Raw genomic sequence first — 72,089 nt, forward strand, 5'->3', positions numbered from 1 at the left:
CATTTAAGTCCATGAGAGTTGCTTGTGTATGGACTTACCTTTGTTTTGTGTTTCTGAGCAGATACATAAAGCAATGTACTGGTATATGTGTATATCTTTCTATCTAGATTTTTATACTGTACTACATGGGATTTTAGGGTTTGGTTCTACAATTGTTTATTGTTTTATTTAGCTCCTCTGCAGTCAATGGGACTAAATATAGGGGTCAGAATACATGCAGGAGTAAGGGTATGCAGGGTTAGGACCTTCAGTGGTTGTCAGGTATGCCAGTTTGTGAAACTTCTCGATATGAACTAACATATACTCGTTGACAGATTTACAAGAACTGCTGAGAAGTTCAGCATGGAAAAAAGAGGTTTCCCATAGAAAAGCTAGTTAAAAATGAGTTGTATTGATGCTAGGAAAAAACAGAGCACTAAAGTGGAACTAAGAGCCTTTTTGTAATTCAACCAGAATTCAAAGAAAATAAAATTAGTTTAAAACACATCTTATATGTATATTCTATAGATATATATTCAAAATATGCCCAAAATGGTTATTTTTTTAAAAAAATTAGCTATAAATGATTATAACAGCACAAGCAAAGGGCAACTTTCCAGATTCCTGGTTGAGCAATGATTAGCCCCATGCACTTTTTCTAACGAGTTCATTACTCACTCAACACTGGAATAATACTAAAACTGTGGAGCTTTGGCTTATAATGCTCAGGACACACACAAAACTAAAAGGTAATTTTTAATAATGAGAATCCTTTTTTCATGTTCTTCACTAGGGACGATAGATGTTTATGAACTCAGCCAAGAATCAGGCTCCTGGTTAATGTTAGCTCTTGAAATTTGGTAAGAAAATGAAAAATTATTATATTGTATCTATTGCTTCCAGTTTCTGACAGTTGTGTGCATTATTTGCATACATGACAGCATGATAGTTTTGATGTATGTGAAAGAACATGTATTAGAATAGATAGCCTAGTTGCAATCGTTTTAGAATTGGGTAATATAGCGCTTGTCTACACTGGCAAGTTTTGTCACCAAAAACTGCCTTTTGGTGACTGTCAAGGCTGCTTCCCCACTCTGAACTTTAGGGTACAAATGTGGGGGCCTGCATGAAAACTTCTAAGCTTAACTACCAGCTTAGATCTGGTCCGCTGCCACCATTCCCAAAGCTAATTCCCTTCCCTGGGAAGCCTTGAGAAACTTTTCACCAATTCCCTGGTGAATACAGATCCAAACCCCTTGGATCTTAAAACAAGGAGAAATTAACCATCCCCCCTCCTTCCTCCCACCAACTCCTGGTGAATACAGATCCAACCCCCTTGGATCTAAAAACAAGGAAAAATCAATCAGGTTCTTAAAAAGAAGGCTTTTAATTAAAGAAAAAGGTAAAAATCATCTCTGTAAAATCAGGATGGAAAATAACTTTACAGGGTAATCAAACTTAGGCTAGGTCTACACTGCAGCGGGGGTCCGACCTAAGATACGCAACTTCAGCTACGTGAATACCGTAGCTGAAGTTGCGTATTTTAGGTCGGCTTACCTAGCGGTGAGGACGCGGGAAAGTCGACCGCTGCCGCGCTGCCGCCGACTCCGCTGCCGCCTCCTGCCGAGGTGGATTTCCGGAGTCGATGGCAGAGCGATCAGGGATCGATTTTACCGCGTCTTCACTAGACGCGGTAAGTCGATCCCTGAAAAAACGATTGCTACCCGCCGGATCGGCGGGTAGTGAAGACAAAGCCTCAAAGAGCTCAGAGGACCCCCCTCTAGCCTTAGGTTCAAAGTACAGCAAACAGAGATAAACACTCTAGTAAAAGGTACATTTACAAGTTGAGAAAACAAAGATAAACTAACACGCCTTGCCTGGCTGTTTACTTACAAGTTTGAAATATGAGAGACTTGTTCAGAAAGATTTGGAGAACCTGGATTGATGTCTGGTCCCTCTCAGTCCCAAGAGCGAACAACCCCCAAAACAAAGAGCACAAACAAAAGCCTTCCCCCCCCCCAAGATTTGAAAGTATCTTGTCCCCTTATTGGTCCTTTGGGTCAGGTGTCAGCCAGGTTACCTGATCTTCTTAACCCTTTACAGGTAAAAAGATGTGGAGTCTCTGGCCAGGAGGGATTTTATAGTACTGTACACAGGAGAGCTGTTACCCTTCCCTTTATAGTTATGACAGTGACAAAACAGCAATAGCGTACACACTGCAAGGTGACTTTTTTCAAAAAACATGCCTAGTTTTGGCGACAAAAAACTTCCACCCCTGCGAGAGACTTTTGTCTTTTCCCCTCCCTTTATTGTCAACAAACAGCCAGTGTAGAAACCACAGCTTTTTTTTCAATTTTATTGGCCTCCAGAAAGCGTCCCACAATTCCCATGCTGCCGCTCCGGTTAGCGGTTTGAACTCCGCTGCTCTGCAGCCAACCCGCCCCTCCCCCTTGCAAGCCACGGGAATTTTAAATCTCATTTCCTGCTTGCTGGCTTCCCAGAGAAGCTTCCCAGGTCAGCATGGCTGGCTATCGCACCAAACGCAGTCCCGCTTGGACCTCCGCTGAGTTGTTGGATCTGATCAGTATATGGGGAGAGGAGTCTGTTCAGTCGCAGCTGCGAGTGACCCGTAGGAATCGGAACACATATGGGCAAATTTCTCGAGGCTTGTGCGAAAAGGGCTATGATCAGGACATGCAGCAGTGCAGAGTGAAGATAAAGGGGCTGAGGCAGGCGTACCATAAGGTTCAGGAGGCGAACCATTGCTCCGGTGGTGCACCTAAGACCTGCCGCTTCTATAAAGAGCTGAATGCTATCCTCGGTGGTGACCCCACCTCCATTGCCGATAGCCCCGTGGATACTTCGCAGGTAGCAGAAAGAGGGAGTAACCCAGAGGCTGAAATTCTGGATGAAGAAGTCGAGCTAGAAGAGGATGTGGTGCTCCCAGTGGGGTCGCCCGGTGGGGCAGGCAGCCAGGAACTTTTCTCCACTACAGAAGTGCTCAATGGGGAGCAGGAAGCAGATGAGATGTCAGGTAAGTTGCTGTGGCTTATGTAGGGAATTGAAAAGTGGGAGGCAGGTAGTGTTTTCTGTGAGCTGGACATTGCCCTGTGTAGCTAATCTGCATGGCCAAGCAGGGTGTCGATGGACATTGAGACCTGCAGGGAATCCTCCAGAGAGAGGCTCTGGAAAGTTTCAAAGAGGTACTTGTTAATTCTCTGCCACAGATTCCAAGGGATTGCAGTCTTTTTAGTTCCCCCATTGTAGGAAACTGTCCCATGCCATTTAGCAATCACTGGAGCTGGGACCAAAGCGGCACATAGCTGAGCTGCATATAGACCGGGGTGAAAGCCGCAAGCATTCAGCAGTTGGGCCCTGGTTTCCCTGGTAACCCGCAGCAGCGAGATGTCAGCCAGCAGATTGACTGCCTGTGAAAAAGGGTGTGATAATTTTAGAATGAGTTCCCTGCAAAGCTGCCCTGCAAGCCGTCACTGTTTTGTCTGTATGCTCAACCACCTTCCCCCCACTCTTGACACTCACCAGGATTGGGGTGCTCGCGGAGCTGTGTGCCTGCCTAGAGTTCAGAGAGAAAGTGATTTCTACTAGCAAAAGGCCCTTGTTACTAAAACGTTTCAATCATTTGCTGGAATGTAACAATTCCTCTTCTGTTCAGCACAGACCTTGAGGAACACACCACGCACCCTCGTGGACCGGCTTTCGCAGATAAGGAGGAACCCTAGGCGCAGCAAAGAAGACATGTTCTGGGAGGTGCTGCAGCGTGATGAGAGACAGACCAGGGAACGCAAAGAGTGCTGGGAAGCCGAAAGGCAGGACAGAAAAGAGAATGCTGCATTTGCTAGGCAAGCAACAGAGCAGATGATAAAAGTTATGGAGGATCAGACAGAGAAGCTCAAGTCTTTGATACAGCTGCAGACTGAGCAGATCCATGGTCGACCTCCACGGCAGCACATGCAGATGCACAATTCTTTGCCAACCCCACCCCCCTCTATGCCCACACATTCCTTTTCACTTCACAGCACTCTTGAGTTTCCCCATCACTCCACCCCCTCTCACAGCTTGCACAATGATAGCTGGAGCTACACACAGCGGTGAGGTTTTACCCTTTTTAACAAGAAATAAATGCTAAGGTATTTAATGGTACAGCATTTTTATTCTGTGTTCTACAAAAGCGTATAGCAATCAATTCACTCTCGGGAACAGGCTTCTAAGTCATTTTGTTACATGGATCTTGGGGCCCAAAATTGTACATGGATGCACCAGGGAAGCAACTCCAAAGCAGATGTGTTACTGCCCCTCATTGTTCCTCAAAGCCTCTCTGATGTTAATAGCAGCCCTTTGGGCTCCTTCGACAGCCCTAGCATCTGGCTGTTCAAACTGTGCAGCCAAGCGCTCTGCCTCAGTGCTCCACACCTGAGCAAACATTTCACAGATTCACACAGATTATGCAAAGTGCAGCATGCAGCTATGACCATGGGAATATTATCCTTGGTAAGGTTTAGCCTGCCATTGAGACACCTCCAGTGAGCTTTCAAACGGCCAAAGGCACATTTTACTACCATGCAGCACCTGCTCAGCCTGTTGTTAAAACGCTCCTTGCTGCTGTCCAGGTGCCCTGTGTAAGGTTTCATAAGCCAGTGCTGTAAGGGGTAAGCCGGGTCTCCCAGGATTACTGTGGACATTTCCACATCCCTCACTGTGATCTTGTGGTCTGGAAAGAAAGTCCCCGCCTACAGCTTTCTGTACAGGCCACTGTTCCTGAAGATGCGTGCGTCATGCACCTTTTCAGACCAGCCTGCATTGATGTCCATGAAACACCCCCGGTGATCCACAAGCGCCTGCAACACGATGGAGAAGTATCCCTTCCTATTGATGTATTCAGAGACAAGGTCATCTGGCGTTAAAATTGGAATGTGTGTGCCATCAATCGCCCCACCACAGTTAGGGAAACCCATCTCTACAAAGCCATCCACTATTTTATGCACATTTCCCAGAGGCACAGTCCTCCGCAGCAGGATGCGATTTATTGCCCTGCACACTTGGCGTAATACAGCCCCAACAGTGGACTTACATACTCCAAATTGATTTGCAACTAACCGGTAAAGTCTAGATTCGCCAGCTTCCACACAGCGATTGCAACACGCTTCTCTACCAAAAGGGCAGCTCTCAATCTGGTGTCCTTGCACCACAGGTCGGGGGACAGCTTAGCACATAGCTCCATGAAGGTTGCTTTACTCATCCTAAAGTTCTGTACCCACTTGTCATCATCCCACACCTGCATGATAATGCAATCCCACCAATCAGTGCTTGTTTCCCTAGCCCAAAAGCGACGATCTACCGTATGTAGTTGCTCTGTGAATGCACAAAGCACTGATAAGTTGCTGCTGTCCATATCACACTTGGGTGCCTGTGATTCATCCTCTGTTAACTTTGCAAGTAACTCTGTGAGTAACTGTGCTGCCATGTGCGATGTCCTCACGACTGCTAATAGAGCATAGAAGACACGTGTGGGATCCATCCTCTCTCACTGCAGATGCTGGAGCACACTACAAAAAAATGACAGTTGGAAAAACGGCACGAAAGGAAGCCAGAAACCATTGGAGGGGTGGGACACAAAGCGGTGCATGACGGTACATTTTGCACATCCCAGGATGCGCCGCGATCCGTTTCTGCATTCCTACAATACCTAGCGATGGATGGTATCGCCAGGCACTGTGGGATACATACCCACAGTCCATTGCTCTCGCTGTTGACAAAGGTGCCCCAAATGTGGACACGATCTGTTGACAGAGGGAGCAAATGTAGACACGCTTTGGCAACTTTGCTTTTGTCAATTTTTCCTTGTCGACATTAGTTTCATCGACAAAACTTGCCAGCATAGACAAGCCCATAGAAAACAGGATTGTTTTGAGGATCCATTTCCCACTCACTCTGGGGATCCATTGTGTTCTTAGACAGTGTCTTCTGCTGTCTACAGGTCTGCTAACTGGAATACTGTAATCGAAAAGGCTTTTTAAGTCACCATTCACACCTACTTAAATGAAAAATGGGTTTACCTTGCAGCCATGCTTATTTCCGTCTTTGTATCCTGCTATGCTACATTTTAAAGATAAGTTTGTACTGCAGTGTAGTTATTAGTGACATTACAGTAGACAAAACATTGCTGTATGTATGTGCTAACTACTTATGCTAAACGATTTGTTCCACCTTGTATTTAGCTGTGATACTTTCCCAGACTTGAAGAGCTCTGTGTGGCTCAAAAGCTTGTCTCTGTCACCAGACGTTGGTCCAATAAAGGATATTACTTCACCCACCTTAGACTCATAGACTCATAGACTGTAAGGTCAGAAGGGACCAATATGGTCATCTAGTCTGACCTCCCGCATGATGCAGGCCACAAAAGCTGACCCACCTACAACAGAATCTTCCAGTCTGCGACCCCTGCCCTATGCTGCGGAGGAAGGCGAAAAACCTCCAGGGCCTCTGCCAATCTACCCTGGAGGAAAATTCCTTCCCGACCCCAAATATGGCGATCAGCAGAACCCCGAGCATACAGGCAAGATTCTACAGCCGGACCCTCATTTTACCCGCGATGGCACGTTAATGCCTAATTGACTAAAATCACATTATCCCTTCTCTCTCTAGTACACAAAACAGGCATAATAAATTGTGGGTTTCTTTAGAAATCCATAACTCAACCCAGATTCACTGATTGGACTGGGAACCACTCAAGTAAACTTTAAATGAGTGTCAGGTGAAGCTTCTTCCTCATGGGTGCCAGGGAACAAGGTTTTGGATAGAAAAAAGGCAAAGCTCATTCATTTTCACTGAATTATATATCAACCTAGCACTTTCCTTTCAGATGTGTCCCTCACAGGGTCAGGTAGGACAGGCAGTCACTTAAGGCACTAACATGAGAGGCAACAAAACAGCAACTGTTTGTGTGTCTTACATTCTAAGAGCAGTGAATATTTTCCTTTTGGCACAGGGCATCAGAACTCCTAGAATCAGCCCTGAGACCTAACTGCAGTTATACTACACAAGCCTTTGTCTCCTGGACTCGATTGCTACAATGCACGTTTGAATCACACTCGGAAACACCTGCCACACTTACAAAGCAGTGATTCTCACACACAGTACATTATACCGATGCTCCCTACATTGCACTGGCATCTGCTTGCAATTCAAGGAGTTGAGTGTGAGCCATAAAGCATTATATGGTTTGAGTCCTGGCTACCTCTGTCCCCAAGAAATTGAGATGAACTGGAATGTTCTTGCCAAAAGTCCCCAGAGACTGTACTGGGAATTTTTGGTGAAGGAAGGCCTCAGCTCTCGAGCTCCCCTCTTCCACTGGTCCAATGAAGCCCAGATCTGTTGACCTTCATGTTACATAGCAATGCTTATTTATTGACTCAGATCTTTTCCTGAGAGCTGATTTGGTGGGGCTGAGTTTCTTGTTGTGACAAGGGCTTTGCTTTGCTTGGAATTATGTTTGGAGAGTTTTTGGGGGATTTGTTTTTTGGCAGTTTAGCTATGTTGTAATTTATATACTATTAGCTGATGTACCTGGGCCTTTGGGTGTGCATATTTGATAAATTAAAAGGTAAACAAATAGAAGAACTGAGAGAGGTCATTAAGAAGCAGCCACACGAGGGAATGTGAAACGTGGCCTTTTGAGTTTGCAGTACTGTGATACCCACAGCAAAGATAAGTGATTATAGCATAATAAGCTTATTTGCACAAGGCATGTGACAGCAAAGGTTGTAGCAGTTGAGGTGCTAAATGAGCAAAACACGAGAAAGTTATAAAACTGCAAAATTCTTCAGCGCACAATTCACAGAGCAATCCTCGGGCTCATTGCTCAAATAATAAGCAATGTCCTATAGAGTATTTAATTTCTCTGAAAAAAACCTTGAATTTTAAGACTGATTCAGCAAAACTGGGATGCACAAATGGGGTGCGTATTAGATTGCATAGGCCAAGATTTTCAAATTTGCCTATGGTATTTGAATGCCCAAGTCCCATTAATATTAATGTGAATTGCCCATCCGCTACGTGGATCTAAAAATCTCAGCTGTGCTGGTTGCAATACAAGAGCACAGCTTTAGGAACAAACATGGACATTTGGGTCCTGTTGCAAAGCTCACTGAAGTCAATGGGAATCAATGGAAAGACTCTCATTGACTTCAATGAGTTTTAGATCCAGCTGTTGCTAGGTAACATGCCATTTACTTTGAACAGCTAAACATGTTTACATAGACATATGATAATTGGGCAATCTCTGTAAAGTGCTTTAAATATAAAAACCTGTTATATTAAAGATAAGGGAGGAAGGGAAGGGAACAGAGGAGAGAGAGAGAACAGGGATTATAGCCACCTATCATAATTCAGTGCATCACAGAGAAAATGTATTCCTTTTTATCCGGTTAAAATGGAAATTGATACCAAGGCTGCAATTTTTCTGATTTCAGAGACGCTGTACACACAATAATTCTGGGAAGTTAAGCTGATGCATCACAAAGTTTGTTTAGACCATATCAAATAGTATTTAAATTGCACAGGTGTGGTCTGAGAGTAATAATTGTTCCAAGCATGATCCAGCATAGGGAATCTATCTATGTGTTGTACTCTTGTGTGATGGCTTCTCAGGACACTCAAAACTGTAGGTCACCATGCAACCCTTTGCCTGAGAGAGAGAGAGAGAGAGAGAGAGAGATTTGCTGATGCTAAACTGGATAACAGGTCCCTGCCACCCCAGTCTGTCAGCTACTTCAGACAAACTTCTCAGGATTCTGTCGGTCTTACTTTGCCTTGCAGTTAATACTGGGTTCCTGAGCCCCTAGGGCAGTGTTTCTCAAATGCAGCCACCGTGGCCGCATGCGGCTACCAGCGGCTTTTCGTGCGGCCACGACAGCCTCCTGGACGGTGATGGGGGGGCGGGAAAGCATCAGCCCCTCCCCTTACCTCCTTGTTGCCCCTAGATGCGCCGCCCTGCACTGCCTCTGGAGAGAGGTGGGACACAACACTGCAGGAGCAAAGTGAGTTCTTGACCCACATTGGGAGGAGGGGGTTTGGGCAGCAGGCTCCAGTGGCAGGACTTCAGGAACCTGGCCGTGCGGCCCCAGGCTCCAACCGTGGGGCAGCGGGTACTGACCCCCAGGCTCTGGCTGCATGGCAGCAGGTGCTGGCTCCTGGCTCCAGTCCAGAGCTTCGGCCACACAGTGGCAGGCACTGGCCACAGGCACCAACTCCCAGCCCCAGCCACATGGCAGCGGGCTCCAACTGCGGGGCTCTGGGTGCCAATCCCTGGCTCTGGCCGCAGGGTAGCAGGTGCCGACCCCCGGCCCTGGCTGCGCAGCAGCGAGCGCTGACTCCAGCCACGCAGTGGCGGATGCTGACTCCTGACTCCAGCCACACACTCCTGGGCTCCAGCGCCCAGCTCCGGGCTCTAGCTGTGCAGCGGCAGGCTCCGATCCCTGGCTCCAGCCACGCAGTTTCTGTCCCCAGCTCCGGGTTCTGGCCGCACTGAGCCCCAGCCCTGGCCGCATGGCAGCAGACACCAGGCCCTGGCTCTGGCCACGCAACAGTGGGGCTCATCACCACTCCCATCGCCCTTCGTCCACACTGCCTCCCATGGCCATGTATCCATCCCCCCCAGGACCCTGCTGCCTCCCCCGGTCCCACATCCATCCCCCCATCGCCTCTGGCCCCTGCTGCCTCCTCCTTCAGCTCCCCTCCCCCCCTCCCCCACCCATCCAGGGCTTAATGGATCCTGGGGCTCACTGAGAAAAGTGATATTAACAAACATGCAAGTACTGTATCACTTTTCACAGCAGACTTACTAGCTATCTGAAAAGTGATACTTTTATGTTTGATAATATCACTTATCACTTTTCATAGCTTCCCAGGTAGCTTCTCAGTGTGCTGTGATACAGACGCTCCCCGACTTACGCAAGCGCTCCATTCCAGAACGCCTTGCATAACTCGAATTTTGCGTAAGTTAGAAACGTATCTCCGACCATTACGGGGGGGGGGGGGGGGGGACCCTCCTATTTCTAGCTTACGGAACTTTTCCCGTAAGCTCAGATTTGCGTATGTTGGGTTTACATAACTCGGGGAGCGTCTGTATAAACAAATATACAAATATCGCTTTTCACAGTAAGTCCCAGGACCCATTAAGCCCTGGATTGTGGGGGAGGGACCGAAGAGGGAGGCAGCATTATTTTTTTTATTGAATCTGCCAAAAACCCCACCAATATACATTACAATGATTTGGATGTGAATCAGTGCATATTTAATTGTTTTTCCTAAAGTTAATTAAGTATTTTAGGAAAAAAGTATCAGTGCGGCCACCAGGGAGAGTTAGTAGCTGCACTCTGAGGCCACCAAAAATTTTGTTGTGAGAACCCCTGCCCTAGAGAGCCTTCTCCCTGGAGTGTCTACCTCCTGTCACTGGACACTCACAGAAATTACCCAGTTTATTATCTCCAAAGAAACTGTGTGCACACCAGCACCGAGACGAATTTATAATATAATAAAACAAGAGTAAGCTTTTTTAACAAAGAAAAAAGATTTAAGGGAAACTGAGCAAGGATCATGGAAACAAAATTGATTACACATAAAACAAAATTATAGCATGCTTGTAAAAAACTAAACATAACTTCAGCAGGCTACAATCCTCGTCTAAAGAAAAAATCTCACCTAAAGCAACTTCTCAGCATCATTAGCCCTCCCCTCCCCCCTCCTCAAGCCAGGATCCAACTTTCATGGATGCAAAGAAGTGCCATCCTTTTTGGTTCCTTGGTGGTGGACAATAAAATGGCTTTTCTCCCTGCTTCTTATAGTCCAGTAAACCTTTGAAATGTATTCTTGCTGTTTGTTCTCCGGAGTGCTGGTGCCATGCTGCTCTCTTATCCTCCTGTTAACTTGCCCATCCTGTCTATCTCAGATGCAAATGTAGTCTCCATTGTATTTGGCCTACCCTGCTTACTTTACATTGGTGGTCAAGGCAGACAGGTAAATCAACAATCCTTTGCCTGGGAAAAATTTGTTTATCAACGCTGCCTGGTTACCTAGTTTAAATATATTTTTAATAGACACATACAACTTTTTGCATAACACCTGTACATACACAATGCTTATGATAACCAATATGATATAAGCTTTTATTTGATTCCTTACACAACATTCTTTATAGACAAATACTATGACATCAACATGTTAGGTGTACTGAGTTGGTCAGGCCTAATAGGGCTCATAGGGCCACACTTGTATATCCATTATTTTATACATGATGAATTGAGGATGTGATTGGCCAAATATTCCTCAATTAATACAAGCATGTTCAACCACCACAGCTATATTTAAGAAATGGCTGTTCCCAGCTTTCACCAGGTCTGAAAGACTAATGTTACAAGTGATGGACAAAATCAATCTTCGGTCCTCAAGACTGGTGCTTGGATCTGTAGCGATTATCTCAAATAACAGCAATTTCTAGAGTAAAGAAGGACTAAATCTGTAATCAAGTAAGGATTGTAGAATTGGGCCCAAAATATAAGGACTAGTGATATAAAGTATGAATCCCTGTCCCAATATGAAAACCCTGAAAACCCAGGATTTGTTTCCATTGTTAAAAGAGGGACAAAATTTTACAAAACTAGATTTGTTGCAGGTTTACCAGTCATTGGAGTTCAAGCAAGAGTACCCCCTGATACTTGATAATACATGATCATTAATATGCATAAAGGATTCTTCTGATATAATATGCTTGCATAGAACATGACTAGAATTCTGGTTACAGCTCAACTTAAAATTAACAAACATTACTGGATTTGAGTGGAGTGATATTTTTATCCGGGTGCAAATGCAAAAGCTCATTTGAGAAGACTGGAATCTGGGCTAAAGTGGTTTAAATGATTTCTAAAAGGTAAGAAAAAAGGACAAATGTACCTTTTTCCATTCACCTAGGCCATCTGAGTGATGTGGAAGGCTTAACACCTCTCACAGGGAAATGTAATGTTGTGTCAAAAGTCTCTGTGCCTAAGAATGCCACAGATCCTCTCTAGAACTGGCTAATTATCATGGAAAGTCTACAGAGCTACATACAATTTGTCTAAATTAAAAAAAAATCTAACAACACAGTTCTTAGTAACTGGCAGTGGACTAAAAACTGTAACAAGCTATTTGATCACATCAAAAAGTTACAGACACCTGCAAGGGATTTAAAAGAAAGTATGGCCCCAAGTTAGAACAACAGCTAGCATGTGATGCTTCAGCTGTAGGTATAGATGAAAACTTATCACCTAAAATAATATATGGGATCAAAAGACTAATTGCTTCAAATTCCAGGACCTTTGCTCAAGCATATGAAAACAAGACTCTCCCGCTGACTATTATATTTTGGAATCAGGAAATTCCAAGTTTCTCTATTGGAAGAAGTTACTTTGATTGCAGACCAGAAGCCTATTGTTAGAATTCTTGGACCAGAAATTGATAACCTGGCTGATACATTATAGAAACGGACACTGAAGCTAACCTGTTCTCACTACAATATCATGTCTAAATTATCTGAAAACCAAAGAAAGCTGCATTATCCTGTTGTCCATTTGAGATGAAAAGTTCAAAGCAGCCCTTTTTCACAATCTCTTTTTTTGGAACTATTACCAAGTACCCTGGAATCAGTGGCAGCAGAGATGAAAGAAGGCTATTGGCTTGATTTTCTGTTGCCCTGCAGCTTATGCTGGCTTTTTAAAATCTGGGCAAAGTGGGTATGCAATGCTACCATCCTGTACTGGAAGTGTCTTAACTGCACTTTGCACTGGTGTGCAAGGCACAAAGGTTCAGGGCAATGCAAAGTCAGGCCCCTCCCATTCAAAAAGATGCAAGCCTGTATGTATACATTGGTTGAGTCCTCCTGCTCTGCAGCAGCCACAGAATGGATGCTGCAGGAGCTAATGCTGCAGCACGTGACTTTAACTCCCTTCCAGATATGTGTGTTAAAAATGTGGGAGCTGAGCAGGGGACAGAGACATGGATACCATCCGGTCCTTGGTTTGCTTCCCATAACACCTGCCTCTGTACCCACTCTGTAAAACCCAAATAAAAGGGCATCTGTATGGTTACGGTTAATGGAGGTTAGTGCTGTAGATATAACAAACCCTTTCTTCCACGCAGTGAGAGGTGTAATTACATCTCAGTGTTTCAGAGTGGTAGCCGTGTTAATCTGTATCAGCAAAAAGAACGAGGAGTACTTATGCATCTGATGAAGTGGGTTTTAGCCCATGAAAGCTTATGCCCAAATAAATTTGTTAATCTCTAAGGTGCCACAAGTACTCCTGTTCTTTTTACATCTCATTGGAGTCCCTCTCTGACCACAGTGCGAGAATGCTCTGGCCTCTATTATTTATCATGAAACATGAAAAAATCTTACATCCATGTTACGGTAGGATTAAAATAAATTAATTAAAAAAGGAATTAAATAAGATGTGGTACTCATCTGACTGGGAGCATTGCATAGATCAGTGTGTGTGATGCTTTGGGATTAGTGTCCTCCAGAATTTAAAACATTTGTGGGATGCAACAGAGTCATCGTGGTCGAATTCAGATGTGACATAAATGGTGGTATAAGTAATCCACTGCCCAATGAGACTAAATTGGTGTAATTTACACACCATAGGCCAAATTCTCTATTGGTGTAAACAGTCTAAATTCCACTGAAATTAAGAGGTGCTGTGTCCATTTACAATTCAGAGAATTTGGCCTCAGGTAGGCAGTACAGTAGGTATGAGGCAGCAAAAGCAACTAACAGGAAAGTGTATGGCATTGCAAGAAAAAGCAGGTCCCTTTCTATTTTTTCTTATACCACTTAGATCCCCTGTTGCTTTCCTGCTTCAGCCCCAACTTCTCGCCCAATCAACATGTAAGTAGCATCAGCTTAGCCTTACTTTTATACCACCATTTACCCCCACTATGAATTTGATCCAGTGTGCAGAAGACATAAATATTTTTTAATATCCACTTAATGAATCCGGATCATGCAAACTTTCCACTGACTGACCCCTGCCTATGTGCCTTACCTGACTACAGGGAACACTTCTAGAACTGTACCTTAGGGAAAGAAAAATGGGTTCTTAATTTGAGAGAGTTAACACATGGTAACTAGCTTGAGGTAAAAGCCTGGTGAAGACAGAGCTGTTTGTCGTGTTCACCCAAGTTAGCAGGTTGAGTAACAGACTATGAGAGGAGCCTGGTCTTTATCTCAACATGCTACCTTGTGTGAAAACAACAAACTGCCTTGTTTTCACAAGGGTTTTCCCTCAGGTTAGTTAACTTGAGTTAAGAACACACTTTAGTTTCCCCAGTGAAGACAAGGCCTAGATGTGAAAGGGCTGTTCGGCCTCACTCTAGGTCTACTCCTGACCCTGGCCTCTCTGCTGAGACTACCAACAAAGTTGCCCTGATAATTTGAGGAGATTTACAGCTCCACTCATTTCCCAGCATACTCTATTTAAAAACATGATGGTCCTGATTCTCCTTTTATTTACCCCCGTGTAAATCTGCAGTGACGCCACTGAAACCAATGGAACAATACATTGTATAAGTGAGTACAGAATCAGGCTGTGTTCACTGCTCAAGATTCTCCAAGTGATTAGTGAGTCTGAGTGTCTTAATTTGTAGGTGCCCAAATTGAGGCACCTTAAAGTGAGCCTGATTTTCAGAGGAGAAGGCTCAGCACTTTCTGAAAATCAGATCCCTTTAAGGTGTCTCAGCTGGGTACCCAAAACGGAGGTATCCAATATCACTTTTGAAAATCTGGGCCATATTTTAAAAGGATGTGTCAGTTTCTCAAACAGATGCAAAAGCAACAACCATTCATATAGTTTGATGTTTACAGACTCATCAATCAAAAAGAAGCACTTTGATCACCTGACACGATTTAAACACCACACTTGATATCTGACACCAGACCAAGAGCATGCAGATCTAATAAAATTTTGGCTCCTGCAAATTTATTTTAAAAATATAAAAGAGGGTCAGTTATAAAGAAGTTGATTAATATGTACCCTGCTCAAACAGCCTTGAACATCTGTGTATTAAATTCATTTATTAAATTATACCAATCTGTATTTTAATGAGTAAAAGATACTTATTCTGCCATCCATCAAAATAAACTCAGGAAATACTTAACATTATAATCATTTTTCTTGTTTGAACACGAGTTATGAAATATGAATCCTGCACTAAGAATGCTGTACTTGCCATTATGATCAAATATGTTTTTACAGGTGCACCAAATATTCCGTTTTCCTTGCATTCTCAAACTGTTGAAAATATAAACCATGTTTTATATTTCTTAGGTAGGTAATATTGCCTTTTCCCCCCTCACATGGCACCCATTATTAGTGAGTTATTACCACATCTTTTTTCATATACACTGCATATCCTAAAGTTGCTTAGTAATGAAAATACAGATTTATGTAACATCTAGTGTCAAGTAACATTTAGGGCACACTTTAGTATTGAAAGGTTTGGGGGCACTAATAACATTCAAGTGCATGTTACTATTACCAGATAAGGTGTATACAATCTATTAGGCCAAGTTCAGTCTTTTACCACTTTCCTTTTTTCTTGTTTGAGGAAAGTCCACTTTTAGACACAACCAGGATAACGTGTGTGCACTGAAGTTGTGCTGCTCATTGTTCTAATAGCTGTAATTTTTATAGCCATTTTTTCCCTTTCTTATCTTCCAAAAAAACCTGGCAGAAAGTCAGTAAGTCCAGCTGGAATAGCAGGTGAGCTAAGCTTCAGACTTCTTCACAATATCAGTTTGACACGATATCAAACACTAATTCGAATCATTTAAAATATTTCTAACATCTATTTTTTTTTAAAGGGCAGTCATTTAGGAAAATAGAGTTTAGGGCTGAGAACCAGACATGCAAAGAAAATAATATTTGATAATGTAGAAGGAAGAAGGGTAAGATGACTCTGGGGGGACAGATCAGCTGGTGTGAACCCGCAGGCCTCTATTGATTTCAATGGAGCTACAACAATTTGCCCAAGCTGAAGATCTGGCTTGGAGTTTCAAATACACAGATCAAGCTAGCCATATTGGCAAGCAAGACCCCGATTCTGCTTTCACTGAAGTCAATGAAAGCTTTTCCTTTGAGTTCTATGGGAGCACGTTCAGACTGTAAAAGAATGCATCGACAGCAGAGCCATAAAAAAGCAATCACATTCTGGAAAGTAAATGTAACCCCTATTTTACCCATTTTTCCAAAACAAATGGATGGGGGAGAAAAAAAACACTTGACACATTATTTGTTGGGGGGGGGCAGGGCAGTGGGACCCCTTCATCAAAGCAATCGCTTTGTACAGTTGCAACCAGAATTTAAATTGCCACCCTGCCAGAATTCCAGCTGTGACAGAGTCAATCCCTGTAATGGGAACATGGGAAACAGCTGATGTGAAGGAGGACAAAGAGGAAAAACTGTAAATCGAAATTCCAAGGCGAGGGAATCAGAGCAATAGCGCTGTAACGGCAGGGTGATGCCCAAACAAAAGTGGCATCAGGAATGGAACAAAATTAATGCAGTCATAACTTGGAGAGAAAATTGGAAATCTAATCTATTTAATAAGAACTCTTCCCATTCCTATTGTACTTCTGTTTCTGCTCATCTTTTTTCTATTTAACCCTGTAGTGAATCTCTTTTCCAAAACATTTCTTATTGAAATACCCACTATTTTTTCCTCCACCTGAAACTATGCAAGGTATATAGATTCATAGAATTTAAGGCCAGAAGGGACCATTATGACCATTATGACCAGAAGGGACCATTAGTCTGACCTCCTGAATAACACAGGCCAAAGAACCTTGCCCAGTAATTACTGCATCAAGCCCATACCATATGTTGATCTATAGCATATATTTTAAAAGACACTTAGTCTCGACTACAATCACATCCCAAAGTGTAAGTTGTTCCAATGGTTAGTTAAACTTACTGTTTAAAATGTATGCCTTATTTCTAGTCTGAATTTTTCTAGCTTCAACTTCCAACCAGTTGATATCATCATGATGAGAGATAAAAAACATTCTTTAAAAAAATATATCTATTTAAAATGTGCCCATTCCCTGCTCTTGGCAAATGTACAAATCTTCAGCATCCAAAAGAAAATGTTGCACCCTCCTGGCAAAGTGGAACTGACAAAAGCTCTCTTGGTCACTACCACTATCTTGCCACCCAGAAGTAGCTGAAGATCTAGTAGGCCCCCAAAATTACAAGCCTACATTCAAAGGGCAGACAAACTCCTCTCAGAGGAGGAGACAATATCACGTCTAGTCTTGTCTGTACTAAACCATTTATGCAAATAAGTCACAAGGAATAATTTAATTAATCGGATTACCCTCTTTTGCTATGTGTATGTTACAGTGTATTTGACTTTATTCATTATTTGAAATTATTCTCAGTTTCTAAGCTTTTATTCTGTGGATTGGTTGGAAATATTCAAAATTCAGGGTCTGTTATTTAGTTGTGATAGTCGACATGGCCCACATGGATTCATATCAAAATTCAAATATTCATGGAATTTTCCCCCTGGTTATTTGACCAGCTCTAATAAATGCAATTTAGACAGCAAGAGGTGCTATAAGAACTCAAGCCCTCATCCTGTGATTAACTCAATGTGTGGTGATACTTGTGCCCCCGCAGACCGCAATTATCTTTACTGGGGTTCCACGTGAACACAGGAGTCTGCCCACATGGAACACATTGCAGGAACAGTGCCTTGGACTTCAAGGTCCCTTGTAAATACTTAATATAAGCACAAAGACAAAACCTGTGTTAAGCAGCAACCAAAAAAGCCTGCAAAGATCGGCCACCTAGCAAAGGTTTCAGCTAATGACTGAACAAAGAATTACCAGAAACCTCAGGGATGCTCTAAAGTGCTGACTCAAGGCATGAAATTTCTTGTTGGAGGTGCTCTTTGCTGCAGGTTTCACCGTATGTTTATTTCATTCCTTTTATAGAGTTCAAGGAATATCTTGATTAGCAGAATATTTTATCATAAATTAAGAACTAGCATAAACATTAAACCCCATTATCAACTTTTTGATGTTTGGATTAGTTTGGTTATTTCCTCCCTCTCTCCGTTCCCTCCCCCCTCCCCCTTGAGTTAGCTATTCTGCTTTTTCTCACCTGGCCAAAATCCGGAAGTGAAATTCTCTACACCTGTGGTTACATAGATTCCTTGACTGTCTGCCATCACAGGCAAACTCAGACAGAGGGAAGTTTTATTTTTGAGTGTGGGTGGCCATGATGTTCATATGAAGAATCAGCAGAAAGGATATTATTTTTTCACTGTAAAGGAACTTAGAAGGCCCCAGGATACATTTTTATAGGAACAGTTTGTTAAGAAAAATTAAATTAAGACAATAAAATGAGAGAAAGGAATAATAGTGTGAGTGCTTGGCAGTGCTCCGCAGACTCACCAGCTGTTAAATGGACAGGCAGAGTGGAGCCATTCAGGCCATAGCTTGTAGCCTGGAGAATGTGGACTCTTTATCCCCAGACAAGAAACCAATTCATTTCCCTCCCCACCCATTACAAATATGATTTAAAATAGTCTTTTGAGATGTGTGTGCCTGTAATAATATTCAGGCTAATAACAATTACTGGATATATTACTCTAAAAAATCCAAGTAAAGTCAATCTATCTTGGGTATTTCTGCCATTTTGGTTCTACAGGCCATTATTATTATTATTTGTATTATTATAGTGCCTTGGTGCCCCAGTCATGCACCAGGGTGCTAGGTGCTGTAGAAACAACAAAAAGACAGTCTCTTAAGCCCTAAAGGAAGGCCCAGGCTCTCGATTACTAACTACAGGGATACTGAAATCACAAAAGCTATTAAATGTTGGTTTTTCTTGGTTGGTTGGAGTTTTTTTGGGGTGGGGTGGGGTGTTCTTTTTAATTTTAGTTTAAAAAATCTATTATATTACCAATATTACCTCTCCTTCCCCTTACCCCCGCCCCTACACACACCTACAGATCTCCACCGCTTAAGCACCTGACTTTACTAGCCAATCCAGAAGTAGGAGTAAGGAGCTCCTGACTGAAATTTGCACAGATATTAATTGGGGAGTTATTGAAAACCTCGGTGAGCATAGAGAAATAACACAAAGATATTGATATTAGAATCATGGGGAAAAAACCTAAATCAATGAGATTCAGTCTGGGAAAATGCAATCTAATACATCTTAAGACAAATACTCCAAAATATAGACATTTAGTTCAATCTTAAGGAGATACCTAGAAAGCAACAATGCTGAAAAGACTTGGTGGTTAATAATGAACAACAAATTATATCTGAGTTTGCAGTGCTATATAGCAAGAAAAGAGGCAAGTGTAGTTCTGAACTGAATGTACAAAAGAAGCAAGTCAAGGCTAGTAATTAGAGACCTGGATGAACAACAGATTTTTCAGTTCTTTGGAAATTTGGAAAAGTAAAAAAAAAAAATCATTTCTGGTTGGACCAAAACCAAACATTTTTTTAAATTATTGGCAAATCTAGATGTAAAAAAAAAATAGTTAAGGTTGAACAAACTGTTTTGTTCAATATAAAACAAAAAGTTTCAGTTCAATTGTGAGTATTTTTAAATGTTTTTGATTTCTTTTAAATAAAATTAAAGGACATTTTCTAAGTTTAGGTTGAAAATTTTCACCCCAATCTACCGGTAACTATCTTCTCCATTTGGCTCCTACAATATTGTGTTGAGTCCCAAGTACCTAAATCTCTGAAAGATATTAACAGCTTAAAGGGATCCAAGCATCTGGAGCAACTGATATACAATGAATGATTTATATAAATATATCTAAATATATAGAGCTTGGCAATGAGAGGACATGACAACCCTCTAAAATATTTGAAAATTTTAAACACTGAGATTGTAGAAGAATTATTTATTGTGATACAAGTGGTTATATCTAGCTATAATGGGATAACTTAAGAAAGGGAAAATTTAGCTTGAATATCAAGGAAAAATAAACCTTCCTGGGGGTGAGATCTATTCACGTGGAATAGTGTCCAATGGAATACTGAGGAAACTGCAAAATTTCGGACATTTAAAACAAGACTGGAGAAACTATTAAGAATTACTTTGTAGTAATAATTGCATAAAGAAAGACAGTCAGTAAAGGGTTGTCAGGAGCAGCACAGATACTGCAGCCAGGACAAAAGATGATTACAATCGATAGATGTCATATACACCTCTACCCCAATATAACGCTGTCCTCGGGAGCCAAAAAATCTTACCGCATTATAAGTGAAACCGCGTTATATCGAACTTGCTTTGATCCACCGGAGTGCGCAGACCCGCCCCCCCCGGAGCGCTGCTTTACCGCGTTATAGCCGAATTCGTGTTATATCGGGTCGAGTTATATTGGGATAGAGGTGTACTAATTTACAGTGAAATGTGTCTTAAGCGATCACCAAAAGGATCAGCAAAAATTGATTATCTGGTAAAACTGGTTTTCAATGAAATGTCAAATGAAATTATGCCTTGGAGATACTGGACAGTAGACTTTTAAGACAAAGGTTTAGGGGGTTGTTTATGGGGGGCAGTCCTTAGTGCAAGGTTTAGGAAGGAAATAAGTATTTCTGTTTTCACTGCATTCTTCATCAGTTGTATAGTATATTGCCTTAGGCAATGGATACATTGACACTAATTATAGTTTGCATTACTATTCAGCTTAATTCACTTCTGCAATTGGTTTTGGTGCTGACATGAAAATAAATGAATACCAAAATATTTAAACAAATGTTTTGTTTAGTGGAGAACTTAGTCATAAATAACATTCAAATGATCTAAAATGGCAGATAAGCTTCTGTTGCTGGGCTGCTTTTCATCAAAACCCATGGTGTGATTCTTGAGGAAAACGATCAAATACAATCCAAAGAACTCGGAGATGCTGTCCCTAAATACCATAAAGCTTCACAGTGGATATATCTGCAGAGAAATTTTAACCTCAGAAAGAATATGGGAATGACCAAGAAACTTACACCACATTGAACAGAAAGGCCCAGTGGGAGCTTCACAGAGACCTCAGAACTGTATATGGCAAAACAGAAGACCCCAGAAAAAGATATTTAGAGTGGATGTCCATCAATTGCTAAATTAAGCCACTGTAATTCTGTAAGCAGCATTGGGATATCACAACAGCGCATAATCACTTGTGTGTTTTACAACTATGAAGCCACAAAAAAAGCCTCCCCTGCTTTCCCATTGAGCTACAGAACACTGACATGCAAAGCCCATCCTGTAATCCAGTTGGATTTTGCCACTCTTAATCCAAAGAGTACATTTTGTTCTGATTGGCCCACATCAGCTCTTCAAGATGAAGACTGTTAGCAAACCACTGAATAAAAAGGCTTGATGCAAATCTCTTCCCACAAGCTGAAAAACTCATGGTCAGGTCAGGAGATGAGATCCAGTGGCTGGACTCTGAGGACTCGTCTGCTGCTAGACACAAAGATTTATCACTGATAAACACCTTATTGACATTTTCTTTTAAGCCCCTAAAGGAAGACTGCAGCAATATTGGAACAAAACTAGACTTGTAAAACTACACTGCGCTGTGTGAAGTTTTTACCTGTCTTAAAAGGCATTGCAAAATGTCAGCTGAGCTGGAGAATTTATCCACATATTGGTTCCATATGGTTAATAACAAAGACTTTTAGATAAGTATCCCCTTTTTACAAAGTCATGACTTGTTTATTCTAAGGTAGATGCTACTCAGAAAGTACACAGCTGAATTATAAATCCTGTAAATTATTTAGCTGTATGATGTTTGCAGTGTTGTTGTAGATGTGTTGGTCCCAGGATATTAGCGAGACAAAGTGGGTGAGGTAATATCTTTTATTGGACCAACTTCTGTTCCAATATGGATATTCTTCAAAGGTATGACCTGAAGAAGAGCTCTGTATAGCTCGAAAACTTGTCTCTTTCACCTAAAGACTTTGGTCCAGTAAAAGTTATTACCTCACCCACCTTGCCTCTCTTAACTGTATGATGTGTAACTTTAACACCTTTCACCTTAAACAATAGGAAAGAAATTTGAGACTGGAAAATTCATTACATTAGTTCAGCATAGCACTAAAATCATAGAATCATAGAATATTAGGGTTGGAAGAGACCTCAGGAGGTCATCTAGTCCAATCCCCTGCTCAAAGCAGGACCAACACCCACTAAATCATCCCAGCCAGGGCTTTGTCAAGCTGTGCCTTAAAAACCTCTAAGGATGGAGATTCCACCACCTCCCTAGGTAACCCATTCCAGTGCTTCACCACCCTCCTAGTGAAATAGTGTTTCCTAATATCCAACCTAGACCTCCCGCACTGCAACTTGAGACCATTGCTCCTTGTTTGGTCATCTGCCACCACTGAGAACAGCCGAGCTCCATCCTCTTTGGAACCCCCCTTCAGGTACTTTAACAATAAACTGTGTTTACATTCAGTGAACAGACAGACGAAAAAGCAGATGTGCTTAACACAATTACAGCCCAGAGAGAACATATGATTTGTAGTGTCATACAAAATTATCACTTTTCAGGCAAAGAAAAAGAAGAATATGATTTATAAAATAAAGAGTTTACCACTATTTTAACATTTGGTCAAAATAATAAAAATGTTTATAGTAAACCAAGATTAGGGTTACAAATTGCCTGTAGTTACACCTACTAGTAGAGTTGAGTAAATAACTGATTTTTATTTTATTTTTTGGTTCACTGGCAGTTCTGGAAAAAAAATTAAAAGCAGTTTGAGTGAAACCAAATCAGAAAATTCCAAAAAACTGCAGCGAATCAAAGTTTTGGGTTGAACTAAACATGTAGGTCAGGCCAAAATGTTTAGTTTCTCGGCATTCTTAAAGGGATGGATCCACAAAATAGTTGGAGGAGGTGGCACTGACACCCTCGCTATAACTTTTAGCTCAATGGCTAGGGCACTCGCCTGGGATGTGGGAGACAGGTTCAAATCCTCACTTTGTCAAGTGGTTGTTTTGTGAGCAGCGTAATTATTCTGGAATAAAGATACTTTTTGATTCTGGAATACAGTGTCCACCCAGGGGAGTTATTTCAGAATACCTAGATGATACCAGAATAGATATAGCAAAATAGTCATTCTAGAATAACTATGTTGGTCAATTATCCCCCCTCAACTAGGCAGAGAAGGCCTTGCAGTTAGTGGTGGTGTGTATGTATAAGAAAATGACTTGACTATGAATTACTGTTATTTAGGAGTGCAATTTTTATTTGGATCAGTAGTACAGTAATTAAGTAGTTTAAATAACTTCTAATTCATGTAAAAATCCTGATCTAAATGGATGGATCCATACTTCTATATTTGGATCAAAATCACCTCCCTAGAATTGTACAAAATTTAGCAATGTACTAAAATTTTGAAATATTTTGTAATTTCATTTATTAAAGGGTGTTAACACCTGCATTAAGCTCATGCATTTAAACATTGTAAACAATATTGTACAACCATCTTTATTTTACTTTCTGGTACTTTATTAATCTATCTTAAGCTTCTATTTTTGATTAGTAAATTTATATAGTTCTAATTTTCTAAAGCCTGTATATTAGCAAAGCAACCAAAAATCCAAGAAATTAATCAGAAACCTGGTATGGATAATTGCTTAATTAAAATCACTGAACCAATGTGTTTTGTACCGCACCTTCTCTAATATTCTCACATTGCACTGTTTTGTTCATTCATCCTGTTTTATTTAACTTTGTAGTTTCTTTCTTTTATGGGCTGCACAATCCATAAACAATTTTGCTGATGCTCATTTACATAGAATGAATATTTACCCTTGTCCCTTGATTTGTGCATTTCTCTTCTCTTCTTTAGCTTGATGGGGTTGCTAAAATTATAAACCATAACATGGCCTGGTGATTGGTGCTGAGTGCTTTCAGAAAGATTGTGTGCTTGTTAGAACTGAAATTACCATTTGTTTCAAAACGTTCCAGGGAATGATTGCCCAGTGAGATAATGTAAGTTGAGTAAAGAAAACTTCAAACAGAATTTAACGACAAAGGCATTGGGTGGTAATGCAGAGTGACCTTGTGTATTTAACAGAAATGTGATGCATTGAGTAGGGAATCCCAGTTTGTGGAGTGCAATAGTAGTCTTCAAAAACACTTTTCTTGCTGTCACATTGACACTATAATAAAAAAAAATAACCCAGTAGTGGTTACAGTTCATGTTTTTAAACAGTCCCAGCAATTTTTTTTATTCAAGCACAAGTAATTTTCAGATCAAGATACATTATAAAAATAATTAGGCACAATATAAAGATCAAACTGATATATAGTTTAAAGCTTTTCTTTAAGAGCCTGTGGTTTGGACCATGTTGAGGTATTATCAATCATGCCTTTAAACATAAATTGCTCATAGATATTGAGCCTGATTCAAAGCCCATTGAAGCCAATGGGATCTGGACTTTAGCTTTTAAAAAAGAGAAGAAAGAGATATGTTGCTATAAATAAAATGTTTATATAGAATGAACTCTTTGAAAGAATCTAATTATATCCAATAATAATGGAAACTTATACATTATGCAATATATTAGTAGTTATGATGAATAGCTATTCCCTTACCTCCTACTACATCTCCTGTTCTTTTTCTCTGTGTTTTTGGTGCTATCCTTTTGAGAAAGTTAGGATAGTATTTGAATTTGATGTTTAAATCTGGAAGCCAAATTCATCCCTTGGTCAACTTCATTTTACTTGTTTTTTCTGTTGTAGCAGCTAGTCGTTCCAGCCCTATTGTGCTAGGTGCTATATGAACACATAACACGAGACAGTTACTGCCCCCAAAGAGTTATAATCTAAGTTTAAAATAAGAGAAAACAGAGGGAATACAACAGACAGGAGATTGCAAGGTAACAATGACAGAGTGGGCCACATCCACCATGACTGAATTGGCCTCGTTAGCACTATAAAAAGTAATTTCCCCTCTGCTGATATTCACCCCTTCTTGTCAACTGTTGGAAATGGGCCACATCCACCCTAACTGAATTGGCTCATTAGCACTGACCCCCCCCCCCACTTGGTAAGGCAACTCCCATCTTTTCATGTGGTGTGTATTTATACCTGTCTATTGTATTTTCCACTCCATGCATCTGATGAAGTGGGTTATAGCCCATGAAAGCTTATGCCCAAATACTTTTGTTAGTCTCTAAGGTCCCACAAGGACTCCTCGTTGTTATTTTTAATGACACAGTAAAGAGCAGAAGTTACTCATTAATAGCTGATCTATAGAAAAAAAAAACCTTGCCAGCAGCAGCCAGAAGCAGTCATTACAGGGAAAATCCAGCTTCAATCTGTATCCCTAGGCTGGAGCATGTTCAAGTTACTCTTTGTGGATGGTGCGTGCACGCTCTGGTCAGCACCAGGAGCTGTGAGGGGATGGAGCATGCTCAGTGAGGATGGAATCTTTGGAGATTTTACTTGTTAAGAAATAGCAAGTCTCTACTGAGCATGTGTGAACTGCACTTTTTCAAAGGCTTATAACTTGGCCAATGTAGGCACCTTTTCATGGGGACAGCACAAGTCTCATCCCTGGCACTAGAGCATGTTAAAGAAAAGATCTCAAGAATTTTTTTAACATGGGCAAAACAATGTATTTTTTTCTGCCATCATTCTCAGGAATGATTGAACCATTTTGGGTGAAATTTTCCAAAAAAACATCTAGCCTGAGGCTAGATGCTGAATGTTCAGCATTGACAATTTCAGCCTAAACAATTAAAATTTGACAAAGTTAAACTAGGGGGTTATAATGGAAAGTATCACACAACCTTAACATGAGGTACTTCAAGCTTTGCCTATAAACCTTTAAATGTGTTATATAGACACATGAATATAGCTCTGTATAGGCTGTCCCATCAAGGCACAGAAAAGGAGGAAAAGGCAAAGAAAAAAGAAATGAGATGCTGGCCATTTCTCTTCCCCAGTGTACCAAGCATTAAAGCCTGCTTTGTCTTGGTCCAAAAATTCCAGCACACAAAACATAGCTTGTTTGCTTCAGCCAAGAGGAAAAAAAACTAATTTACAACATTTCTTTTAGGCAGTTTTTCAGTTCTTCCTTGCTTCTCTACCTTATGGCATGATTTTGGTAGGCAATCATTTCCTCTTCTTTTCCTCTCAGGGCCTATCCCTTGACATTCCACTGGCTCCTTTACATATCACTGTTTTAATTAATCCCCAGTAAACCCATTGTCTGCCTACCTTACTGTGTAACACAAGCTGCTTTTATGTCCTTGTTATATAGCTTTGTCATTTCCCCCACTGTCCACTTCCAAAATACAGAAGTGAACTTCTCCTCAATGAGGCCAAAGAAATTTTTTTGGAAACTTTTCCAGTTTTAATATGTTTAAAAATATTGTGAGAATGTTCAAAAATGAACTTCAGATAGGTTTCCAAAACACCATGAGTAAAATCCCGTGCCCACTGAAGTCAATTTCAAGACTCCTGTTGACTTCAGTGGAGAAAGGATTTTGCCTCAAAACTTTAATATTCCTTTTCTGATTTTTACCAAATTTATAGGAAACACTCTCTCCTGGGATAAGATGCAGTATGTGAAATTCAAGGAAGATCAGGTTCCCTCTTTAGCCAAGGTAGGGTGGTTGAAAATCAGACATGCATTGATTTCAAGAGGGAACCATTATGATAATCTAATCTGACCTTTAGCATAACTCAGGAAATAGAACACCAGACGCTAATTTCTGCATCAAACCATAACTTGTGTTTGAGTGAGAGTATATCTTTTAGAAAGACATCCAGTTTTAATTTAAAGACTTCAAGTGATGGAGAAGCCACCACATCCCTGGGAAGCTAGGTTCCACCATAAAAATGGAGTGGCTACCATCTGGCTGCAATGTCAAGCCAGACATTCAGTCCATTAACTTCAGTGAAAGATTCGCCTGTATAAGGACTGAACATGGACTGAGAAAGAAGTTCAGGATTTGGCTCATATATAGTAGAACAGTCTCTGTGGGGAGGAAGAGCGATCTGGATTAAAGGTTTATATAAATAAATATAATGTAATGTAACTTGTAAATATTGCTTCCATTATTTACCAGAATGCCAGGCGGTAAACTCACAGTTCCTTGCTGTTTTAGATAAAACATAAGAAGGAACTGACTAAAGGATACATTTTAATACCTAACTGCCAGGGAGAGTTAACACAGTTGCACCTATAACAACATTTTTATTAAATCTTTATTATGTTGTATTAAAAAAAAGTCCCCTCCGCCCTCAGGTAGTTGGTTGATGCCCAGTTTTCAAATGAAATATTTATGAAGTTCTTTGTTTAGAAGTTTAATTGTATCTGTAAATTACTTTCATATGTTTATAGTGCTTTAGCCTCCAATATAAATGCCATATGATGCTCTATCATACTGTCCGGAATAGTCATTATGCATTTCACCATCACAACTGTTATATAACAATGAGCAGAAAAAAAGGACAAAAGGATAACTAAGTTAAAACAGACCCTATACATACTTATTTAGTTGGTAATACAGATCATATCTGCAGCAAAGTGTGCTTCTAATCATGTAAAGTTGCATATTTATTGTAATACTTTCCATATTTAAACTCTCAAACAATTTATATTACTATAAAAAAGGATACTAAAACTCACTCTGCATTCACCCTCCCCTTTCCACTTCCATGTCATAAGTTGGGGAAGGATGATCTTGTGGATATAGAGCAGGGGTAGAATCAGAAGATCTAGGTTCTTTTCCTGGAACTGTCACAGATTTCCTGCTTAAGGGTCAGAGAAACCCTTCCAGGAGTAAAATTTGTAAGGGGCAAGAGAACTTCACAAGGCCGTGTTACTTTTCCAGTTAATGGATACAATTTTCAAAAGTGCCTAAGTGGCATTTTCAAAAGTGGCTTAGGTACTTTTGGCACCAAAATCTCATTGAAAATGAAAGGGATTTAGGCTCCTAAGAGCACTTAGGTGTTTTTGAAATTTTTACTGAGTGCTTACATGCACTTCACCAGCCCTGATTCTACTACCCGCTATCTATTAGTAGTCTGCCCAGCCCCCCTTCTGTAAGGCCTAAGGAAAAGGCAAGAAGATGCCTGACATCTGCCATAGGCCATCTCTATGGCTAGCCCTCCAGGGTTTTAAGCCTGATTAGAGATCACGCCTTGAGGTCCCCACTTCAGTCCTCCAAAACTTCAAACATGTAGATTACTCACCTCCAGAGGTGTAGTGCCCAGTCAGCCCACAGAGACAGTGCTATGCCTAGTGTGACACCATACAAATTATCCCAACCCTGCTGTGCAGAGTGTCACTCTAGTCCTGCATCTTTGGCTTTAGGTGGGTTGAGGAGCATTTAGAGGACGAGAGTGGTGGACCCTAATGGAACAAATTTACAGGCAGGGAGAAATTATGGGTTCACAGAGAGGAGGAGTGGGGAACTAATGGATTTGGGGGATGCCAGAGAAGAAAGGTTTGACATGCAGGGTTTATTTTTAATGACATTTCTATTGAAATATGCAAATTGGGTCATGATGTCATTTGCATAAAGTTGCTAGATTTCCAGACCTATCGCCTTAACAGATGCTTTACAAGGCCTAAAATATGAACCTACAGAGTGAACATCAGTTCACAACTGTGGAAAACTTGTTTTTGCAGCCTGACAAAAAAATAACTCTTCACCAACTTAACAGATGGTCAACATATGAATGAAAATAAGCTCTCCTGCCTGCCTCAAAAATAGTAAATATGTTTCTGTTACTTTTGCTTTCTTGGCTGTAAATTCTTATCATATCCAGCTGCTGGCAAAATGTTCCCTCCACTTATTGAAAAGCCCACCTGTTCCCATTTTTATTTAAACAAACAACAACATGTGAAGCATCATTTTAAGGTAGCAATGAAAATGTTATGTGGAAGACCACAGTTTTCCTATACTGTTATGCTGTGAAATGATACAGTTTCTTATTGTAACTGTGGTTCTTTAAGATGCAATGCAGACATGTATTCTACTTAGGTGTGTGTGCACCCAGTGCACCAGAGCCAGATAATTTTGCATAGCAGTACCCATAAAGGGGTGTCACTTGTGCCTTGTGGCCATAGTTCCGCCCCTGGCTATATAGACTCATAGACTCATAGACTCATAGACTTTAAGGTCAGAAGGGACCAATATGGTCATCTAGTCTGACCTCCCGCATGATGCAGGCCACAAAAGCTGACTCACCCACAACAGAATCTTCCAGCCTGCGACCCCTGCCCTATGCTGCGGAGGAAGGCGAAAAACCTCCAGGGCCTCTGCCAATCTACCCTGGAGGAAAATTCCTTCCCGACCCCAAATATGGCGATCAGCAGAACCCCGAGCATACAGGCAAGATTCTACAGCCGGACCCTCATTTTACCCGCGATGGCCCGTTAATGCCTAATTGACTAAAATCACATTATCCCATCAAACCATTCCCTCCATAAACTTATCAAGCCTAATCTTGAAGCCAGAGAGGTCCTTCGCCCCCACCGTTTCCCTCGGAAGGCTGTTCCAAAATTTTACCCCTCTGACGGTTAGAAACCTTCGTCTAATTTCAAGCCTAAACTTCCCCACGGCCAGTTTATATCCATTCGTTCTCGTATCCACATTACTACTAAGCTGAAATAATTCCTCTCCCTCCTTGGTATTAATCCCTCTGATATATTTAAAGAGAGCAATCATATCCCCCCTCAGCCTTCTTTTGGTTAGGCTAAACAAACCGAGCTCCTCGAGTCTCCTTTCATAGGAAAGGTTTTCCATTCCTCGGATCATCCTAGTGGCCCTTCTCTGTACCCGTTCCAGTTTGAGTTCATCCTTTTTAAACATAGGAGACCAGAACTGCACACAGTACTCCAAATGAGGTCTCACCAGCGCCTTGTATAACGGAAGCAGCACCTCCCTGTCCCTACTAGAAATACCTCGCCTAACGCATCCCAAGATCGCATTAGCTTTTTTCACAGCCACGTCACATTGCCGACTCATAGTCATCCTGCGATCAACCAGGACTCCGAGGTCCTTCTCCTCCTCCGTCACTTCCAACCTATGCGTCCCTAACTTATAACTAAAATTCTTGTTAGTCATCCCTAAATGCATGACCTTACACTTCCCACTATTAAATCTCATCCTATTATTGTTACTCCAATTTACAAGGTCATCCAAGTCTCCCTGCAAAATATCCCGATCCTTCTCCGAATTGGCAATACCTCCCAACTTTGTGTCATCCGCAAACTTTATCAGCCCACTCCTACATTCGGTTCCGAGGTCAGTAACGAATAGATTAAATAAAATCGGACCCAAAACCGAACCTTGAGGAACCCCACTGGTGACCTCCCTCCAACCCGACAGTTCCCCTTTCAGTACTACCCGCTGCAGTCTCCCCTTTAACCAGTTCTTTATCCACCTCTGGATTTTCATATCGATCCCCATCTTTTCTAATTTAACCAGTAATTCCTCGTGCGGCACAGTATCAAACGCTTTACTAAAATCTAGGTAAATTAGATCCACCGCATTTCCTTTATCTAGAAGGTCTGTTACTTTCTCAAAAAAGGAGATCAAGTTGGTTTGGCACGATCTTCCTTTCGTAAACCCATGTTGTAATTTGTCCCAATTGCCATTCACCTCAAGGTCCTTAACTACTTTTTCCTTCAAAATTTTTTCCAAGACCTTGCATACTACAGAAGTTAAACTAACAGGCCTGTAGTTACCCGGGTCACTTTTTATCCCCTTCTTGAAAATAGGAACCACATTAGCTATTTTCCAGTCCATCGGTACCTCCCCCAAGTTTACAGATTTATTAAAAATTATTGCCAAGGGGCTTGCAATTTCTCGCGCCAGCTCCTTCAATATTCTAGGATGAAGATCATCCGGTCCACCCGATTTAGTCCCATTTAGCTGGTCAAGTTTGGCTTCCACCTCTGAAACTTTAATGTCAATTGCCCCTCCTTTATTCCCCTCTGTCCCGCTCCCTCTATTCCTAAGCCCTTCATTAGCCTTATTAAACACCGATGCAAAATATCCATTTAGATATTGTGCCATGCTTAGATTGTCCTTAATCTCCACTCCATCTGCAAGCTTCAGTGGCCCCACTTCCTCTTTCTTTGTTGTCTTCCTATTTATATGGCTATAAAACCTCTTACTATTGGATTTAATTCCCCTCGCGAGGTCCAACTCTACACGGCTTTTGGCCTTTCTCACCGCATCCCTACATGCTCTGACCTCAATAAGGTAGGTTTCTTTGCCGATCTCTCCTCTCTTCCATTCTTTGTATGCTTTCTGTTTTTTCTTAATCGCCCCTTTGAGACGCCCGCTCATCCAGCTGGGTCTAATTCCCCTGCCTACTGACCGTTTCCCCTTTCTCGGGATACAGGCCTCGGACAGCTCGTGCAACTTCAGTTTGAAATAATCCCAGGCCTCATCTGCCTTTAGCTCTCTAAGTATGTTAGCCCAATCCATTTCCCTAAGTAGTTGCCTTAATTTATTAAAGTTGGCCTTTTTGAAATCGTAAACCTTAGTCACAGTCATAGTTTTATTTCTGTTAACCCTTCCATTTAGTTTAAACCAAATTAGCTCATGGTCACTCGAGCCAAGGTTGTCCCCTACAACCATTTCCTCAACGAGGTCCTCACTACTCACCAGCACCAAATCTAAAATGGCATCCCCCCTCGTCGGTTCAGCTACTACTTGATGAAGGAATTCATCTGCTAGCACGTCTAGAAACATCTGAGCCCTATTATTGTTACTAGCATTTGTTCCCCAATCTATGTCTGGGAAGTTAAAGTCCCCCATGATCACACAGCTCTTATTAGTTTTTACTTCCTTAAAAACATTAAATAGTTCTCTGTCCGCATCAAGGCTAGATCCCGGCGGTCTATAGCACACCCCAAGCAGTATCTCAGGGGAGGCTCTAGTAGTTCTTTTACCCAGTGTAATTGTTGCCCAGACAGACTCCGTCTTATCCATTCCATCACTTATTATTTCTTTACATTTTAGCTCATTATTGACATACAATGCCACACCCCCACCTTTACCTTTTTTCCGGTCATTCCTAAACAGCACATACCCTTCCATACCTGTACTCCAGTCATGACTACCATTCCACCACGTTTCGGTTATTCCTACGATATCAGGTTTCATTTCTTGGACCAGGAGCTCCAATTCCTCCATTTTGTTACCTAGGCTTCTCGCATTGGTGTATAAACATCTTACCGTATGCTGTCTATCCTTTCTCCCATTAGTTATGCACTTTGGTACGGACCCTGTAGTGTCCATCTGCCCCCTCCTTCTTATGTCCAATTCCCTACCCCTACCTATATCTGTGCTTTTCTCCTCGCCCTCTTTTTCAGTGTTGGAATCTGGCGTGGAGATCAACTGGACATCTCCCAACCGTCTCCCCCAAGTTCCTAGTTTAAAGCCCTTCTGATGAGATGAGCCAGCCTCCCTCCCAGAAGTCTATTTCCTTCCCTACTCAGGTGAAGTCCATCCCGCGAGAACAGCTGTCTGTCCCCGAAAGCCTCCCAGTGGCCATACATCCCAAAGCCCTCCTTATAGCACCACTCCCTTAGCCAGCTATTTATCCTCACAATCCTGTCTGCCCTTTGCTGTCCTTCTCTAGGAACAGGCAGAATCCCACTGAAGATAATCTGAGCCTCGACTTCCTTAAGCGTCTTCCCCAGCCTGGCATAATCTCCCTTGATTCTCTCTAGCGAGAACCTAGCCGTGTCATTCGTTCCTACATGAAGGATGATCAAGGGGTTCTTACCCGCTCCTTTTAGGATCCTTTTCAACCGCAGGTCCACATCCCGTATCTTAGCGCCCGGCAGACAGCACACCCTTCTGTTTTCCGGGTCCACCCTGGTTACAGGCCTGTCTAACCTCCTCAGTAAGGAGTCCCCAATCACATAAACCTGCCTTTGCCTGGGGGCAGCGCAATCTACCAATCTATCCCCTGTTCCCTGTGGCCGTAACTCCTGTCTGTCTCTATTTTCCCTTATAGTCCCCCTATTGCCATCCTGTATCCTCCCGGGGCCAAGTGTTGATGCTACTTCCATCAACTCCTCCCCCCTGTGTATTGGACTAGCTGCCCTTCTTTTCTTCCTCTGCCTCCCACCATCAGGTACCACCTGCTGCGTCCCCTCCTCGTTAGCCAAACACCCAAACCTGTTCCTGAGTTCTATTTCCCCCTCACTAGCCCTCCTTTTCCTTGGCCTGCTTCTCACGGTCACATGCTTCCACTGCTCTTGTTCTCCCCCCGACATTCCCCCCTCACAGACCATAGCCCCCGCTTCCATCTGCACCCCTGAGCATGCCCCTTCAGCCACCCCTTGCCTTTGCTCCATTAGCTGCTCAAACCCCCTTCTAAACTCTACCAGGGTCTCTACCTGCATCTCCAACCCCCGAACCTTTTCCTCTAACAGGGCAAGTAGGCGGCATTTCATACAGACATACCTCTGATCAGGTGCACCTGCTAGGACCATATACATACCGCAGCTGCTACATGCTTTCATCTGCATTGTGTCCCCTGCTGCCTGGCTCATGGCTGCTGTGGTCTCTGCCTGCAGCCTCTGAGGGAACAAAGCACGCCGGCCACCGCGCCCTCCTGCCTCCCCTTCCACCTCCCCCTGTAAACTCCCACTTAAACTCCCCTGTTAGCAGCCCTGTTGGCCGGCTCCTGGGGGCCGCTGCTCGCTGAATATGAAGCAATGCTGCCCCAACCCCCCTCAGTTCCTTTGCACCAAACACCCAGAGACTAGCAACAGAGGGTCCTGTGGCACCTTTAAGACTAACAGAAGTATTGGGAGCATAAGCTTTCGTGGGTAAGAACCTCACTTCTTCAGATGCAAGTAATGGAAATCTCCTCTGGAGCTCCTCTGAAAGCTTATGCTCCCAATACTTCTGTTAGTCTTAAAGGTGCCACAGGACCCTCTGTTGCTTTTTACAGATTCAGACTAACACGGCTACCCCTCTGATACTTGACACCCAGAGACTAGACTCCAATACTGAGGGGACAGAGGGTGAGTTGTGGAATATATGTCTGCATCACATCTCAAAGAACCACAATTACAGTAAGTAACCATGTCTTCTAATAGATGCAACGGTGTATTTTACTTAGGTGACTCACAAGCAGTACTCACAGGAGGTGGGACTCAGAGTCTATTTAAACAAGAACTGCAGGACCCCCCTACCAAAGTTGGCATCTGCTCTGGATGCCATGGTAATGGCATAATAGTTTGTAAACAAAAGTATCAATGACCACACGGCAGCCCTGCAAATCTCCAGTATTGAGACATCACTTAAGAGCACTATTGACATAGCTTGTGCTCTTGTAGAACCTGTAGAAGGGGTGTAGCTGAAGCTGTTTCATATGCAGTCTTGATGCAGGAAGTTATCCACTTAGAGATCATCTGTGAGGAAACAGCCTGTCCTTCATACGGTCTGCATATGACACAAAACAGATGAGGCGAAGCCCAAAAGGGTTTAGTTCTGTCCAGATAAAAGACCACACATGGTCTGATGCTTAATGTGTGAATGTGCTGCTCCTCTGGAAATGAATGTGGCTTAGGGGAAAAAAACAGGCAAATCACCTGGTTTAAATTAAACTGAGAGACCACTTCAGACACAAATTTTAGGTGTGGCCACAACATCACTTTGTCTTTGGAGAATTTAATGTAAGGAGGCTCTGCCATCAAAGCCTGCAACTCACACTCTCTCCTCGCAAATGTTATTGCCACAAGGAATGCAGTTTTTGACATGAGAGGATAGGGACAGGAAAGGCCAGTGGTTCAAACGGAGGTCCCATCAGAGCCGCTCAGACCATATTAAGGTCCCACAAGGAAACTTGTTCTCTCACTGGTGGGCGGAGATGTGGGATTCCTTTTAAGAATCTCACCCCCATGGCATTGGAAAACACCAATCTTCCATAAATGGATAGATGAAAGGCTGAAATCGCTGCTAGATGCACCCTCAACCAGCAAAGCATAAGACCCGATGACTGAAGGTGCAACAAACACTCTAAGATGTTTTAGATAGTAGCCATTGTCCGTTGAACTCCGCAAGCCAATGACCACATTGATAAACGCTTCCATTTTGCCAAATAGGCCATCTTGTTAAAGTGTTTTTTGCTACTGAGTAGGACCTGGTTTGAACAGCCACCAAACATCACTCTTCCCCCACATTCCACCATGGAGCAGCCATGCCAATCTGATGAGGGCCTCCGTGCCGAAGCAGGGCACGTGGCTTTTTCAAGCAGGTGCTGCTTTAGGCAAAGTTCCCTAGCCACCTAGGTCTATTTCTTGAATCATCTACAAATCGAACACCACTCCTTGACATGGGCCTCACCCAAGCAAAGCAAGCACCACATGTGGGGATCACTGTTGGGGATCGCTCCCGCACACGATGGACAATGTATGAATCCCAGTGAGGGCACCACAGGGGAATATTTAACTACATGCAACTAAGATTAAATCTAACTAACACTAAGGGTACTAACTATATACAACTAGAAAAAACACACTAAAACAGTGAGAGATTGTGAGGCTAAGACCACATAGAGCTTTGACTCCAGCCATGAGACAGTAAGAAGGAAGTGAGGAGGTCAGGGCAGCGGCCCATCATATAACCAGGGGCGGGGTTATGGCCACAAGGCACAAGCATTGCCACTCTACAGGTACTGGTAGGTAAAATTCTCCAACTCTGGTGCACTGGGCTCACATACACCTAGGAGGAATACATGGCTGCATCTACTTGAAGAAGAAGTAAAGGCTAATGTAAAAGGGGGGAAGGTTATTCAGGAGGGTATCAGTGAATAGACCAATAATTGAAGAGATGGAAACATTTAGGTGATACTGGATGGAGTTGGTTGATATTTTGTGTATGAAACTTTTTACATCAAAAAAGGCTTTTTGAAAAACATTGTTGACATTATCAAAATTTTCATATTTTTTTCAAAATTTTCCATGACATTTTATCACAATTTTTATTGCAATTTTTTTTTTCAAAATCTTTATTCAAATTTTTCATTCACCAAATTCCTGGTTTTCCTTAAGTAAGTGGGAGAGGGGATGGTAATGGAGAATTGGTAAACAAAAGGCTTCTAAAATAATTTTTAAAACATGTTGATATAAATATCAATACAATTTCAATTTAAAAAATCAGCTAAATAATCACAAAAACCAGAAAATAGGTCAACTTTGCATTTTCCCATTTTCACCCAGCTCTAATACTGGACTTGAGTCTCCTCTTAGTCTCGTTTTACATTGCTGTAACTCCAGTCATTCTGATGGACTTACTCGTTCATGCCACTGAGAAGAAAATCAGAACCATTGCATTAAATTCTTTACTTTAAGAAATTTGATTTTTTTTTGCTTTGCCGTGGTTGGTCATTCCAAAGAGAGAGAGAAAAAATTTCTAATGTGTCCTTAATAATATGATAAAGGTTTTCTTTTTGAGAAGAGAGTCAATATTTGTCCTCCTTGATTTGGCTTGTTTCACTTTAAAAATCAGTATTTCTGGTTTAAATGGTTTGGAAATGATAAAGAATACAGTCAGGGGTTCTCTTCTTTGTTGGCATTAAGTTTGATTGTATTGTAAAAGATGGTACAAAAGATTTTGAGTTCATGTGGCTGAAAAAATACACTCCTTCACAATGCCGCCTCGAAAAAAATCTTTTTGAGAGGTTTCATTTATTTATTTTGGTTATTTGTGATTCAAAATCAAAAGAGGCACAATCATTAGTCATTCTACCAGTCATTCCTGTTTGCATTAGTCACAAATGAAGGTAAAAATTTAATCACAAAATAACACAAATTTATTCCTCCATTTATTAAGCATCTCACAAACATCCTTTTGTCTTCCAGGCCTCTGAGAAAGGCTTATTTTTTATTTTAGGTTATGTAGCTAAGTCACTTGTAATAGTTTGTAAGTTATTTAACCTACTAATATTTTCGTAACAGCATATCAAAGCTGGAGAAAATAAAATTGGTTGGTTTGGGGCTACAGACAAGAAGAAAATGAGGTTAGCCATTTTCAATATTTTATGTTGTGTTCTTTTTCCTTTAAACAAAAGTAATTGTTCAGGCTGTTTATGCATTATGTGAACTAGGAGCTTATATTTATTACAAAACAAATGTAAAATAATCTGTTGCACCTATTGTTATGGTATTCAGTCCTTTGTGTTTAGAAAAGAAAGAGCAACTACAGCGCACAGACCCATATCCAATGCCCATTGAGATCAATGGGAATCTTTCCATTGACTTCAGTGGGTGTTGGATTGGATTGGCAATGAGGCTGAGATTTTCAAAACTGCCTAAAGGGATCATTGGACACCCAATTCCCCATTAAAAGTTAAGGGAATTGGGTGTCCAAATTGTGACGGTGTACCCCATAAGGCTTTATGGGAAGGGGGTGCTTATAAATGTATGTATGACATAACTGGAATATGTTTTGTGCTGCCTGTGCCAGGTAACATATCTCCGTAAAGGTTATGGTCTACTATATCTATTCATCCTATTTGTACATATATATATCATTTTCTACTTGAGGGTTAAGAATATGGGCTGTATGCTTGCTTGGTTTCTAAGTAAGCTTTGGGAGGCATTTGGTCAGCTTCTTTAGGAAGGAATTCGCCAGGTTAAGTACCTGATCAGGAAACACTTGGGGAACAATGCATCTTGGAATGCTCCAATCCACAAAAGAAGTCTTCCTGGAGACATGCAAGATACCATGTGGACAATGGCGTCGGCCTGTAAAGACTGAGTCATGCAGGGGCATGTGACTTGCCCAGGTGTCTCCAAAAATCCATCTTGGAGCTGGACTTTGCATAGGAGGGAGGAGGGGGGTCTCCTCCCACAAGAGAGAGCCTATTTATACCTGGGGGAGACCCCTCCATTTTGTCTTCAGCTGGCTAAAGAAGGAGCCTCTCCACCCCCCCAGGATACTTGAAAGAAACTGAATCAAAAGACAAAGACGACAGGGGTTGTGAGAGATTGCTGGACCCAGGCTAAAGGGAGATTAGCCTGTAAAAGGGAGCATTCGGGAACTGGTGAGGAACTTATCTGTATTTAGTTTGATTAGACATAGATTTGCGCATTTTATTTTACTTTACTTGGTGACTTACTTTGTTCTGTCTGTTACTACTTGGAACCACTTAAATCCTACTGTCTGTATTTAATAAAATCACTTTTTATTTAGTAATTTACTCAGAGTGTGTATTAATACCTGAGGGAGCAAACAACTGTGCATATCTCTCTATCAGTGTTATAGAGGGCGAACAATTTATGAGTTTGCCCTGCATAAGCTTTATGCAGGGTAAAACGGATTTATCTGGGTTTAGACCCCATTGGGAGTTGGGCATCTGAGTGCTAAAGACAAGCACACTCCTGTGAGCTGGTTTTGGGTAAACTTGCAGCTTTAGGACAACTGATTCGGACCCTTGTTCTGTGTTGGAGCCAGACAGGAGTGTCTGACTCAGCGAGACGGGGTGCTGGAGTCCCGAGCTGGCAGGGAAAACAGAAGCAGGGGTAGTCTTTGCACATTGGGTGGCAGCTCCCAAGGGGGTTTCTGTGATCTAACCCGTCACACAAATCTTCTAAGTGACTTTGAAAATCATAGCCTAAGGTTTTCTAAATTCTTCTATAAATTAAGTCTGGGTGTGGTGCAGAGTGCGGTAAGGGGTGAACATTAATAGATCCTTGGCTCCAACCCACGCGCACACACACTTGTTGGCCAGACTGAATGGGAGATCTAAACCGCATCATATCAAGGATGGCAGTGTCTTACTTTCTCTTCCCCACTAATAGTAAGAAGGGAATCACAATTCCTTCCCAAGGCCATTCTTGGGGTGGAACTGCTACACTAGCCCTTGTTCTGGGCTAGACTGTGCCTTAAAGGTCTGCCCTTAATGTCCAATGAGTTAGATACTCTCCGACTAGTATAGTCAATGGAGTCTGTCCATCTGATAGCTCCAGAGCAAGCAGTTTGCAAGTTTTACCAGCCTAACTTTTTTTCTTGTTTTCTGAATTATCTCCCACCCTATTTTTTAACACTTTTTACTTTTAAAAAGATTAGGAAATTAAATGGAGAAAAATGCATCAGTTGGCCAATAGGCTCACACAGTTAAAAATCACAAACAATAAGGAAATGGGAGTGTTATGGTTCCAACAGTAACATTGACTTGGCTGAATTTTGCTAAACTTTGCATTAATTAAGTCTTTTGAATTTGACTAAAATAAATTAGCCTGCTCATTTAGAGCAGCATTTGCTTTCATCGGCCATTTGGAAATCCACGTAGAAGAGGAGATTCCAGGTTCCTAAAAGGATCAGGGGGAAAGACAGGGGGGAAAAATTGTTACTGCCCGCCTCATTCTTTTCCCTTGAGTTTTCCTCCATATTTTTTAGCTATCCTGCAGTGTAAGAGTACTGATGATGGTACTCCCATCTGAATCCTGAATTCAAATCAGATCTAACACATTATTATTTTAGAAAGCACTTAATTATTTTACTAACTCTGGAAATAGCAGATAAACACTGTAGGTTACAATTACTGATGCTTTATCCCCATAGTTTTGTTGGATCTTTGAGCAGCACCTTACACTCCAGATCAGAGGCTACTCTTTAAACTTTTGAAAAATCAGTTTATACAGGGTTTGATGTCCACCATACTAATCAAAGCTCTATCAGTCCATAACCATATCTTGTACTAGACTTATTCAGGTATGCATGGCAAACCCCTGCAGGACAGATAGGTCAATACTCTTCTACATTACTTTATTTTCTTGGCAATTTATTTGGAAAAATATTAGTTCAGTTACTATGTCTGTTTAGTTTTTCCTACAAAAAACAGATTGGTCCATTTCTGATAATGTGCATGTAACCCACTGTTCAGTATGTGTTACATTTCCCCCTCTATTCCTGATCCCCAAAGGAAATGATTCTGCTGCAGAAGCCAGTTAGGTGAGTTAGTCCTTTATCCCATGCTGCAGATACTCATGACCTCAACTCTGGAGGTATTCAGTTATGTGTACAGATGGGCTCATTCGTGGTAGGGTATGCAGTCTTCGGAAACCATATTGTAAGGCCAAGTCTACCCTCCAAACTTCTGCCATCATAGCTATGTTGGCCAGGCATGTGAGGTGATGTCATCTCTGATCATCATGGCTATGCTAGCAGTTTTGCTGATAAAAGCTGCATCCACGCTAGGAGTTCTTTGCTGGTATACTATACCAGTATACTCCAGCAAAGCCTTTCCAGTGTAGACCTAGCTTAATGCTTCATCCAGATAAAGAGAATTTTACACTTAGTTGATCCCTGTTTCTTATGCCACTTAGTAGTAACATGATTGTTTGGTCTTTTGAATCAGATGATCTAATTTCAAGGTTTTGTTTGTTACTTTGCAATGTGTCCTTTGCATACCCAAATCACTTGGGGGGAGGGATAGCTCAGTGGTTTGAGCACTGGCCTGCTAAACCCAGGGTTGTGAGTTCAATCCTTCAGGGGGCCACTTAGGGATCTGGGGCAAAAATCAGTACTTGGTCCTGCTAGTGAAGGCAGGGAGCTGGACTTGATGACCTTTCAAGGTCCCTTCCAGTTCTAGGAGATAGGATATCTCCATTAATTTAATTTAAAATTTTAATTTTTTATTTAATTTAAAAAATTTAACTTGCTGGGATTTCTACTTCAGCAATTTAAAAAGTTTGAGATCATTACTGCCTCAGCAGGAACAAGGGATCCTGGTTCATACCTCAACAGCAAGAGTGGATTGCCACAGTCCTGTTTCATTTATAGGTCTCCTCTGCTAGACCTTTGTGAAGCCTTCAGAATACTCCAGGTTTAGCATCTATATCAGTGGTTCTCAAAGCCGGTCCGCCGCTTGTTCAGGGAAAGCCCCTGCCGGGCCAGGTTGGTTTGTTTACCTGCCGCGTCCGCAGGTTCGGCCAATCACGGCTTCCACTGGCCACGGTTCGCCGCTCCAGGCCAATGGGGGCTGCGGGAAGGGCGGCCAGCACATCCCTCGGCCCGCGCCGCTTCCCGCAGCCCCCATTGGCCTGGAGCGGTGAACCGCGACCAGTGGGAGCCACGATCAGCCGAACTGCGGATGCGGTAGGTAAACAAACCGGCCCGCCCCGGCCCAGCCCGTCAGGGGCTTTCCCTGAACAAGCAGCGGACCGGCTTTGAGAACCACTGGTCTATATCATTCCCTACAATTACAATGTTTTAACACATCATGTCAGTAGTGTGATATAAACATAATTGTGTGCCCTGTGAGGCCTGTGTATCTTGCCATTACTGAGGCCTGTGTATGAACACAGCCACATTCTACTCAATAAGATTTGACTGGATGTAACTTACTTAGAATTTTGTTTGAAATACAAACCATGCAAACACTACAGTCTCACTCATCTGTATTAAGTTACGTGGTTGATAATTTGCTAAACAAAGAGGAAACATGGTCTTTGTCTGCAATTTAAAATGAGTCATCCTACAAATATAATAGAGAACAAGATGGTTTTGTGCTCTCTGTTACATAGTAATAGGATTTTGTTTCCACACAATGTTTTCCATGTTGCATACAAAAAACTTGACAGTGGCCTAGGCTGCTAGTGAGGTGAGACCACTTCCTTTCATGCTGGCCAATGCTGTTTCACTATTTCCTTGCATTCCTCCATCTGGCTGTCTGTCTGTCCGTTGTCTCTTGTCTTGTACTTAGATTATATGCTCTTTGGGGAAGTGACTGTCCTTTGTTCTGTGTTTGTACAGTGCCTAGTACAATGTGGTCTGGGCCTACATCTGGGACTCCTATGTGCTTAGATAATACAAACAAATCAATAAATATTGATACTTCCCCTCATGTTCAGTATGATGGGATATATTACTAGACTCAGAGAAGAAAAACTATTACTGTAGATCATCTTTTCTATCCCATTTCTATACAGAATTGTTCCTTACAGTTTATAGAAGAACATAGAAATGGAAGGAACCTCCTGGGTCACCAAGTCCAGGCCCCTGCTATTGCAGACAACCATGTCATATAGTCCCATTCACAAACTTATTCAGTCCCATCTTAAAACTATTTAGATTTCTTTCCCCTACTACTCCTATTAAGAACCTCCCTCCTCTGGTAGTTAGGAACCTTCTTCTAAATTCCAGGCTAAATTAATTCATGGTCAATTTATACCCATTAGCTTTTGGGCCAACATTGCCCTTTAGCTTAAATAGCTCTTCTCCCTCCCTGATGTTTACTCCCCTGATTTATTTTCATAGAGCAATCATATCTCCACTCAGCCTTTGTTTTGCTAAGCTAACCAAGCCAAGCTCTATAAGGGCCAGATTGCTTCTGGCCCTGGCATGAGGGTGCAGGGGTGATAGGGTGCAAGGAACTTTGTCCCACTCTTTTGCCTGCTGTGCAGAGCCAAAAACAAATAGTAGGCACTGCTCCCTCGCTATGGGACAGGGAGAAGGTGGGGCATGGCCCTTCCTACCTATTCTACACTGGCCCTAGCTTAGCTGTCACATAACAGTTTATTATTTCACCATATAAGAATGTTCATCTGAGAGAAAGTTTTAAAACATACATAGGTTGTATCTAATGAGGCCACCCAGCTCAGCAAATACAGAAAAATACCACAGAGAATAGTCTGCCTTCTATGTGAGTCACATTAGTGGCTCCAAGAACTTGATTTTTAAAATGGCCCTCCTAAGTAATACAAAAGGGGAAACAACTGAAAAAAACCCTACCCCAGCTCTCCATTTCACTTTTGCTTTCCTATTTTCCCTCAGATTTTAGCCCATATGTTAAAAACCAAAGTGGATTTCTTGAGTTATGCTGTTTAGATATAAACACATGGAAATAATAAATACCTAGGACATAAGCTTGCATACTTCCTTAATGTATGCATATTTCTCCCCAATTTTCCACATGAAATGAGACTAATTCACTTAATTTTTTTGGGATCCACCCTCTGTCAGATTTTCCACAACTTTGTATTAATCCAGCAGTTGATTAATACCTTCAAGAGATATTGTGGACGCAGAAGTCTCATAGGTCATCTGTTCATCTTACACAAACCAGCATATGTCCATGGAAGACAATGAAAATGTGCCGATTTACACCAGCTAGGGATCTGAAACCATGGCTCTAATGGCATGTCTGTGGATGTTTATCTCTTCAAAGGAACATTTCATATTGTGATAGACCCAGGCCAGTTGGGTACAGCAGAATAGCAGAAGGCAGATATACTGGCCACTGGATTAACAGTTTTCTGTTCCCTGACCGACCAGAGCAGGGGCTGCTCCAGGCTAATGAGAACATCTGACTCCAATTAACCTGCAAAGAGTCAGGTGAGGCCATTAAGCTAATGTGACCACCTGACTCTAATTAAGGCCCCGCTGATACTATAAAAAGGGCTCACTCCAGTCAGGCAGAGGACAGCCAGGGAGCCAGAGGAGAGGAAGTGCGGCTGAAGGACTGGTTAATGAAGACACCCTCAAGTTATTGATAAGGGAGCCCTAAGGTAAGGGTGAAGAAGGGAGAAGCAGGAGAGCTGTGGGGAAGTGGCCCAGGGAAATGTAGCAACTCTGGCAGTGAAAGGTTGGCTGCCAATAGCTGCTACCATTAGGGTCCCTGGGCCGGAACCCGGAGTAGAGGGTGGGCCCGGGTTCCCCCCAACCCACCACTACAGGAACACCTCCTGGGAGGGGAAGTCAGGCCTCTGTCAGGACAGGAGGCTAAACTGTTCTAAAACAAGTCCTAGGGACAACAGAGACTGTGGGAATTCTCTCACCAACCTCCTTGCTGGCTTATGATGAAAAGGGCTCAGTAGACTGTAACCCTGGCCCTAGAGAGAGAAGGGCTACGTGAAGGGTCACTGAGAGCCACTGAGGCTAGCATATACTGCCTAGAAGCGCAGGACCCATGGGGACAAGGTCAGAGCTCTGCCACAATATATATGATATATAATGGCCCATATTCTAAACTCAGTAACACCTTTGTAAATGTAAAATAACCCCACTGATGACAAAAGATTTTCTCCAGATTTACAACAGGAGCGGAATTTGGCTCAATATATATTGTCTTTCTTTTGGATTTATGGAGAAAAAGCCAACATGACCTTTCTGGTTGCCCTTTCTTAGAAAACATGACCTGTGGTGGTTCAGTTCCTGCACAGCTTACTCCTGCAAAACTTCCACTGACTTGCAGTATTCTCTGTCAGTATTAGGCCTTCCGGGTCAGACCCAGCATATCACTGAGAGCAGAATAGTGTTGGTAATAGGGTTTGTTAAGCTTTGCTCATGTTGCTGCACCAGTGGTTTCCTCTAGAAATGTAGGGTGAAAATATTTTAGGGTTATGCATTAAATTCTAGCTCCTGATATCATTACTTGTGTGATAGCATCATTCACTTCCATGGCACTACTTGCATGAATTAATCAAGCAAGTTTGGTCCATGGAGTGGTGCTGGGTGGGAAACAGATTTACTATCCCAAGAATATTTTAGAGTTCAAAACTTTTTACTATCCCGAATCAGGACAAAAATTCAAAATCTCAGAAATGTTGATGAATCAAAAACTGAAAAAAAACCAATTCAGTTCTGGTCAATCAAACCATTTATTTCAATTTTGAATAGTTTTGTTTCTATTTCAACCTTTTTTTAACCTTTGTTTCAGTCTGATTGGTTCATATTTTGAAACATCATCATTTTGAACCAAAAAACTGGATTTTTTTATTTCAAAAATATCAAAACAAAACCTTTCAACAATTTCAAATCCTTTTTTTTCATATTTCTTTTAGTTGGGAAATTCATCACAACTGACACTGTTTTCTTTTGACAAATCAGCACTTTTCTATGCAAAAATTATTCATCAAAAAATTCCCAACCATCTGATCGAGTATTGCTTCTTTGTTTGTTTTAGTTTTAATTTCTTAGCCCTGGTCTACACTATGAGTTTAGGTCGAATTTAGCAGCGTTACATCGATTTAACCCTGCACCCGTCCACACGACGAAGCCTTTTTTTTCGACTTAAAGGGCTCTTAAAATTGATTTCTGTACTCCTCCCCCGACGAGAGGATTAGCGCTGAAATTGACCTTGCCGGGTCGAATTTGGGGTAGTGTGGTCGCAATTCGACGGTATTGGCCTTCAGGAGCTATCCCAGAGTGCTCCATTGTGACCGCTCTGGACAGCACTCTCAACTCCGATGCACTAGCCAGGTAGACAGGAAAAGGCCCGTGAACTTTTAAATCTCATTTCCTGTTTGGCCAGTGTGGCAATCTGCAGGTGAGTGCAGATCTAATCAGCAAAGAATCGAATCGCAAAAGAGCCCCAGCATGGACCGAACGGGAGGTACAGGATCTGATCGCTGTATGGGGAGATGAATCCGTGCTATCAGAACTCCGTTCCAAAAGGCGAAATGCCCAAACATTTGAAAAAATCTCCAAGGGCATGAAGGACAGAGGCTATAACAGGGACCCGCAGCAGTGCCACGTGAAACTTAAGGAGCTGAGTGAGGCAAGCCTACCAAAAAACCAGAGAGGCAAATGGCCGCTCCAGGTCAGAGCCCCGGACATGCCGCTTCTATGATGAGCTCCATGCCATTCTAGGAGATGCCCCTACAACTACCCCACCCCTGTGCTTTGACTTCATCAATGGAGTAGCACACAACAGGGATGCGGGTTTTGGGGACGAGGAAGATAGCTCAGAGCAAGCAAGCGAAGAAACCGTTTTCCCCGACAGCCAGGAACTGTTTCTCACCCTGGACCTGGAGTCAGTACCCCCCAAACCCACCTAAGGCTGCCTCCCAGACCCGCCAGGCAGAGAAGGGACCTCTGGTGAGTGTACCTTTGTAAATATTATACATGGTTTAAAAGCAAGCGTGTTTAATGATTAATTTGCCCTGGCATTCACAGCCAGCTACTGGAAAAGTCTGTTAACGTGTCTGGGGATGGAGCAGAAATCCTCCAGGGACATCTCCATAAAGCTCTCCTGGATGTACTCCCAAAGCCTTTGCAAAAGGTTTCTGGGGAGGGCTGCCTTATTCTGTCCTCCGTGGTAGGACACTTTACCACGCCAGACCAGTAGCACGTAGTCTGGAATCATTGCATAACACAGTGTATGGTCCTGGTGTTTGCTGGCATTCAAACAACATCCGTTCTTTATCTCTCTGTGTTATCCTCAGGAGAGTGATATCATTCATGGTAACCTGGTTGAAATAGGGTGATTTTTATTAAGGGGGCATTCAGAGGTGCCCATTCCTGCTGGGCTGTTTGCCTGTGGCTGAACAGAAATGTTCCCCGCTATTAGCCATGCGGTGGGGGGAGGGGTGAAGCGAACACCCAGAGAATTGGGTGTGTGGGGGGGGTATTGGGTTTGTGCTGCACGTTAACCCGAAAACCGCAACACCTCCTTTTAAATTGCCAACCCATTTTTAAAAAAGAGTCTACCCATTGTTCTCTAAAATGTGTCTTTTTAACTACTACTCTCCCTTTTTTTCCTCCACCAGCTGCAAATGTTCAAACGCTCACACTATCTTCTCCTTCCCAGAGCCTAGCAAAGATTAGAAGGCGAAAAAAACGCACTCCCGATGAAATGTTCTCTGAGCTCATGCAGTCCTCCCACACTGAAAGAGCCCAGCAGAATGTGTGGAGGCAGACAATGTCAGAGTCCAGGAAAGCACAAAATGAACGCGAGGACTGGAGGGATGCGCGAGAGGACAGGTGGCGGGAGCAAGATGATAGGTGGCGTCAGCGTGATGAAAGGAGGAAGGAAGCAATGCTCAAGCTACTGGAGGATCAAACTGATATTCTCCGTCATATGGTTGAGGTTCAGGAAAGGCAGCATGAGCACAGACCACCACTGCAGCCCCTGTGTAACAAACCGCCCTCCTCCCCAAGTTCCATAGCCTCCTCACCCAGACGCCCAAGAACGCGGTGGGGGGGCCTCCAGGCACCCAACCACTCCACCCCAGAGGACTGCCCAAGCAACAGAAAGCTGGCATTCAATAAGTTTTAAAGTGCAGTGTGGCCTTGTCCTTCCCTCCTCCCCAACCCCACCCGGTGCTTCCCTCCTCCCCCATTCCTCCCGGGCTACCTTGGCAGTTATCCCCCTATTTGTGTGATGAATTAATAAAGAATGCATGAATGTGAAGCAACAATGACTTTTATTGCCTCTGCAAGCGGTGATCGAAGGGGGGAGGGGAGGGTGGTTAGCTTACAGGGAAGTAGAGTGAACCAAGGGGGGTGGGGGAGGTTTCATCAAGGAGAAACAAACATAACTTTCACACCATAGCCTAGCCCGTCATGAAACTGGTTTGCAAAGCTTCTCTGATGCGCACCGCACCCTCCTGTACTCTGCTAACCGCCCTGGTGTCTCGCTGCGCGTAATCAGTGGCCAGGCGATTTGCCTCAACCTCCCACCCTGCCATAAACATCTCCCCCTTACTCTCACAGATATTGTGGAGTGCACAGCAAGCAGTAATACCAATGGGAATATTGGTTTCGCTGAGGTCTATCCAAGTCAGTAAACTGTGCCAGCGCACTTTTAAATGTCCAAATGCACATTCTACCACCATTCTGCACTTGCTCAGCCTATAGTTGAACAGCTCCTGACTACTGTCTAGGCTGCCTGTGTACAGCTTCATGAGCCATGACATTACGGGGTAGGCTGGGTCTCCAAGGATAACTATTGGCATTTCAACATCCCCAACGGTTATTTTCTGGTCTGGGAAGAAAGCCCCTTGCTGCAGCTTTTGAAACAGACCAGAGTTCCTGAAGATGCGAGCGTCATGTACCTTTCCCGGCCATCCCACGTTGATGTTGGTGAAATGTCCCTTGTGATCCACCAGTGCTTGCAGCACCATTGAAAAGTACCCCTTTCGGTTTATGTACTGGCTGCCAAGGTGGTCCAGTGCCAAGATAGGGATATGGGTTCCATCTATCGCCCCACGACAGTTAGGGAATCCCATGGCAGCAAAGCCATTCACTATGACCTGCACATTTCCCAGAGTCATTACCCTTGATATTAGCAGCTCTTTGATTGCATTGGCTACTTGGATCACAGCAGCCCCCACAGTAGATTTGCCCACTCCAAATTGATGCCCAACTGACCGGTAGCTGTCTGGCGTTGCAAGCTTCCACAGGGCTATCGTCATTCTCTTGTGAACTGTGAAAGCTGCTCTCATCTTGGTATTCTTGAGCTTCAGGGCAGGGGAAAGCAAGTCACAAAGTTCCATGAAAGTGCCCTTACGCATGCGAAAGTTTCACAGCCACTGGGAATTGTCCCAGACATGCAACACTATGCGATCCCACCAGTCTGTGCTTGTTTCCCGGGCCCAAAATCGGCGTTCCATGGCATGAACCTGCCCCATTAACACCATGATGTCCACATTGCCGGGGCCTGTACTTTGAGAGATTTCTGTGTCCATGTCCTCATCACTCTCGTCACTGCGCTGCCGTCACCTCCTCGCCTGGTTTTGCTTTTGCAGGTTCTGGTTCTGCATATACTGCAGGATAATGCGCATGGTGTTTAGAGTGCTCATAATTGCAGCGGTGATCTGAGCAGGCTCCATGCTTGCCGTGCTATGGCGTCTGTGCTGAAAAAAAGGCGTGAAAAGATTTTCTGCCGTTGTTCTGACAGAGGGAGGGGCGACTTGCACTGTCTGCTGCCAAAAGGCAATGAGCTGCTGCTGTGTAGCAATGCAGTGCCACGTCTGCCAGCACCCAGGAGACGTATGGTGACGGTGAGCTGAGCGTGCTCCATGCTTGCTGTGGTATGGCATCTCCATGGGTAACACAACGATTGTCTGCCATTGCTTTCACGGAGGGAGGGAGGAAGGGGGGGCCTGACGACATGTACCCAGAACCACCCGCAACAATGTTTTTGACCCATCAGGCATTGGGAGCTCAACCCAGAATTCCAATGGGCGGCGGAGACTGCGGGAACTGTGGGATAGCTACCACAGTGCAACGCTCCGGAAGTTGATGCTAGCCTTGGTACTGTGGACGCACACCACCGAGTTAATGGTCTTAATAGTCTTGGAGTGGAGACACACACAATCGACTGTATAAAATCGATTTCTAAAAAATTGACTTCTATAAATTCGACCTAATTTCGTAGTGTAGACATACCCTTAGTAACAAAGTAATAGATTTTTTTTTAGTTGGGCTGGGGAAGGCGGGGTCAGTCAAACTGGATGCAGAAGAGGGGGGAGGAATAAGGAGGAAGGCATGTGACTGAAGCACTATGTATTCCAGCTATCCTGGGCCAAGAGAGTAGCCCATAGGCAGCTTTGGGAAGCTACCATCAATTAGAGTAGTCTGACAGGCTACTCTAACTTATGCTGGGGACCAGGCAGATTCTCAGTAAAGTCCAGAATTTGGAAGATAAAAAAGTACCTTAAAGCCACCTTTGCCACAGACACACACTCTGGGCTGTGCCTTCTAAGAAGCAGAGTTCAGAATTGCAGCCACAAGCCCTGATACCACTAAGCCACTGCAGCTCTTTGCATTCAGCTTCCATTTTCAATCATAGATTGTATGGAAAGAAGGGACCATTATGATCATCTAGTCTGATCTCCTCCATAGCACAGGCCTTAGAATTTCACTCAGCAATTCCTGCATCAGGCCTAGTAACTTCGGAACTAGAACATATTCCCTTACAAACCTGTTTCATTTGTTAATTGCCTCATTGTTAAAAAAGTGCAATTTCCTGTTTTAATTTTCCCACCTTCAACCTCTCACCAGCTTTTGTTATCCCTTTTTCTGCTAGATTAAAGAGCGCTGAAATATCAAATATTGTCCTACTTTGTATGTACTGATAGACTGTAATCAAATCACCTCTTAATCTAGTCTCTGAGAGGCTAATTAGAATGAATTCCTTTATTTGCTTACTCTCGGGCATGTTTTCCAGAATTTGAATCATTCTTATGGTGCTTTTTTGAGCTCAGATTTTTCACCATCCTTTTTAAAGTGTAGACATCAGGACTGAACACAATATTCCAGCAGTGGTCTCATTAACACTAAAGTAATATCACCAAAACAGATAATATCCTCTTGGTGCTCCTACTTGATATTCACCTGTTTACATACCGATACAGTTGGCACCAGTTCGATCCTGGAAGCTGCATCTGTTCAGTTTAGCTAGCCCTGCAGTATTTGGTGTTTGCCACCATGGAGTCATCATTACGCATATTACTTTACTAGTGATTTTTCCACGTAGGAGATTCCCATTGATGTTTATTTTTAGGCATTTAGCTAGGTTTAAACTAGTATTTTCTTCATACGATACCTCCTTTTTTCTGTGATCAACTGCCAACAGTCCTCCCCTAGAGTCTTATCTCTCTTCCCCACCATAACCTTGAAGGTTGTTTCATGTAAAAAGCTATAAAAATGTTAGCATGGATTAGCTGCATCAAGGCTTTAATTAACCAATCAGTTACAAAGGACCTGCTTTCAGCTGAATGGATTTCCAATTGCTTCCGTCTCTTCTCTCACTACGTTTATTTAAAACAACACTGCACAGTCTGTTTGGCCACCATAAATTAATCACGCAGGTAGCGGACAATGAACTAACAGATTGCCACTCGGGTGTTTTGACATCTTCCCTCCATATGTATATCTTTGGAATTACAGTTATGACTTGTAGGCCAACTGCAGCATAACCAAGTTGGTCAGATTGTGTTTCTTCTGCTGCTGCTCAGTACTCTCGTGAATGGGAAAAGTGATTCTGATCTACTTGTTGTTCACTTACTGGATTTTAATATGCACACAGAGCAATTGTCAATAATTGTGATCCACAATGATCTGGTAAGGACTTCCCAATAATATTTATGTGGCTGAAAACAAAGTGTTTTATTATTTATTAGAGCAACTACCTCAAAGGGTAACATTTTCAAAAGTGACTTGGGCACTTAGTACTCCCAGCGCCCTTAAAGAGCCAGCTCACCCTGTGAAAATACCCCTCCCAGCAAGTGCAAACTCAAGCCAGACAAATTCAAATGTGAAATAAGGCACAGATTTTTACCAGAGAGGGTGATTAATGATTTGGAAAAGAAACTAACAAGGAAAGTGATGGATTCTCTTGATGTCTTCAAATCAAAACTGGATGCTTTTCTGGAAGATATACTTATCCAAACACAAGTTACTGGGCTCAGTACAGGAGTAACTGTGAAAATGTAATGGTCTGTTATTTACAGAAGGTCAGAATAGATGATCTAATGGTGCCCTCAAGTCTTAAACTCTGTGACTAGGAGGGTAGGACAAATATATCCATCACCACTGGACAAGGGCATCAATTAGATATTATCAATGTAAAGATCAACAATGAAGGGGTAAACAACTTAAGCACTCTTAATTAGGTTTCATGGGTCACTTGGCCCATCCCCCTTTAAAATAAATAGGGGAAGTTTCCACCCCTCATGATTCTACTGCATGTATTCATGTACTACAGACAATAATTAACTACATAAATCACACACTGAACTAGGACTAGCATTCACAAGGCAATTGTGTTTAACATGCCAAAGCATTGTTAAATTTATGAACAAATCCCTCAAAAAGAGCAATTTACTTTATCCCAGTCCTGATTCTGCCGTGCTTGAAGTAAAATGTGCATACTGCATCTGTATTCAGAGAAAGTCACTTATTTTGAGCCTTAGAAATATTTTGTACTTCACTAGACTCATGCCAATGAAAAATGTTTTGGAAGGTCAGGCACCTTTATTTTTATTTTATTTATTTATTTGTGTATTTTTGCATCAGCAATTTGAATCTCTTGACATAGCCCAATAATGTTCCACCAAAATTTTAACAAAGGTGCTCCCTCAAAACTGTTTATCCAGTCAGCAGCGCACTCAACATTCTCAAGATCAACTATTCTTTCATTCTAAACTATTTTAAAAAGAATCCACCAGTGACAACTTTCACCATTGGTTCTTACATTTTAAAAAAGTCAGTTTTATAGTCTTCTCCCAAAGTCCCCAAAATCCATTGATTACATATTCTTCCCTTCCCAAGTTTATCAGTCCTTCAACTCCACCATCCAGTACCTCCTTGTATCTCACTGAGCCTTATTTAGGTGGATCTTTTAGTTGTCAGCTGCTCCTCAAAGCAGCAGCCAAGGTGGATGAGGAGTTGTCCTGGCCACTACTGGCAATACTGAGGGCCAGTAGGTCTCCTTTTGGTGGTTGGTTGGGTGGTCAGGTGGAGAATAGTACTCCTTTAATTCTTGTAGTGGGCATGTCTCCCCTGACCGCTGGAGTTGGTGAGGGGGATTTAGGGACAGCAAGTCTCTCCTGACTGTTGGAAATAGGGGCCCAGGATTCCGAGCAATAACAGGTCTTCAGACACCAGGCTAGGGCTGGGTGAGGTGACAGACAAGCTACAGTGGTTATAGAATTACTACTGGGAGACTCAGGCCCCTCTCCTCTCCTCTTTCTCATGAGTTAGAGCGGCTCATGAGGAGTCAGGAGGTGGGGAGGAATATATGGTATATTTCCGTACATACCTGGAGGCAAAGGCAAAAAATATTCAGTGAAGGATGAACATTTTAACAAGCAGAGAACTTAGGTTTGGACTGTGAAGTGAATTTTTTGCCACCTGCTCACAGAGCCAGTCTAAGGATTGTGGGGAAGGTTACTTAGTTCTTGGTTGGACACCCAAAATTTAACCAACTCGTTTTACATGAAAAGTGTGTGAGCTGGGAGTATTGTTACTTCTCACCATCCCAGCTGCATGTTCCTTTCACTCTTAGCAAAGAATCTTGCCTCAGTTTGGCTGAGAAGGATATATGACTAGGTTTTCATGGCTACCTTCACAAGGAAAAGGCTAGAGATTTAAAAAAAAAACCCACAAAAAACAGAAACTAAGATTGTCCTTTAGATGGCTCTGATGCCATCTCTGCTAACAAACAGCGTAAGTACAAGCCCACTCATTCATACACCCTTAAGTATTCAGTAATACGACTGAATTCTTCAGACTTCCAGCATCTATCAAGCACCTGATCTTGACAATATTTCATCAGGACTGCTAAAGAGTGGAGGCCCCAATTTCATTCACTGACTTCCCAGAGTTATCTTACAAGTTTGGGAAAACAGTCACATTCTAGAAACCTGGAAAAGGGGCAACAGCATCCCTTTTTTTCAAAACAGGAGAACAATCACCTGGCTCAAATTATAGGGGAATAATGCTGCTGTCAGTCCCAGGGACCATGCTACTGAACCAACTGAAATACTGTCTCAATCCAAAAATGAAAAACAACCAGTTCTGCAAAGATCAATCTACAATCATGCTACATATGCTCTGCAGAATGTCACTGAAAAATGACTAGATTGACAAAACAAAGTTAACACAACATATAAAAGGAGATATAACTTACGTCGCTCAGGGGTGTGAAAAAGTTGCCTCTCCCTCCCCCGAGCAACACAAGTTTTGCGCTGTCCACACCAGCACTTTGTTGGTGGAAGATGCTCTCCCGTCGACATAGCTTCCGCTTCCTGCCGAGGTGGAATAATTATGCCGACGGGAGAGCGCTGTCCCATTGGCATAACGTGTCTTCACCACATGCACGACACTGATGTAGCTCTACAGTGTAGACTTGCCCAAATGCTTTGCGGCTGTTGTTGTCTGAGTGCGTCAATCAGTACTGCTACACCATTATGGGATGCCTGAGTACTTAGTGAGCCTAGGAGAGGAACTATACCATGGTAAATTAGCTGTGTGAGGGTCAATGGTTGTATTACTGCCTGGTTATCACTAGAATCAGGAATATGCCAGAGATTTAGTCTCTCGCCTATGTTATTTCATGTTCTAATAGACTATCTGATGACAAAGCTGATTGAGGCCAAAGTGTGAGGTGTGAAATTTAAAGATTCATCTTTAGAGCGTCTCAAGTATGCATATGATATTGACTTACTTGGAGAGACTACTGACCAACTAAAGCTAATGCTGGAAGAGCCACAAAAAAGGCAGAATCTATGGAACTTCAGATCAATGGTTATAAAACCAAAGCTAAGCATGCCTCCTATAAAAACAAAACATGTAAATGGCAATGATATTGAATGGGAGAATAGTTTTATGTATCTGGGCAGTCTTTTGACAGCAAGAGGTTCTGTACATGAAGAAGTCACACGTCAGATCAGTCTTGCATCAATGGCATTTCAGCATCTTCAAAGGCCTCTGTGTGGGCAGCAGGATGTCTGTGTGACAGCTGACATACAAGTGTTCAGCACGGTAGTGATGACTTTTCTGATACATGGAGCAGAAACATGGCTGTTAAAAGCAGCTGAGGAGAGGAAACTAAACAGTTTTCAGTGCCAAAAGGTATAGCATATTTTTAACATCCATTGGTTTGATTTTGTCACAAAGGAGGAGATACTTGCATGATCCCAGCAAGTGGCAGTCTTGCATTAGTTGAGAACAAGACAACTGAAATGGTGGGGTCATGTCCAATGCGCAGAAGAAGGTATGCTTTTACAGAAGGTTTATAGAGCTGAGGTTGAAGGAAATAGAGCATGAATAAGGTTGGAACATGCAATTTTGAGGGATTTAAGAAACCTAAATCCTCCCATACTGACTCTTGCCAAATTAATACTTGCAAGGGACTATTCAAGAAAGAAATCCATTCTACACACCACCAGAGCTACATCATAGCCATGTGAATTTGCTGCTGCTGCTGCAGCTGCTAGCATCCAGCCATAACTATTCTCTCCCTGGAACAAGGCATGATGTATTCCCATTGGTGACTAAGATCATTCAAATAGAAGCTAGGCTAAATTCTGATCTATACTGAATAGTAATAATACTGGAACTCTCACCAAACATTTTTTCACCTCCAAACCACGGTGCAAACATTAAAACAAGTTGCTAAGGGCCTCCTTTAAGGTTCTGGGTGTCCCATAACTTGGTGGGATTGAAATACTCACTGACTTAAAGGAGCACTAGCGCTAATGATTTAAGCCCCAAAGTGCCCACTAGTTATGGGTGCCCAACTGGCAATATCTATCACTAAAATTTAAAAAATGGGCTTCAATCATGGGTGCCTTTTTTCCTTGAGACACCTAATGAGTACACAGCAAAATCTATAGGAAGCCAGATCACTAGAATGCATGAATTTCCATACGTGCTGTTATGTTCAAGCATAACAGATCTGGAGCAACACCTGTCACTCAAACAGATCGTCCTGTCTTTGCTATAGATAAAACACTCAGATTTCTCTTGTCCCTGTCTGCAGTTCCTCCATTGTATTACAATGCAGTTGAATGGGTGCTATCCAGATGAATGCTCTGCTATTTTCATATGTCACAGGACTTATTCATACCAGCCTGTTATCTGTAAGTAACATTATGTTTTTAAATTGGACATTATGGAAACCATGAATGTAACTCAAAAGATGCATAACAATTTAACAAAATATAAACAACTGACTTCTAGATATAATAATAGGCCAAATATCTACAATCAGACATGGTTAATCAAAACCAGTTTGTAAACTTCGTTTTTATTCAGGTCAGCCAGTCAACAGTACATGTAATGCATACTATAAAACTGATTTAGGGCTTTTGGACACCCATGCATCTACATAAACCGAGTAAGGATTAAACAGGTCTGTCCACTCATAAATTACAGCACATTGTTTTTAACTGAACAGGACAAAAAGCAACATGCCGTGAACCATCTACATCATGCTTTTCATCCTTTGACCGATTTCCCAGTTACTCTCTCAAATTATCACTCCAATTCCTTCTTTGTTCATCCTTGTATTGTTTCCATAATAGTGTCCAAGTCTGCCTCCAAAGCTACTAATCAAAAAAGGCTGAAGCAAGGAACATTGACCATTTGATAGTTTGCCCAACATATTAAAAATATGAGTTTGACATCTTGCAGCGTGTTTTAACAATTGGTTTGCAAAATTAAATTCATTCCGTTGTACACAATAACAGTTTAACATATGCTGTGAATCTTGTACACAGATCAGAACTTTGGACTGTTTTTTCTACAGCTGTTAGTTTGGAGTCTTACTGCTTTGTGTTACAATCCCATCTGATCTCATAAGATAAACAGGGATGGGAGAGGTCATTGCTTGGTTGGGATACTTACAAAATACACCTAGAAGTTTTAGGAAGTGATGATGATATTAAATAGGTAGTATTCTTCCTTTTTCAGCCAGTAGTGAAGATCAGCACACCAGTATGGTGTTAAGGAGACATTATGCTTTCAGAGATACTATCTTTGTGCTCCATCAAAATGGGCCATGCTGTAAGTCCCAGAAAAACTGTTAAGCATGTATTGAATGCTAAGCACCAGTAATCTTGTTGAAATCAGTGGGAGGGCTTGAGTGAATAACTTCTCACCTGCATAAGGGGTTCACAATCTGACCCTATATCAGTAGCATACATTTTATATATTGAACTTGTACAAGATAATATATTCACTCCCATGAACTAACATGAAAGTGGTCTTTCCCATATATTACATCACTTTGCATAGGTACCATATATGAAGAATGTGTGATATACAACTCTCTAGGTACATGAAACACATATGGATCTGATTTTCCACTTTGTTACATCAATTTTACACCACTGCAACTCTAATGAAGTTACACCGGCATAAAACTGGTGTAATGAAGTGGAGAATCAAGCCCATATGTCTTTTCCATATGTGCCAATTTATGGACCAAAGTGGTTTGAATAAATTCACTAAATATCCAAACTCCTTCAGAGTTCTATGCATATCGTACATCTGGAAGGACCTTCTCCTACTTCAGTACAACTTTTCTTTTTAAAGACAACAACTGTTATTTGTTAAAGATATGTCAATAAAAATCTATACAAAAGAAAGAGTGAGAAGATTTTTGACCTACTGCACACTTGAAACAAAATGGCACTTCCCCAAACTTACTCAGCTGAGATTAAAACCCCTTTTGCCTGTCTAAATAAATGGCTCTTTATGTAATTAAAAGTGGGACCTATGGTCTTCTGTGAATTCTTTGTAATTTCACTGCACTAGGTTTCAAGTATTTTTGCTGGCTTCTTTCCATCGAGTACACCTGTGTGTTAGCAGAACAATATTTTATTGCAATATGAAATTAGTTAATTTTGTTTGATTTGGATCTGGTGTAAATTTCTGAAAACATATAAAGTGTATATTTATGTGCTGCCCCAGATACATTAATTGAAGTAATTCCACTGGTGGAGACAACATTTTCATCAGCCAAAGATAGGGCCTAATCTCTAAACCCTTACTCACAAGGGTAGATCCACTGACCACAACTAGAGTTTTTGTATGAGTTAAGTTTCTATGTGTGTCATATATGTGTAGGTTGTAAGATCAAGTCTTTATACAACCTACTGGAATATTTCACTAATAAAACACTTCAATGATGTATGCTTTTCTGACAAGAGAAAACATTCAAGATGAAATTATGTTCACTTTGTGTCTTGTAGTTTTAGACTGTAACCCAATTCTAGCTACACTTCATACATTTATTCACTCATACTCTTTTTGGCACGGTTGCCTTTGAAAAAATCTTCATTTATTTGCTTTGATGAAATGTTGATTTCAAAAAGTGGAGGTTAAAATGTGTCCAAGTCATCTTTTTATATTAAAAGTTAAAAGCCAGTGGGTGAAAAATGAAAAATGCAGCCAGCTAGCAACTTTTGTTTTGAAAAAGAGCCTTTTGGATTTTATATAGTTCCACAAACAGGAATAAACGGTCACAATTTCAAAGTAATTAAAAAATAAGTTTAATATATAACTATTTACATTTGTGATGGGAATACCTATGATTACCAAAAATTAATCTATAGGGCCACATTCTCAGCTGATGTAAATTAGTTTTACACCATGGGAGACAAAGAGCAATGCCAATGTAAACCAACAGAGAATCTGGGGCACAATTGGCATCTCCTAGAAATTTTACTTATAAAGCAAACAAAACAAATCATGTTGAGGTTCCCCCCCCAGAGGAATACCTAAATACCAAAATTGCTATGACATGAAAGCAATAGGCCAAATCAGAGATTTTATGGAAAATTAATTTGCCAGTTGCACATTGCATGATCTTCAACTACTTATTAATAGACAAGGAAGAGTTCGCATGTAATCACTTAGCATCCTCAAATCAGACATCCCAGGTGCCAAACTCTTTGGAGCAGGGATCACATCTGTCTCTGCATTTTTAAAGCACCTCACACTCTCGGCCTCATTTGGAGCCTCTGACACTTATACAACTCGGCTGAACCCAAGCCACTTCCATGGGTGTTGCAGAAGGCAGGATTTGGCACATAATATATTCATCCTTCCTCATTACATTCAAGATTCTTGTCTTCACTTTCAAAGTTCTGCAAAACTCTACCTTTGCCAACATCTTGGTCTCATACTCATAGATTCACAGATTCAAAGACCAGAAGGGCCTTTCCTGTAACACAGGCCATAGAACTTCCCCAGAATAATTCCTCTTTGAATTATAGCAGATCCTTTAGAAAAACATCTCATCTTGATTTTAAAATTGCTAGTGATGGAGAAAACACCACAATCCTTGGTAAATTTGTCCAACACCACATTTCACTCCCTGCCTGGAACCTGATTCAAAGCTCATCAATGAAAAAGACTCCTATTGACTTCAGTGGGCTTTGGATCAAGCCACCGGGTGGGGGCTTTGAAGTGAGGGGATATATACCATATATTTTATCACCTACCTCCCACACCGCAATGCTACCTTACTCATTAGGATTACTCATGTTTCTCACACAAGCAATCTTCCTCATGGCTCTGTGGGAGTTGAGTGAGCATTTCCAATATGTATAGAATATGATTCCAATATAAGGCTGGTTTTGCAGAGTTATGTTGTTCTCATTTGAAGAGCCAAAGAGGAAAGAGTCTTAATACCAATGCTTCTGGTAATAATAGATTGTATTTACATAGCCCTGTACATTTTCAAAACATCCTACAAATACTAATTATTCTGGCCTCAGATTTTCCTCAAATATACAGGTGCCACCAAATTTCTTATAAGACATGATTCAATAACATAGCAAAATAACAAAAGCCTAACAAGAGGTCAGTGAATTAAATAAAGATGGCAGCCCACCCCGAAAGAACAAAGAAAATGGAAGGAAATATGACATACGCTTTGCAGAACACAGGATGTTTTGATTGAAGTAATTTTGATTTAACGGAGGCTCATGTTACATGTCATTTTAATAGTGCTGCATACAGCACAGACTCTATACAATACAAAAGATATCGTATGTTAATGGAAAGCATTCAGAATTTAAATAAGATAAGAAACAGACATCTTTAAATTCATTCCCAAATGTTCCTTTCTCTTTTCTTTTTAGTCACAGTTTGAGACTCATTGTCCAGATCCTCAGCTGGTGTAAATCAGTATTGCTCCCTTTACTGGTGTAAATCAGCAGAACTTTGTCCAAGTCAATGGAGCTATGCTAACATATACAAGCTGAGAATCTGGCTTCTTGTATCAAAACTGTAGCAACAACACCAGTTATGTCTAATAGTGGATGTAGCAGATGTTTCCTTCCTACTCACAATTTTCACTTGACCATTTTTCTGATTTTTATTAATAAATTCAAATACGACATCAAATGTTATAAAAAACAGCATGGGAAAGTGTCTTGTTTCCATAAGACATTCTAATATCTCTTTCTTATTTTAATTTATTTCTGAGAAGTACACAACATCTTATTGTCACAAATAGGAGCAACATCTGTTGAAATCATATACAGTTCATTGGCTGGGATCACTGATGAAAGCCAGCATTGGTGTTCACCAAAACACTTCACTGCAGTCAATTTAAAGCAAAAAATTACAACAACAACAACAACAACAACAACAACAAAAGGGAAGTTTATTTTTTTTAAGGAAATACTGGGAAAAATTTCCAAGGCAAATAGACAAGAAAAATTAGTGACTAGATTTCATAGGATCTCAGTTAGATAATCCAGGCAATTTTGTTACATGAATAGATTTTGTATCACAGCCAGCAGAGACCCACTTGGTGTTCTAAAACATGGCCTTTAATTACAGATCCCTGAAAAAGAAATAAGCTCTGCATAACGAGACTTTTTCCACCAGGACACCTGTAGAGAAGAGGGATTACTTTCTACACCAGAGAAGAGCATGTTTTTTAAAAGCTACTGGTACCAGCCTCTTGTCCTGCATGGCTCAGCATGGTGCCCTGCCTGCTGTTAATTATTATAATTCATTATTTGGATGGCCATAGCTTCTAGAGGCAGCAATCAGGGATTCTGTACTACTCTACTATCTGCTTCATCTAACCCCAATTCCTAGATCCCCCTCATTTAGGCAATCCTCCTTCTCCCTTCTTGCAGAAAGCACCAAGCTGTTCATAATTCCTTTTAATTTTAGGCAACTCTCTCCTCCATCCCATCACTCCTCAAAGCCTTGTCTGATCCTATTGTACCTACTATTCGGCAACCACCGTTCTTCCGTTCACCGAAGACTTAGACTGCTCTGGCTTGCATTTATGGGAACCCTCCTCAGTCCCTTTCCCCAAAGCATCAGGACAATCCCCACTATTATAGTCATATAGTATTTTCCAGGGCTAGACATTTTTCAGCCCTGGAGGCCATCAGGGAAGCAAATATGAGACAGCTAGTACGGGAGACCTCCTCTGCATCCTCCCACTGTCTATCTCCACTACAATTTCTGCACCACTGTGCTGTATAGGTAGGCACAGGGTAGGTGAGGAAGCTTAGCTAGCATGGTGGGGCCGGGAGGTAGGAGGGTAGCACAGAAGGATAAGAAAAAAGCTTGGGCAGCCTGCTCAGAAGCCCCTGGAGGCCAGGAGGAAGAACTGCAAGGGAAATCTTTTCCCCTCCCAACAGCACCACTTGGTTATGAATTACATTTCAGCAGGGCTGAGTGATAGAGAAACAGCAAGGGCATATATGAGAGAGTCATCATCATCACAGATGAGTGACACTTAGCAGATGAGACCCTGTTAGATATTTCCCTGCTCCCAGATTTCATACATTTCTGAACGGCCGTATTGGGTCAGACCAAAGGTCCATCTAGCCCAGTATCCTGTCTACCGACAGTGGCCAATGCCAGGTGCCCCAGAGGGAGTGAAACTAACAGGTAATGATCAAGTGATCTCTCTCCTGCCATCCATCTCCACCCTCTGACAAACAGAGGCTAGGGACACCATTCCTTACCCATCCTGGCTAATAGCCGTTACTGGACTTAACCTCCGTGAATTTATCTAGTTCTCTTTTAAACGCTGTTATAGTCCTAGTCTTCACAACCTCCTCAGGCAAGGAGTTCCACAAGTTGACTGTGTGCTGTGTGAAGAAGAACTTCCTTTTAGTTGTTTTAAACCTGCTGCCCATTAATTTCATTTGGTGGACCCTAGTTCTTATATCATGGAAACAAGTAAATAACTTTTCCTTATTTACTTTCTCCACATCACTCATGATTTTATATACCGCTATCATATCCTCCCTTAGTCTCCTCTTTTCCAAGCTGAAAAGTCCTAGCCTCTTTAATCTCTCCTCATATGGGACCCATTCCAAACCCCTAATCATTTAGTTGCCCTTCTCTGAACCTTTTCTAATGCCAGTATATATTTTTTAAGATGAGGAGACCACATCTGTACGCAGTATTCAAGATGTGGGCATACCATCGATTTATATAAGGGCAATAAGATACTCTCCGTCTTATTCTCTAGCCCCTTTTTAATGATTCCTAACATCCTGTTTGCTTTTTTGACCGCTGCTGCACACTGCGTGGACGTCTTCAGAGAATTATCCACGATGACTCCAAGATCTTTTTCCTGATTCGTTGTAGCTAAATTAGCCCCCATCATATTGTATGTATAGTTGGGGTTATTTTTTCCAATGTGCATTACTTTACATTTATCCACATTAAATTTCATTTGCCATTTTGTTGCCCAATCACTTAGTTTTGTGAGATCTTTTTGAAGTTCTTCACAGTCTGCTTTGGTCTTAACTATCTTGAGCAGTTTAGTATCATCTGCAAACTTTGCCACCTCACTTTTTACCCCTTTCTCCAGATCATTTATGAATAAGTTGAATAGGATTGGTCCTAGGACTGACCCTTGGGGAACACCACTAGTTACCCCTCTCCATTCTGAGAATTTATCATTTATTCCTACCCTTTGTTCCCTGTCTTTTAACCAGTTCTCAATCCATGAAAGGACCTTCCCTTTTATCCCATGACAACTTAATTTACGTAAGAGCCTTTGCTGAGGCCATCTACTTAATGGTCCTTCAAACAGTTTTCTATCCACATTCTAAACACTGTTCATTTCCAGGCCAACTGAAATGAATTTTGAGAGTGAGATTAACAATTGTTCCTTCCGTTTAAATGAACCAGTCCTCTTGTCTACTCCCACTCATTCCTTTTTGTAATCTTCACATTGAATTTCTTAATTGTCTTCTTTTTTAATGCACATAATTTCTTCTCTTTTCCTCTTCAGGTCTTATGTTTCTTTCCTCCCTCCATGAAATTCAAGTCTCTCCATTTCCCTTTGTTCTCTTGTTCCCCTTCTGGCATTTTTCTCTCTCACCTTGTATCATTCCCCCTACCCCTCTTTTGCCATTCTGCTGTGATTCTCCATTCCAGTCCTTTGCCCTCTCCATTCCTCATTCTCCTTGTTTTCCTATTACAACTCACTATTCCTTTATCTCTCTTCTTTATACTGTTTTCTCTCTAGCACCTACTACATTCATTTCCTTCCATTCTCCATTTCCTTTCATGTTTTCTTTTTTCCTCAGTGCCCGTCCTTGCTCACTCTTTTTCCTTGTGTCTGAGCACAGCCCATCGTGGAATGAAGTGAAGAATATTGGTCAAGGGGTGGGGGAAGTGACCATCTCTCATGCATTCCTTTCCCACTTTCTTCATGTACTTGTTATCCATCTGTATTACTCCTCCTCACCCTTCCCATTTTCTTTGTATCACACATTTTATTTGCTACAGCTCAGTGCTGTTTATCTATCTCCACTCACAGTGCTTCATCTCTGTATATACTCCCATTGAAGAGGCAGGAAGTATCAACCCCAAGTATCAACCATAGCTGAGATGATAGGCTTAGCTTTGCCTTTTTTGTGCCAAATTTCATAATTCCAAGGTTCAGAGGTTTATGACTTGTTTCTTGTAGTTCCAGACTCACGGTCAGGATGCCCTAGCGTTGAGTTGGCAAGATCTATGGCTTTTTAAAATATTTTCCCCATTTCTGCTATTTATTTCAGACAACTTCTGCAAAGTTTATATATATATCAATTACATGGGAAGCTGTTTCAATAAATCCATGGTGACCATCAAGAGCTTCTTTTTAACCTTTTATACTAAACTAAAGGTGCTAGCTGTCTCCTTCAAAAGGACTGCAGAGTAATGTATTTAGAAGGCTGCTAGAGAGGGAAAGCTAAGTGATTTGCAGTAGAGTCTTTAAAAGCTGTGGTTTACCAAGGTTAGTGGCTAATATTTTGTAGGTACTTCAGCTTGAGCTAGGGCTTTGAGCAGCTTGTTAGCTGGGGCAACATCAGAGTTTTCATGACAGAAATTTTAGGTGTGTTGGGGTCTTAGGTGGTACCAGGTTAGGCAGCAGCTGAATAACAATTTTCAGAATGACAATGGTGCCAAAATGGTGGAATTGGACACCTGAAGTGGTGGATAGGCACCTAAATACCTTCGAGGATCTGGACCTACATGCCTACTTCACTTTTGAAAATAGGACTTAAGCACTTAAGCCAGTTAGGTGGTTTTGAAAGTTTCACCCTAAATGTAGCTGTGATATAATGTGTGGGAAGGGAATAAATACTATGAAGGGAATGGAGTGAGGAATATGAGAGTTATAGCAATAATATCATATGGTTGGTTTCTCTACTTCAGTTGTCAAGAGTTCTTCTTTGAGGAACATTACAAACATTAACCAGCTGGTTAACTATCTAAGCACCCATCTGATGGCATGTACTATTTGTCTGGGTTCCAAGACACCCCTGGCAGCTTAGCTGAGGCCTGCCAGGTACAGTCCAGACCAGAAAACTCATTTTACCTACAAATTCTAGAGCATCTTACAATAAGGCAGGAAGGACATGCCATGGAGTACATTAAACCAAGGTTATGGTCACTTTGTACAAAGAATGTTTCACATGACATACAAAAATAGAACATACTTTTACCTACATGAGTTCCTCTGCTGGGGGTGGGAGGGGGAGATGGGGCAGCCTAGCAAATAAGAACAAAACTGGAGATCAAATGATGGGCATGTGTTCTGAGACTTTTTGCTATTGATTGGAGTTTATACATACAAACTTTTAAAAATAAGTAGGTTTTTAAGAATAATTTTAATAAATGAACATATTAAAACAAAGTACAAGCTTCACTCATAAGTACATTTTATAGGACATGTGTATATATAAACATACATTGTCCTTATACCTTGTGCCCTGCAAAGATATTCTTTAGTATGGAGCAGTGAAAACATATAGAAAACAAAACCAGAAAAAGAAAGACCAGACAAGGAGAAGGAAGTGATACCAACAAAGACCAATGCAATCAGCAGTATATTAGTCTACCACCCGTTATTCAACCTAGGAGCATATTCCACTATAGAGTTATGAATGGCTGGCATATTCTATGACTAGGGTGATATGATTGGAATAAGTGGGTAGAACTCGGCCAGTGTATGTATAGAGGGCTAGTCATACGTATAAATATTTGCCTTGAAGAGTTCAGAGTGCAACATTTCCTGTTTTCAATAGCAAGCTATAATATTGTACTGTACTATAGATTTTTAACCATCGATTTTATCCAGAATGTTGTGTTTAATGTTCCTCATAATAGGGAGAGCAATGTAGGTGCAATATTTTAGCAATGTGTCAACTATTCTTTTTAAGGAAATACGGGTGCTGTTTCCTGTATCTAATATTCTTGCAACATAACATCTTCTGGAAAAAAATCTGTGTCTCTTAGCTGTTAGCTTTTTCTTGCCCAAGAAAATTATTGGTTTTTAAAGTCTGTCTGGCTTAAGTCACAAGACAAAGGAGGCTGTTAAGTGCCTATGTCACTTTTGAAAATAGAATTCAGATGCATTTTCTGGTCTCAGTAGAGCCTCTGGTGGATGTTTTTTCACACCACAGAAATACTGTGCAGCTGTGTCCTCTGCACAAGACAGTCCTGCTACTCTTTGTAGACTACGAGGGAAGCTCTATAGCCTGGGTCCAGCTAGTAATTTTTATTTCTTCCTCCCATGAGCATCTCAAATGTTATTCTCTATGTGGTACAGTCTCCACGCATTGTGTACATGTACTCCTCTCCTGTTATGCAAGTATTGAAAGAATATGCCTTTGTCTTACATTTTAAGGTGTTGATAATGAACCTGGATCTTGTTCATGATAGATGTAGGAAGGAACCTTTGTTTTAGCATTACTATAGCTCTGCTAATATTTGGAATTATTTTTCTCACTTATGAGAAGTCACATCCCAAGTCAGCTAGCTAATTAAGGCTCCACTCCTGCAGTGAGCTCCGAAGAAGTCAATGGAAGTTGGGTGCATCTTTAGATGACTATATACATTGAACAATCTGTCCCTTACTGTTTCCTATGACTGTGGGTGATGGCTTTGAATAACCTTGTGAAAGTAAAGGTTTGCAAGATTAGGACTCTAAAATGTTTAGGGGATCCTTCTGGATGAAAAGAGTTTTATAAATGCAAATAAATCTGCATCATTAGATGGTTTTGGTAAAATACCTAGAAGTTGATGGGCAAAAATAATGATGACATGTTGGTGTGTTGTGTTCTAGTTGGTATTGTTGTGAGGTGGTGCCATTATATGCCAAATGCACTGAAAATCTTTTTGGTTATTATATTAAATGAACAAAGTTTATTTTCTAAACTGTTCAATATATGTGAAAAGAATTAATTAATCCTTTCTTGCTAGGAGTCAGATTTTCCTTACCAAATAGCTATTGCCAGCTGTGCATGCTCCAAAACTTCTTTTGTAAGAAGTCTTTTATACCTAAAACCAGAAGATTAATATGGTAATTTCTATTGTATTTTACTACCTCTTATTCTCTTTCCTTCATCTGTAACTGGCCAGTCGTGCAGTCTCTGCACAGGTAAAGGCAAGAGCATCTAGAAATCACGACAAGATCATGCTTGTCATTAGAAAATAAGAATTAGTGAGAATTCACTGGCAACTAAGAAAATACAGTTGATCATTTTTTGCTGAATACATTTTGGGGGGGGGGTTTGTTTGTGTTTTGTTCTGTTTTTGCATATCTACAGTCTGGCATTTCAGCACTTAATTTTTTTAAAATTCAAGCAACCTTTAAAACAAATAACTATGATTTTCAATACACTATTTATTTTACTATACATCACAATTAGTATCTTTTATTAATGACTGCACATTTACCAAGTGGAATTTTTTCCCATGCAAATCAACTGATGCAGATCCAAGCATCCCCTGCACAGAGCCTGCAGAAAATCTTTTGCACTTTATGTACAAGACCTACTCAAACTCAAAGTAACATGTGCAATGCTGAATTCAAAGGCACAAATGCCAGGAACAACAACTGCACTTCATCAAACCCAGGAAGAAGTAATGAGACTAGAAAGGGAGATTTTCCAAAAAATCAGAGTTTTTATTTCATCTGTAATATTGTTGATAAATTGAAATGCTACCATGTGAAATCCCAAAACTTTTTCGGCTAGAAAGGCAATCATACTTATATAGCAAGCCTGGGTTACAGTGGCTTGCCAAGCTTAGATCATGTACAGATTAGTAAGGATATCTTTTAATGTCCTAATGATCTCTTAATGAAATACGCTTATAATCTTATGATTTGGTAAGGACTTATTGAACATCTTTCATATCATAACATCCTGTTTGAAGCATGTTTCTTAATAATAATTAGCGCATACACAGTGCTTTTCTTCTTTGAGGAACTTTACAAACATTAACCAGTTGGTTAACTATCTAAGCACCCATCTGATGGCATGTACTATTTGTCTGGGTTCCAAGACACCCCTGGCAGCTTAGCTGAGGCCTGCCAGGTAGAGTCCAGACCAGAAAAGTCATTTTACCTACGAATTCTAGAGCATCTTACAACAAGGCAGGAAGGACATGCCATGCTGTGGGGGGAGATGGGGCAGCCTAGCAAATAAGAATAAAACTGGAGATCATCCCTTCTTGACAAAGGCCCAGATCCACAAAAGCACTTAGGAGCCTACATTGCAGTTTTAGGCTCAACTGCGATCCACAAACCCCCCATTAAGCTGCCACCAAACCCTGTAGACACCTAAACTTGCTCAGAGTCTAATTTTTTACTGTTAAAGTTCCCTAGGTGTCTACGTTTCTGACTCTGGGCAAGTACAATCCTGCTTCATGCTAGGTACCTGGGCACTATTTCACGCCTAAACCGTAGTGCGATCCACAAACCAAGGGAAGATAGATGGACAAACTCCTATCTTCCCTGCAGGGACTGATCTAGGAGGTGGCCTGTGTGCACAACCTACTGGATTGGGGCCCATTCAAAATCCAGGAGGAGAAGTAGATGGTGGTGGTGCCACTGCCCACCTTATAACTTTTAGCCCAGTGGTTACAGCATTTATCTGGGATGTGGGACACCCGTAGGCTTCATTCCCCCTCTTCCTAAGAGGTGAAAGGATTCTAACAGGGGTCTCTCCTCTCAGAAGAATGATCTAACCACTGAGCAATGGGATGTGTGGCTCCCTTAATCTCGTCCATTGAAACTGTTCCACTATGGATAAACAATTGAGAACCATTGGAGCAGGGGGACTGGATCTCTGGTGGGTGCCCTAATCACTTGGCTATAGAGTCTCTCTCTCTCTGGCACAATAACTATTTATACACAGTGGAATAACTTCAACAGGAGAGACTGAGGATGCCCCACATCAGAATATCCCATAACTCAGTGGTGTAGGGGTACCGTTAAAATTAACTATAAACCAAAGCCTGAAAACCAGAGCACCTCAACATTTGTAACAGGAAAAGCATTGATCAAACTTGGCTATAGAAAATTACAAAGGTTTTGGACTTGAAGTAAAATAAAAATTCCCTGATAAATTTGTGTTTGCAGAAGATAAGAAATGTTGAGATTAATCATAGTGTGCTCTCCAAAATATCGCTGCTAATGGATGAAGGGGGAGGACAATATACACATAGTAATCTTTAGCATTAAAATGAAAGATAGCTAATGATAAGATTACAACCTTTGTTAACTATATTTTTAATAAATTGTGGTTATGGATAGTGAGTAAGTGGATAGATAAGGTAACACACAGGCCTAGGCTTTGCCTTGCATGAGTGTATTTTTGTTAATTTCTCTTTGATATAATTTGTTGATTTGTTTAAAATGATATTGCTGGCAAGATAAGTAATTTTCCGTGTTGGAAGATTTAAGCAAGAGACACAAACATGCAATGATGAACTGCAAATTCAGCAGGGAAAATGTGGACATTAGGTAATTGAAGCTTGCACATGGGTAATGGACAGGTTATGTAAAAATCAATAGGTAATGTGTTGAATGTTGATTGGAGGAAAATTGAGTAATGGTGAATGTGAAAATCTATGAGAATACAAATGAAATCAAGCCCAAAACTGGTGATATGCTGGACCAGAAACTGCAGAACAAGACTGAAGTGCCAGACCACGAGATCGGGGAGGTGACAACCATCAAGAAGGAAGGTCTTTTCGGTACCCCAGAATGTGGTAACTTGGGCCTATTTATCTATTCTGTCTTGTCTGTTGTTACCTATTTACCATAAATGTATGTCTAGTTACTGTAACTGACAATAATTCTATCTGAAATTGTATTCAATGCAAAATCTGCTTAATCCTAAATTGGGTAAACTGTGACATAGTTTCCCACTCTACACTCCACACAGTGGTTAAAGCACTCTCCTGAGAGGTATGGGGGATCCCAGTTCCAATCCTTTCTTCCCATCAGGCAGAGGGAAATTGAACCTGGGTCTCCCACTCCTAGGTGAGTGTTCTAACCACTGGGCTAAAAGTTATGAGACACCACCACCTTCTGCCACTGTGGGTGGAGTGAGGCAGGTGCCTAACTCATTCTCATAAGAAACAAACTGACTCCAGGAGAGGGTTCCTGGTTGTGGTTTGCAAGCAAGGTTAAGTGCCTCCCTCCAGCCTCCAGAACCTAGGTGACAATCTCAATGAGAGGGACAAGGCTTGGACACACCCCATCTCATCAGCATTTCCCATTGGCTAGCTTCAGCAGCTTCCAGCCTAGCATGCAGGCTTTTGTGGATCCCATTTTTGGGTGCCTATCTCCATGACTGTATAGAAGCCCAGGCTCCCACCCCAGACTTTGTGGATACTAGTGAGTCCTGGTATTGTCCCAGTGATCTTTTAGGTGTCTAAAAGTTAGGCATCGCAAAGCTCAGCGTCACAATGCCTAAGTCTCTTTGTGGATCTGGCCAAAAACCCTACTGTTTTCATTTCTATCAGAACATCCAGAGTGAGGTCTTTTCTACTTGAAAGCAGAGCCAAAACTGCTCACAGCTGAAACTCCACACCAATGAGCCACAAGATCCCATTCTGACACAGACCTGCCACATCTCGATCAGATGCAGGTTTGAGCATTTATGACTGAAGGACCCCAAGAAAAGAATCTAAATAGGGAATCATCAGGGCTGAGCTGAATTGCTCTGCTTATGAAGTGAGACAAAGTCTGGGACTGTATAAGAGAAGGAGAAAGGGCACAGGATGTTATCCATTACAGAGAGGACACTCTGCCAGCGTGAAAGTCTCGTGAAATCTCTCTGGACTGAACAGGTATGGCATGGACTGACCACTGGGTGAAAAACACCTTATTAGACAGGAAAGGAACTTATTAATAAGTATAACCTGTAGATTGTGTTTTATATTTTTTCTTTTATCTGTCACTATGTTTCCATATCCTTATATTTGCTTTTATATGAATTTTTATCTCAAGCTTTGTTAAATAAACTTCAATTTTGTTTCACTAGAAACACATGTAAGTACCTCATGTTAATGAGAGCATTGAACTGAGATGAAAGCAGTGAATTGGGGTGCACTGCTTCCACAGAGGCAGCAGATCAGTGTACACTGCAGGTGACCAGAAGCCAAGGCACTGGGCACTCGAGTGTAACAATGTGGGGTGTCTAAATCACTAGTCTGTACATGAAAAAAGCAGGACTCACAATAGCCCAGTGTGGTTTGTTTGTGTTTCCTTCTGCTGGTAGTTCAGGACAAGTTCCCCCTGGTAGGCAGACAAGACTCCTTCATGCTGTACGTAGGTGGTAACAATTCACTATAGATAGCTCAGTGGTTTAAGCATTGGCCTACCAAACCCAGCATTGTGAGCTCAACCCTTGAGGGGGCCATCTGGGGCAAAATCAGTACTTGGTCCTGCTAGTGAAGGCAAGGGGCTGGACTCGGTGACCTTTCAGGGTCCCCTCCAGCTCTATGAGATAGGTATATCCCCAAAAAGTGTCATACCCAAATAAAAATGGACACATATGCACTTGTAGTTTCATTATAGTTGATACGTAGCTGTAGAGGGGTGAAGAGAGGCTGTAGCTGGGGCTGGCTAATCCACTAGGCCTCATTGGCTGGCAGACATAAAACAGAAGGGGGCTGCTATAGCTTGGGAAGACTCAAGTTGAATCAGAGTGTACAGAGAACATATTCTGGAAAGGGAGGTTTTCAAAACTGGGACCTGTTTATACCAGAATATGGGGAGAACTTTCTTTTGTGTTGTGGAGTTACTCCTTGCCAGCATAAGTCTGTGGTAGGAGGAAGGGCTAACTAACTCACAGGAAGGTGAGTTAAGGGACTTGGATTAGATTTCTGGCCATGCCACAAAATTTTTGTGACCTTGGATGAGTTGTCAAAGGTGGTAATTAATTTTGGAGGTGTTGTGCCTTTAGTGTGTTTATAGGGAGGAAATAGTGAGCATTTAAAATAGGTAATATAAAATTTTTATATTCTAAACTTTGGCTAAAAAGCCCATCCTGGTTCCATGATTAAAAAAAGCAATTTAACAAATGGAAAAAAAGGGGAAATAGATAGCAATGAATATAAATTAGAAGTTATGAAGTGTTGAAAACCAATAAAGAAAGCAAAAACATCAGGATAAGATCCGTTGCTGGCAGGACTAAAGTGTAAAGGACCAGGGCGTAGGCAGTCTGGCCTAGTGGTCACAGCTGGGCTGGTGTCACCAAGCCAAGGACAGCCATGAGTCCGTAGTCAGTGAGCAGGTATCAAAGCAATTGTAAGTACTGAGATCAATAGGCAAGAGTCAGGGTCAGAGTCAGGCTGGGATCGGAGACCGGAAATCAGGAGTAGCTACCACACTGGAGTCAGGAGGCAAAAGTCTGGGTGGGGTCGGAGACTGGAAAGCAAGGTGAGGTCTGGTGCTGCAGCAAGCCAGAAGTCTGTGTGGTTGCCCAGACAGCTTCCCGGGGCACCATCAAGGTTAAATAATTAGTGTGGGCCAAATCAGTGGGCTGCAGGGTGCTGTCACTCTGGCCCCTTCAGGCAGTATCTCCTGTAGCACTTATTCTCCAAAGTGCTTTTTTGCTATAGATCTACATAGCTTCCCAGTGATGATGTAAGGTGCCCCAAGTTCCACTGACCCACGTTCTAGTCCTGCGGATCCTTAAATTATCCTCTTCCCTTCAGGGGCACCCTTCTTCTGGGTTGGCACCAAGCCCCATTGATCTTGATGAAATCCTTTTACCAAGTCAGGGGCATGGACATGGGGAGCAGGTTCCCAGGAGCACTCTTTGGGACCATAGCCTTTCCAGTCTATGAAGTAGGGCAGTTTCCCCCTCTACAATCTAGAGTAGGGGATAGCATGGACTATGAATCTCTCATGCCCTTGGACCTGGACCAGTGGGGGCAGCTGTTGGGACCAGCATTCCATTGTTATTAGCATTCCATTGTTTTTCTTAATGAAAAGGACCAAAGACCCTGCTGGGGGAAAGGAGCATCAGATAAAGCCTTTGGTCAGGTTTTCCTGGATGTATG

The sequence above is a fragment of the Emys orbicularis genome, chromosome 3 (assembly GCF_028017835.1).
Source record: "Emys orbicularis isolate rEmyOrb1 chromosome 3, rEmyOrb1.hap1, whole genome shotgun sequence".
Lineage (NCBI taxonomy): Eukaryota > Metazoa > Chordata > Testudines > Emydidae > Emys > Emys orbicularis.